The sequence below is a fragment of the Gasterosteus aculeatus genome, chromosome 10, assembly GCF_964276395.1.
Source record: "Gasterosteus aculeatus chromosome 10, fGasAcu3.hap1.1, whole genome shotgun sequence".
NCBI lineage: Eukaryota > Metazoa > Chordata > Actinopteri > Perciformes > Gasterosteidae > Gasterosteus > Gasterosteus aculeatus.
Window position 1 is genome coordinate 14,027,554 of NC_135697.1, and position 70,588 is coordinate 14,098,141.

The window sequence follows — 70,588 nt, forward strand, 5'->3', positions numbered from 1 at the left end:
TGTAAAGGTGAATTAACAGGTGGGTTTTGACTACTTTCATCCAGCAATCAGGACCCACATGGGGAGAAGTTCATCTTTACCTGTGGTGACTCTGACAGTATGTTAGCCATCAGCTAGCTGCGAGCTAGCAGGCAGCAGGTGTGTTTGACAGCCCAGCTTCTGACGGAACTGCTGGCACATTTAAGCTCTTTCTGTTATTTTTTCCTCCATTATCTCCCTTCTCCTCTCATATCTGTGTGTTCGTGATGCCGTTTCAGAAAGCTCCCTGATATGCGCAAATGTTTTTCGCATGTCATTGCACCATTTTTTATAAAGAAATAACTGAACGAGTAGTATTATTAGGCTGTAAGCCAATCACGGCTATAAACAGAATGTATAATATAATAATATGCCGTCATCATCCCTTTTCAAAAGTTTCAAAACATGTCAAATTTATAAAAACGTCATAAAGTTGTTGAATGTTGAATAAAGGTAGACAGCCATTAACCAGCTCTAGGGGGGATTTTTACATCACAAGATTACAATATTTGATGGCGTACCTGAGGAAACAACTGACGTTTAATGACCTCAAATTAACATTTTCTTTATTTTAATTTTAATTTTAATTAAAGAAGAAGTCCCAACAATATAGGACCTCTTTTCAAATGTGTTTCTTTTTGGACTGTACCCTTAACATTGCATCAATGGTGCATCTTACACATAAGTCCAGGTTTAAGTCCAGCTAGAGTGAGGTTCTTAACACTAAATACATTGACATGTGATTACAGTGTCAGTATCTAAGTTATAGAAGAAGTTTAGTATTTCCTCAAAGAAGAAAATAAATGTGAACACGAGTGGTTGGACCTCAAGTTGCCATCAGGTTAGTTCAAACTTGCATCGTGGTGTTGAATAAGTGTTGCTGAAACATGCAATTTCTAGCTGAAGAATGAGTGAGAGCAATTAATTATGAAAGTCAAAACATAAAATCACCATTCCACTACCGAATCTGTTTTTTTGCATTTTTATACAAAAGTCAGTGCATTGTTCATACAAATATAAATACTTCTCTGAATAAGTTAGAGAATAAATACATTCTATATACAATTCAGGTGTTATATCTTAGACATTAAAAACCTCCATCATATACAACGCTAATGGATATGTTTAGGTACAAAGAAGGTTTATATTTCCATGTGTCTGTGACGACAGTCATGGATTGGAGTAAATGGATTTTACGGCACAGAAAAAGTGCAGTCCACAGACAAAGTGCAAAGTCGAGAGTCATTGTTTCCCAGTGGCTAATTACAGAGGAATTAGGTGAATACTTGTCAGGGGAGAAAAACAACTGTTGCATTTTTTGGCAAGCTGCAAGCCATTGAAACTTTCTGGCTTATCTTAAATCAAAACATTAAACTGAAGCTATGCAATAAACACTGGGGCCAACACAATAGACCTAATGTTGTTGTTATGCTAGCAGAAAGTTTTGTGAATATGGATGCGTGTGGGAGCTGACAATAGACCTTGTACAAAGCTAATTGTTTGTGAGACAAATCCCAAAGAAATGACCTTCATTCCACTGAGGCCAGATGTGCAAAGAATGAACGAGCTGCCGTCTTCAAGTAGTGTCTGGTAATCACTTTGCTTATTGGCCCTAAGGACTGGCTAAGGTAGCAGATTCCAGCTCTGATGCAGAGGAATATGTAGTATACAGAGTAAACATTGACAAACAATTGAGAGCTGATATGACTCTGGAATATGTAATGGTCCTACAAAGCTGCCCAATCAGACGAGCCACCGGAGGGTTTATAAAAACAAAAAGAACTCGAGATCGGTGACTGATTCGTCACGGTAAACCCTCTTCATGTGGTTTCCCCAAAAGGTCAGACACCGACTTCCGTGTCCTCGGCTTCAATGAATCGTTTCTTGACCTCTGTTGATATGTTCAAAACTGTTCAAAGAGAGTTCGAGAAATAACCCTAGACGTCTCCACCCAGCATTGTTCTTGCTGCTGGGTTTCTGTCTCGCTGAGCTGCCAGTCCTTCGAGGCACTGTTTTGTTGATCAAATGCTCGATCCAATGCCGTTTTTTCCTTCCGTCCTTCCACCTTCACATCGCCCGAGACTCTCGCTGACTGTAGAATCCCCCGGTTGAAGGTAGCCGGAGAAGTCTCCGGCCCATGGAGGTCGAATCCATGGAGGTTGACGCCTCTGGTGTTCGCTCTGTTCTCTACCTCCTCGTTCTGCTGCTCACTCTGTTTGGTCCTCCCAGGTTCTTGTTTGATGACAGAAACTCTTTCGCGATCGCAATGTTGGATTTCACCACAGACCTGCGCAACAGAACGAGAAAAAACAAAACAGATAAGCTTCATGATGTCCAATGAATGACAATCAAACAACAGCACGATGGATCTAAAATGTATCCTTGAATCCTTCTTCACGTACCTGAAGGATTTCACCAGTTTGTTGCGGTTTGTGCTCCCAGACTCCACCGATCGGCGCGAGACGTTTGTCCTTGGATTCTTTGAGCTGTGGGGAGATACAACAACAGCATTAAAACAAGGACACGCAACCCTCCCAATGCTTTGGGTGATCCAACCTCGCCAAACTGAGGAATGTGTCTGGCATTATTAAGGTTGATTAAAGCAAAAGAAGTTCAAGGTCCAGTGAGTTAATTCCTAGGCATTCCAAACGTATATGTCTTAAGATGCTTTTTTGGGCAAGGAATGCAGGGCGCAGCGTCCAAGACAGCGGCCAGGATAACATCTAGAGACGGGGTGGTTTCACGAACGGCGATGACTCAAAAGCGAAAGAAAATACTTCCTTGAGCAGAAGCATATATCTAAACTTTCAATATATAGCAGCACCTCGAAATAAACCTTTGTGATTTCAATCACGGCCTCGGAGGAAATGCGGGGCATTCTTTGCACTATGACTACTACCCCTATGCCAGGCAACGTTATCTCAAACTGAATCGCTTTGTCTCCACTCTGACTCATTTTCGCCACCGACATACTTTGATACTATCGCGCATCCAAAGAAGCGCATACGGGATCGGACAGTCTTGCTTTGTTGCGGGTCTGGGTAGATTAGAGAAGGTAAGGAAGGGCGGTCACCTTTCGTGGCAGAAGCCGGAGCAGGTTGTATCGGTCGGCCTGAGGCATTCGCAACGCTCAGCTGAACGGCGGCGGCGACGAGACGGAGGGCTTCCGAGGCCATAAGGAAGGAGCTTACTGTAAAGAAGAAGGAAACATATTAGGACAGTGGTAGAGAAAGCATTTGGGGGTCTACAATTAGTTTCAAAATCGTTCCTGAGTGCTCTTGGGGTCAGATTTAGGGGGCAGCTCCTCGAGCGACAGTCGACAAGCGCTCCGATGTCTCACCTTGGCGTGTTGACCCAAATAATGTCCAGGTGGCAGAAGTAGATGCATTCTTTATCATCCCAGCTGCTACAAGAGCAGCGTTTGGTCCTGACTCTGTGTTGGTGGAGAGCCTGAGCTGGCAGCTCTGCCCCGTCTGATAAGGGGAGTCCACAACCTAGAAGAACACAAAAGGATCCCGAGATTAAAAAGCGCCAACTAATCCAGTTCAGTTTGACTGTGCAGTTTGTGACGATCAAATGTAGACACAAAGAAATCCACTCAGCGAGTTAACACCCACTAGTGAGGTTAAACAAATTAGATTGTGATTGATGGATTCATCGTATTTAATCTACCGAGGAACTTAATCCAAGTTAAATATCCCTGCATGTAAGCAATAAGGCTGCGATGTGATTACTATTCAATAAAAGGTGGGTTACTCATTTAAGATAAGTATACTCTCTGAAGGCTGAACACAGCCAAGGTTAGTGGTAAATAATCAAAGGCTGTTTGTTTCAGAACGGCATCTTCTTCTTTTGCTCAACAACTATGCAATGTTTTATACAATTTCCATAGAATTGCTTATTGCTAATCCTCAACCCCTCAAACATTTACCTGAACTGCGCAAGAAAGAAATGCAAATTCATTTCAAGGGGATTTATAATCAAAGAAAACATATACATTTAAGAGGAAAATATCTAACACATATACAATCCAGAATTCAAAGAAACCAAATACTAATAATAAGTTACTCACTCTCTTGCAGAGCCATGCCGAGGAAGAACAAAGTCAGCGTCTTGCAGGTGAAGGAAGCCATCGTCCTCTTCAGGTGTCGGATGTTCTGAAGTGTAACAGCAGCAGCAGCAGTCGGTTCAAACGGTCCAAGTGGTGCAGACGAGTCTTCGCAGTTGACTTGTGTCGAGGCTGAGGAGCTGCAACAGGTGCTTTGTGCTCACTTACTTGGCCAGGACATCTACTTATACACCCCCACCCCCCACACCCCCCCACCCTTCTGTGACATCACGTTGGCCCTCCCACCTCAGCGTACTCAGAGCGGATCGTTACACAACTCTCACCCACACACACACACACACACACACACACACACACTCCACCTGCCCTCCTCGCATTCCAGCAGTGACCTCAACAAACAGTCCCGCCAGCGCCCCCTAAAGGCCAAGAAGGGCAGTGAGGGCAGTGAGGACACGTCGGACGCATCTGATGTTGGTGATCAGGTATTTTGAAATGCATTGGAGAACTCAGTGTTTTGGATTTAGAGTTTAAATATCTGGGGTATAGTATTCCATCCCTGCCAATTTCAATAATGCAATAACGAGTAAGCCTCTTGTTGCATCTGATAGAGGTGGAACTCATTTCAAATAAGTATTGAGTGAAAATATACGATATTGGCTTTCAACGTGTAGGAATTACAAGTATAAAGTAGCATAAAAATGGAAGTATTCAAGAAAAAGTATTTCCTCTTTGGATGGAAATAAGTGAAAATGTACTTTGCATTCGACCACTGCTACATCAAGGATAAGATGAACAAAGCAAACTGAAACCCAATTGACAGCTGAATTAGATTGCAGTAACAACATCAATGTAAGTAGTATGATGTCAAAGCTGGATTTCGCGTCGGTGTGAGTTTCAAAATATAAAAGATAAAAGAAGAGACAAAACGTAACAAAAAAAAGGTTCTATGAAAAAAAGCAGCCAAAATTGAATAAGAATCTATCTGCTGCCGAGCTATGATGAGATGCTGATGTTTTGCTAATACAATGGCCGAGGTCTAATAATTAGTTTTAGAATATAAATATGATGATTTTTAAGCTCAGGCAACTTTTAAAGACTATTATATGTTACAATCACGGTGCGAACACGTCTCTAAATATAGTAAAAAAACACAAAACATTCTTAAAGCCTCCGCTTGCAAAAACACATAACAAAAGAAACAGTGAATAAAGAAATGCCTCTCTTGTTTAATAATATCATTTCTTGAAGGAGCCAGCTCGAGTCTGTCATGGGGAACAATGAGAATAATGCTATTAATTAAAAAGACAGGCAGCAGACGACTGAGCCAGGAGGTCACGTGAGGCCGTGACCTGCCTTGTGTTTTTTTTTCCTCTCTGCTTTTGTTTTTTCTTCTTTCCAGAAGCCTTTTTGGCATTAGATGAGGCCGGAGGCGGCCGAGGGAAGGGATGAGCAGCGGCAAGTCGAAAAACAGACGGCGGGCCGGCGTGCGCCCGCACGGGGGCCGATACGAGGATGATGAAGTCAAGGAGAGCTGTCGGCACCACCCCCCCCCCCTTCCTCCCCCCCCACCCCGCAGGAAATGAAGCTGAGGTCATGGTGCAATCGCCCCACTCGCCGCTGTGCTGTCACACCGACCACATCTGTGCGTGTAACATGCTTTGACCTTCGTAAAGAGATACTCGCCCGCCTGCCACATCAGCTTTCTGTGACCCACACAGACGCACAAACCACAGTGGGTATACTGCAAAACACACACACACACTGCCTGTCATTGTGACATTGTGAATACGAGCAAAGCCTGAGGATCCATGCAGTCCAAAGAGATACAGTATGTCAGGGATTCCTCACTCTGGGTGCAATTCAAATCCACGACCATGTACAGCCATGAGGAGCCGAGTCGTCTGATAACGGGATGCCAGACACTCTGTGCTGCATGTCCTATATTGTGTACCTCATCTTAAGGGGATTCATAATCTATTATTATTTGTTTTTAAAAGTAACTATTGCCAAATTTAAGTTGACATAGATTTTTCTTAAATATATTTGAATGAAATTGATCTTTGTTGTATAACGCAGCTTCCAATAAAGACTGTTTTCTGAACATCCTGAACAGAAAATGAAACATGTACAGTTAGGTAACAAATTCTTTGGATGCAGATCCTAATTGTATTTTTTGCAATGCCAGAACCTAAATCTTGTATTTGAACTTAAACCCTAAATGTTGTTTCCTGTACAAATATACTATATGCATACCTCTCTATTGTGCAGATATTAATATGTGTCAAACACTCTTTGCCGTACATGGCTTCAAGTCCAAAAGAATCCAGACCCCCCCAAAGCCAATGACAAACAGGACGTCATTCAGCTCAAAGATGGAACATCTTGCAAATGTGGAAATGTTTTACATCACGGCTTAAGCAGGAAAGCAGTCAATAAAAAGAGCCACCTTCAGAAACAGGAAAAAACACTTGTATATAACACAGACATTTGTGTGTAGTCATAGTTTTTAGGGGTCAAGTGCTGCAGGGAAACGGCGAAAGAGGATGTCACGACACACAAGGACTGGCATGGGCCCAACTATTTGTTACAGTGAAGAACAATATAGAGCAAATATTTGTCTGGCGGTGCAGACTGGAGCAATGAGCTCAATCTAAAGGAACCCCCCCCCTGTCCCCTTCCCCTGCTGCTCTCACCAGACAAGGCGGCAAAAGGAAAATATTGCCACTGTAGTTGCGGTGTAAAAAAAAAGTGCCCTTATCTATTTCCAACTTCCGGCCGCTGCTGAGGAATGTGAGGCGACCCGATGACAAACAAATAGCGGAACCGTGATTGCTGAATCCCTCGGAATTCCTCCAGCGTGAGGTTAAACGTATGGCCCGTGACACAATAACACGCACACTTAGAAGGTAATAAATGAATGTGTGATCTGAGGCCAGCGGGCAGGAAACGAGCATGGCATCCGCTCCACTATGGAGCTGTTTATGGGCTTGTTGGCCCCTTAGCTCGTCTAGCTAACCAGTCTCTTTCAAAGGCATCCACCGATATGTGCATCGCTATACAGATACAACTGATAATACTAATTTTCACACATCATGGGACAAACTCGGCAACGTTGCTAGGCAACGCAGAGGTTGTTGACGTCCACACACCTGCAGCTTCTTCTCCGCTGCAGCTGCTGATTGAATCCCTTTCTCTTTTGTTCCCTTTCCCACACAGTTCGTCGGGGCTTCATAACGGATGCTTCGGTTGAGACAAGAAGCACGATGTTTGTTTAGAAAATATAGTCCACTTTCATAAAAGTAGTTGTTAAGTGTCAACCTTAAGAAATGTGTAAAGGGAAGCAATGGGGCTACTGTTGATGGCATTTGAGGTAAAAGAAGAGCAGTGACTCACACACACACAGAGACGTAGCCCTGATATGACTCAGGTGAAGAATATGCACCCATATGAGTAGATGGAGGCTTGGATAGGAGCATCCCTTATGAAGACCAAACACCAACCCCCTCCCCAAGTCACATATGACCACCATGCGACCTAGAATGATGTCATCCTTTTACTGGCCCCCAGCAGTTTGAATACTTATACGTATTATTTTTACAAGAGGACATTATAAAACAAAATCCATCTAAATAAATTAATAATAAATATATGAGGTCCATAGTTTTGAAACGCTCAGCGTTTTATGAGTTCCCATTTACAGAAATAGTGAGACTTGCTAGTCTTTACAACTCAACGTTTTTTGTCAATGAAATAAAAAAGAAATAAAAAAGAACCTGCAGTGTAAAGTAAAAAAGCTGTGGGGGAATCAAACAAACCAACCAGCTGATGTCTAAAATCATTCCAATCCAAGGAGGAGAAAAACAAAGCAGTGGTCATAAAAACAAGGGAGGGCAAGTCCTCGATTCCATATCAGTGTGTCAAAGTTCAAAGAGATCCTGGTGTGGACATGGGCGGGCCCACGGGAGGGGAATGGGGTTAATGGCTGGTTCTGTAATGACACAAGTTAGTAAAAGGGCGAGTAAACATTGGGCCCAGAAGCATGAAAACAAGTCACCGTTAAGGTGAAAGCAGCAAAAAGGAGTAAACGTAGACACGTTCGGTTTTTTTCAATGTCAGAGGGGAAAATCCCTTTGTTGATTGTGTTTTTTGGATTTCCTCTTCCAGTGAACCTTATTGCAGCACTTCTTTGTGTTCTGTCAATAATTATCTGTAACGATATAAATCTAAGGGCCGTGTAGATAGTGGCCGTGGAGTCACAGCTGTTTGCAGAGCGCTGTAGAAGGAAGGAGTGAACAATCATGATCATAAAATGATCAATCGAACGATAAACAAGAAATAAAGAATCTCTAGGGACTTAAAGGCAACACACGGCGGGGTTAATGTTTGAACACAAAGGCCGCTTTTGTCACAAAAGTTTTCAAGTTACGCTTTCATATAGTAAGTAGGCACAAGGTTAATTTGTATGCATTTGTGCAAACAAACGAACATTGGACGAAGCCTGGTTCAAAGTTCTTGTTTAATTTCATCGACATAAAATATTCTGTTAAGAGAATGAATGATGTATGAAAACAACCCACAGGTAAAACCCTCTGAATGTACTGAAACCGGAAAGTTTGTGTTTATAAGTGCTACTGAGGTCTCAGAGCTCAACTAGGAGACGCTAATGGAGAGATAAAATTCCATACGTTTTGCATGACAGAAAAGGAAAACAATTAAGAGATGGACATCCCCACAAAACTTCCCCCCTTGATTACTTACAAGGAATTTTGTATAACAAGTTATTTGATTTTCATGTTCAAATATAAAACTTGTACATTATCTAACGGTGACCCTCTACTTGCTTATTCCTGCTGCACGTCCATCACCTCCCGGATGATCGGTTCCCCTTGACGTGTGACGTCATGCACGGAGTTTCAGCCGCTCTCTGCTGCCACCCGGTGGTCACACGTGACACCTTCAGGTCTGGGAAACAAAGACGAGCTGCCCTTCACAGCCGGATCAGCACGAGAGTGCAGAAAAAGGATGCAGATAATTTATTTAATCGAGGTTGGCTGTAAAGCAGATTTTAAGTTGAGGTGGAATTTCAACGTGCAATTGATTTCCATTCATTTCTTTATGTGAATTAGAAGTTGAAAGAGAGAGGGAAGCACTTTTTGAAGAAAAAAAAGAGGACGCGTGTAAAACAGTTTTAATATAAATCTGTAAAAATGAGAAGTTTAATGGCAAACATGAAAAGGACAGAGAGTGATTGTATCATTTATAAAAGCAACAACACAAAAATACATGTATCTGTTTTATGAAAAAAACCGTACCGTAGCTACCATATACGTGAAACAGGTTTCCTCTGGGTATCAAATTATTTGTCAGTGCACTCCGAATGTCTTCATCTGAAAACTCTTTTCCTGAAGACAATAGAAAAGGAGGTGATCATAACCCTGCTTCTTTGAACAAAAACAACAGACAACAACAACAAAACAAAAAAACCTGACAAATAATAATAATCACAGCCTTTAAGAATGACATTTCAAACCCACAATCTTGACATTAAATTGCACTTTAAAATACTGGTCGGGGTAAATAAATATTTGTGGTACCTTTCTATATCCATTTTTGTAATACAGTACATAAACACAGCAATATTATATTAGAGCTGTTGAATGGGTTAATAGGGAAACTGATTAAAACTTTATCTATTTTCATTCCAGCTGCTTTTGCATATAGTACAGAATTTGCATAATAGCACATAAATAAATTAACACCGATGACATCAAACAAGAGGGTAAAAAAAGATTTACAAAACATACTGCATATCTAACATAGTGCTTATATATTATTCATATAATTACATAACAGGATCATTCAGAAGCGGTGCCCTCGCCTTTCGTCCTCGGCCTCCAAACCAGTGCTGCGTTTTAAAAAAAACCAGGCTCTGGTCTTTGGGTCCGTCCCTTCGGACTCTCCCTCCTATCAGAGTTGTGTCTGGGAGGAAGGAGCCTTCTTTGGGCCTTGGGTGGACTCCTCGCGGTAAACGCGCACCTCTGCGATGACCTCCGGGATCCCCGTCTCCGTCCCGGGACTCGCCGGGCGCCGGGCCCCGAGGCGCCCCCGACGGTCGACTGTTTCCGACGGCTCGGGCCGTGGCGGCGGAGGGAGCCCCCCTTTCGGAGGGTCACTCAGCGTCCGGGATCGGCCGGCGAGGCAGGCCGCCGCGGGGCTGCTCACCAGGCTGTACAGAGGGAGGGTGGACCTGGGCTGAATCATGTGGATCCCACCGATGGGAATGAGGAGGCTCGGCGACCTGCTCGGCGGCTGGGAGTGCAGAGGCAGGTGACTCAGGAGGGTGTGGGCCCCCCGGGGCCGCGTGGGGGGCGGAGGGGCCGGGGTCTGACCCTCCTCGGGCGCAGACTACGGAGACAAAAAACGTGATGAAGTGAAGCTTTAAGGATCCCGGCCAGTTAATTGTTGTTGCCGACGACTGCTTGGTGAATACAACTTTAAAAAAAGAGATGTGGGGTTCACATCAAGTCGCATGTGAATCGCACATCATGTATGATGTAAGTATGTGCGGGACATTTTATAATTGGTATAAACTTGTCATCTAATAGTGTCACTGCGTCTAAATGACGCCAATCTAACTATTTGGTGTTTTTGTATTGTGATGCATTGCTACTAAGTGTGAGTATATATACTTTGATAAAGCTTTTTATTATTCTAATATAATCAAAATATTAAAACAAGTAAAATAAATGTGCAGTGAGACAACCTATATTAAAGAGATTATGAAGAAAGCAGTTTTTTTAGTTTTTAGTATATACAGTATATATGTACACATCAAATATTTAGATACTTAAAAATGTCTCCCTTTACAAAACACACCCAGTTTACAGGTGGATGTAAACAGATACGTCTCTGTGTGATTTAGTATCTACTCCCATGAGACCAATATTAGTAAAGAGGACGTGGTGAGGTCACACACCAAAACAGAACCACACGTTTGGAAAGGCTTTTATTTTTTGCTTTTATTTAATCTGGGTGAATTGATGATATTCATGTTCTGTCGTCGACATGCGGTTCCAATCTATGGTACTTACTCTGGTTTTATCGGCGGCCGCCAAGGGAAAACATGTCGCGTCTATTTGGGAGCTCACCCGCATTATTTTAAGGTTTGAGTGATACAAAACGGAGGGAGAGCTGCCTATTTTCTTCCCCTTTCCAATAGGTGTGCGACTTTAAAATAACCTCATATGTACCACCCTATCTATATTTGTTCTAGATGTTGACTTACTGGGATTTAACTGAGCCGCACAAGATTATCTTTGTGAGCAAAGAGCTGATGTATTTAAAACTGTCGGCTAAACGAACAGAGGAGGAAGTCACAGGTGAGTCCGGGCTGCGGTTTGACCAGCGTTAATTATACGCACTCCACAAAAAAAACAGAGCGCCACGTCGCATTCGAGACCTAAACAATGGTCCGGGTTGGAAGACATGTCGAAAGACGATGAAAATGCCGCACAGCATGTTATGTCTCACCGGTCTTGCGTTAGCCGATCGGCCTCCCGGGTGAAGACGAGCTTTAGACTGAGCGAAGAGGTCCGCGAAGGAGCCCGCAGGCCCACGGGACTCTGACCCGTGGGGCTGGACCGTTACAGGAGAAAGACCTCTCACCGGGACGACTGGTCTCAGAGTGGAGCTGGAGACATGGCAACTGGGCGAGGACGGGGAGGAGAGGGGAGCGGGGGACCGGCGCGCTCCGGGTGACGGGCTCCGGGGTGGAGACGGGTCCCCGCGTGGCATCAGGGGTCGAGGGCGCGGAGAGCGGGAGCCCTCGGAGGACGCCGACGTGGACGCGTCCAGGCGCCTGCGCGCGAACAAGGCCCTCCTGCCGCTGGCCGAGCTCTTGGGGGAAAGCGTGACGGACCGGCCGGGTTCGGGCTCCATCAACCGGCCTCCCGGGGGAGGTTCCCCGCTGTCAGGAGAGGCGGTGTGAGAGCTTTCAGCCACCTCGACCCTGTTGTCTTCATCAGGTCTGCCATCTTTTTCCCTTGCATGCTCATCCTCAGGACCTTTTTGTTCATCCGGGCGACGTTTTTCACAGACTCCTAGGACAGAAAAAAAAAGCATCTTTTTTAAAGTCACATTCTCACGCAAAGTATCAAGTGTAGGCGGCTGATATCGATCAGTCATCATTATTTTTCTTTCTAACCGCACGAATGTGTAAAGCCATCCAGGAAGTAAAATGGACCCGTCTAAGTGTGCTGTGGCAGGTTTGGCACCAGCGTAGCACATTTTGTCCCTGGGTGTAATGTTTTAACAGCCTCTCCCATGTTTCTTCACCCGCATATCTGACATCTTCGACGCCCAGGAGTTTGATATGCGGCTGACCAATGTTTACATTTCTCTTTCTTACGACGCTCAATCAAAAGGGACAAAGTCAACAGAATCACGGCGCTGTTATTCATCAATTCAGAGACACTGTGCATGTGGCTCAGGTTACAGCGGCGGATGTGCTTGTGGGTAGCTGCCAATAGAAGGAGTGCTTGAAGCGACATGAGGCGGCGGCGCCTACGGACAACAATAATGAAGTGAATTTCAATATTTACCACATCCTTGTTGCTAAAGCTGAAAAACGTTCCCCTTGTGTGTTTGGCTGCTTCCACAAGATACCGAAGTGTAACATGTGTTGGTCCATGCTAATGGATCCATGTCATACCTCCATCTGACCCATCTGGGTAACGACACACTTCTTCTCCGCGGGACTCGGATCGCGAGTGTTCAATGGGGCTTCCTGTGAAACAACAACAACAACAGACGGGCTGTGCTCACAACGGACGCACGTGAACCCCGGACGTCACCGGGAGCTTCCCTACCTTCGGCCTCGACAGAAAGGTAGCAGTGTTCGCAGTCACGCGGTGGGGATTCTGTGATGCGACGGGGGCACTTTTGCAGCACACTGGCGGTACTCTTAAGGTTGAATGGGCAGTCCACACACTGGCACCTCTCTCCGCCGCCGCCGCCGCAGTGCACGAGAGCACGCTTCTCATTTGATCTGTGGGGTGCGTCAAGAGAGCAGTGGGGTTTCAGTTTCGGGCCCCGGAGCTTTTCCCTGTTATTTGTTCATTAATTCGGCTCCTTTTCGGGATGCGGGTCGCAATCAATATGAGTGTAACTGGAGCTGACAGACTGTCTGCGGGTCCGTTAGCACCTGCTAACGGACCGCTTGGCACTTTCTACAGAGTGACCTCGCACTGTGGCAGCTGGGCCCGGGGCCCACCCCTCCATGTACACCGAGGGTCCCTCAGCGAGGCGCCCACTTCAGCTCGAACAGAGCAGCTTTCATAAGCCAAAACCAGACCGCCCAACCCCCCCCCCCCCCCCTCGCACGGCCGTACAACCCCATCACAGCTCACACCACCGCCATGTCCAAACAAGGTGGAGTCTACGATGTGGCCAAAGGTTCGGGGGTTTGCTTCGGGCCATGCCAATAAAAACAGGCCGGAGAGGGAGGGAAACCCAGGCCCAGACCAGCTGCTGCTGCAAATAAGCATGAAAAAACCCCCGAAAGTGAAAACACATCCCGACGAGCAACAATCGTTCTGATTATAATCAGCGTTTTTTTCTTCTATTTTCACTACCGGCTTCGCGGCTGGATGAACTCTGTAAGCGCTGGCTTTTAGGGTCTTGAAAGAATTTGTGAAAGAGAAGCACCTGCATTCATTCGGCTTTTCATGCAGCAGCCGTTCAGGCCCGAGATCTGAGCCTCGGTGCTTCTGCCTTCGCTTTTCCTAACCGCAGCAAAAACCCGTGTTTAACCAGCTCGCTGCCTCGGTTTGGCCTCTCTGACCCTCAGACAGGCTGAACAGACAGCGAAGGAGAAAGCGAGCAGGCGCGAGGATGACTCACGATGTGAGGAGAATTGTTCACACACACACACACACACACAATCCCAAAACCGAAAAGGGACACGCAGATGGCCCCTCACATCGCCTGCATCGCTGCAGCGTTTATCTCTGATGGGTATCAGAGGTACTGAGCGTGTCTGGCTTAACCTCGCAGCAAAGACTTTTGAGGGGGTGCATGCGACTTTAATTAAAACAAATAAATGTACACCTTAAACATTTGCTTTTAACTTTACTTAAGAATCAGTCATTGCTGCTTATGTTATCTTTTCTAACTGGAATTAAATGACTTTTTTGACCTGTGACTATCTATCATTTAATAACGTGAAAAATAGCCACATTGTGAACAGCGGTTAATTGGTCGGCCGTACGTTTGTTGGGGCGTTACAGCATATTTAAAAAGAAGAAATTCTACACAAACTGTATTAAATTGTACCAAAACATCTACACTTGGACAGCTGGAGCCTTTCTGTGATGTGGATGAATAACTACGGCCAAAGTGTTGATATTAATACGCGACTAGTGTTTGATAAACACCTGACAAGTTGTGAGCCTATCCTTCAGGAGCATGTGTAAGATATGAACAGAATTTAAGTTTAAAACATTTTTAAAAATGAACAATTGACCTCATATGAGAGAAGTCTTTGTATTGTGTTACAGAGATGTCTACTAACCAGCTAGCCCCCCTACATCCCCCCGTCCTCCCCTCGTACCTCGATGGACGACAGTGAGTCACTGAAGGTCAGTCTGACCTCGGGCCAACATGAGAGGCGAAGAAGAGGAAGTAGAGCTGGGGGGCTTTTTGAGGCACAGGGTCCGTGTGCATTATGATAGTCGGTTTATTGGATTAAATCCAAAGCAGCAGAAAGGAGAAAATGAGTAAGAGCGGAGTGGGCGACCGCTCGGGAAGTGCTCAGAGTTTTAGCAGTTTCATCACATTTTTCTGCCTATTCTTGCCCTGCTGTTTGTAGTTATCTTTTTGGTTGTTTTTTTTTATACAAGATGATGACATTGAAATTAGATTGTGTGGACCTGACCCAGTTCACAATAAAAGGACAGAAAAAAAACAACTAACAAATACGTGTCGAAATAGTCTTTTTGTTCTCTCATGTCTGAAGAATCCAGGGCTGTTCTTTTTGAACACTGACTTTCTGCCCAATCACATTCCGTATAACGACTGATGCCATGTATGGACATGTGCACTTTCTGCCCCTTCCATTGGTGTTAATGGACGAGGGTGAAACGTGCTGCTGCTGCATGTGAATGGTAAATTATTCTCTGCGGGCGCAAAGGAACGAGGTAGATCGCTGGCTTCGGCCCCTCAACAGACGGTTTACACAACATACCACAATATATGGCGCAAGCCGTAATAAAGGGGATTTGACGCTGTAAATACAGACGGTATGTCACGGGTAAACCATCAGCTCGTGTTCTTCAACTGTCGCGAGATGGTACTCACCCTCGCTCCGAGCTCCAAACTTCGGGAGCTGGTTTGTTTCTGGAGCCCGACTGTGCTTCCTCCTCCGCGTTCTTCCTCTCATCCTCCCTCTCTCCTTCTCTGTGGGAGCCGTTGCCGTCCGCTGACAGCTGTCCCTTCGTCGCTCCCTCGGGGTCCCTGCGGTACGGGTGGCTGTTGTAAACCTACACCCGAAAGAGACATGGGCAAATTCACCAACTCTGCTCCAGCATGCCCAGGGAGACAAAAATCGGGAAGTCTCATTTGAACGTTGGTTTTAAATGGCATTTGTTGAAGCACATGTAGTATTTTGTCCATTGCGATTCATCATTGTTAAGATTTCTATACACTCTTATACATGCACCCTTGTTATAATCCTGCAATGCAAACCCAAACTATGCTGCACCTTCTATACAGAAGAAAAGGTCAAGAGTCTGTTTACGCTGACCTAGCAATGATGTAAAAATGACCCTTGGGTCGGTGGCTTTGGTCCCCAACCATCTAAAAGAGGTATATCTCAGTATAAAATGTGTTCTTTTGCATGTTAACTAAAATCTCTCTCCTTTTTGGGGGGGGGATCAGACAAATAAACGTGACATATCCAGATGTTCTCTAGTGGTGGTTCTTTTTTTCTTTTTACACACAGTGCCATCGATACACAGATTCCTGTCAATATTTAATTAACTACCTCAGTGGAGCACGGCCTCTTGGTGTCCTCTTGCTCCATGGACTCAGACGTCCTGACTGACATGGGGGATACGGTGTAGATGGAGGGACTGAGCCTCTGCTTGCACTGCAGCAAGGAGAGAGCCGTCCGGCTTGAGAGGCCAGGCGGGTTGGGGTCATAGCCGCTGGTGGACCACGACGAGTACACTGAGGGCTTCTGTTCATCCAGAGTACAAGGGTTCGGTTTAATGTAGTTTAAATAGCACCAGCTATTACAGGTGCTGGACAGCAGACCGGGGTACGAGGGGCCAACATGTGCAATGGAAGAACAAACACTGGGTAGACGTGTCTGATTTTCCCTTTTGAGTACCTGATTGCGAGGGTCCACGGATGCCCCGTCGGCACGTCCCACCTCCCCCTCCTCCTCCTCCTCCTCCTTTACTCGTTTCTGCTGCTGCTGTGACTCGGGTGGGAGCTCCATACTGTTTGAAGGGGAGAGCATGCGCTTGTTGCCCCCTGAGCCTGATACCCTCAGGCCATCGTCCGACCACGTTTGAGGGTCTGTACTGGTGTTCCTGTGTTGTCTTTCAGCTGTTGGGTGGCCCGTGTTTTGTGAAACAGCATCGACCGCCTCCTGGGGCCTTGGGGAGGTGGACCGAGAAAACGAAGTGTAAATGGCACACGCCAGGTTGAGCGTGTCCGTCTGGAGACGCACCGCTACTGCTGGAGACGGGACGGGCCTCAGGAGCTCCAGGCTGGAAGTGATGTGAGGGGAGGCCGCGGGCTGGATGTGCGAGGGATTTAGCCGGACCTCTGAATAATCACCGCGCAGTAAGGGAATCTCGAGCTTCAGCCCTGTAGACATGGGGAGATAGTGAGCCCTGGCTGCCCCTGATGGTCCGTGTGGAGGATAGTGTCGCGGTGTCCGAAGAGGCGGCTGCTCTGCGTCGACGCGTGAGGCCTCATTTACGGGATCTATACACGCGATACGTTCCGCGCTGCCTGTCAACTGAACGTTTTGACCGAGCTTCCACTGAGAGAAGATGTCTTCGCCTTGCAATCTCCCCGGCTTACGCGTGACTGCGTCACCCGACAAAGGCGAGGCGGGGGACCTGCTGCACTGCACAGAAGCCGGGCCGACTTTAGAAGACGCGGTGGAGCTCACGCGTTCGGGACTTTGGCTCGGCGCGGTGCGCTGCTTCTCCTCTTCCGCCTCCTCATCTGGATCTCTAATGGCAGTGTGCCTTACAAGGAGACACTTTCTCCTCTCCCTCCAGCCGACTGCCGAGCGCTCGGGGGACAGACAGCTGTAGTCAAAGGACTTACTGCGGGCCTCGGCCATGAGGACACTCAGCTGCGGGTCGTGAGGCGCCTGCTCCGACGCGGAGCGCCTCATCTCTCGCTGCTGATGCGCCCCGGGCACCGTCAACATGTGAGGAGCCCTGGACCTCCTCAGCGGGGTCGGACCCGCCGTCTCCAGGTCGGGTCTGTTCGACTCTTCGAAGGATGTGGAACGGCTGGACGCATAAGACGCACTGCTGTCCTGACTAGGGCTGCGGGGCAGGGACACGGAGTCGAAACTGGATTCCCCGGAGGATTGGGCAGCCTCGGCTAGACGTAGGCGCTTCTTCTTCGGAGGGAGCTTTTCGATGGGGAGCTGGGACAGAGAGGTGCTTCTCTGCGGCCACTGAAATTCCTCCGCTTTCTCTGGAGGTTTCACTGAGGGTGTTGGCTCTATCGAGGTCGACGCGCTCACGTTGGGATCCTCTGTGACCAGTATTTCGGGGACCCGCACACCGTGTTGGGCGGCCAGCTGTCCAGTCGCTGGTTTTGTCGAATGTTGGGGTTGTCTCTGATAATCTTCGTGAAGTGGAGAGTTTTTTGGTGCCTCTAGTCCGTCGATGCAAAACGATTCCTGTTTCTCAAAGGAACGAGTGTGTTGGATTACAGAACAGGTTTGAAGAGCAGGTCTTCTGGGCCCCTCATAAGCCACATTGCTCTCGTCCCTACACTGTCCTGGCAACAGGGCAGTAGAAGGTAACGAAGGAGACGAGGGATCATCCAATTCTAAACTCTCTTCTTTCCTTCTCTTGCGCATTGCTGAAGCTCCCGCTCTGACCGCATGGTTTGTTGGCGGCGAGCCCCCCATTTGACTAACGACCACGTCGTTTTTGGGACGATGCGCTAAGCACAGGCTTTTCTTGTGTCTCTTATAACCTTCCCAATCATTGCATCCGGTGCCACAGGCCTCGCACTCATATGGCAGCGGTTGGCTTTGCCTGTGGTCAGGCACGGCGGTAACCCTGTCGGGGTGAAGTAAACCAGAACCCTCTCGTTCTTCTCTCGAAAGTTCCCCACCAAGCGGGATCTCAATAGCTGGCTGGCGCCTGAGCATCCGGTAGCGACGGGACGCCTGCGTTTCAGGCGGCTGGTGTTCGTCGAAGGACTGAGTTAAGCGGAACTTACCGAGGCCACCGCTGGAGGCGTCGAATGAACTGGCTGCGGCCGGCATGGAGTGACTTCTTACCAAAGGGGCGTTGGACGTTTGGCCAGCCGGCTGCTCCGCACTTGAGGACGTATGCTGAAATTTTTCACACGGAACTCCCATGGTGATGGAGCCACTGCTTTTATAACTCGGGTCTCCAGCTTTAGGGCTGTGGATTAATGCGTCTTTCACGGATGAACTCTTCTGGGACTCTGAACTATTCTTCCTGGAGAGGGAGAATCTCCTCGGCTTCACGCTGTCAATTTTACTGGTGTCAACCACCGCCTCGTTGATGGTGATGAGTTTGGTGATGTGATCAATGACCTGCTTCTTGGGGACCGTGAATGCCATGTTTTTGTCCTCCTGACCAGAGGGCTGCTGGTTATGTTGCCGGGACATCCGCTGCAGGTGGCCGAGACGCCCGTACTTGCCGAGGATGATTTCTGCATAGCTTTTGGCACTTGTGTTCGGCGGGCTGTCCTGTGACCGCTCGGTGCTCTCGGAGCGAGAGAAATAGCCTGATTCTGTGCTGCCTTTGCTCCCTAAAATGAGCGACGAGGTCTTCTCGTCAGAGCCGGGTTTCCCTCGACTCAGACGCAGGGCCAGTCTCTTTTTCACTGCCCGAGAGTCTTCGTTTCCCGTGGCGCCATCTTTGGCCCGGTCGGTCTCGCGGCTCTCGGTTGAGGCCGCGCCGCTTTGTCTTTCCGCGAGGGAAGAGGCCGACACCAGCTGTCTGCTTTCATCCTCCGACTCGGTGACTTGCTCTTCCAAAGTTCTCGGCTCCCCGGGCGCCAGACCCGCCTTCACCCTGTGCGTGTGCGACTTGCGGTGTTTGTACAGGTTACTTTTGGTCTTGAAAGAGAAGCCACACGGGGCGCAGGGATAAGGTCTTTCCCCCGTGTGTGAGCGGATGTGCTTCTGTAGGACACTCGGCTTGGCACACGCGCGGCCGCAGTACGTGCAGACGTATTTGCCGGGTCTCTGAGGCTTGCGCTCGCGTTTCGGTTTCGGGTCGCCGTCCTGGCTGTCCGGTTTGGACCGGGGGGGGCCTCCCGCCGAGCCCGGTGACGGACTGAAAACTGCGCTCGCTTTCGGCCCCTCATGACTGTGTTCCAGCGCTGCGTCCGACTCGGCGCTCTGCCGCTGGTGCCTGAGGCGCTTCCGTTCAGGATGCTGCCTCCGGGGCGGTTTGGGCTGCTGCGGCGTGCCACGGGGTTTCGGGGAGCCCGCCAGGTGTTGCCGCCGGGGCCGGGGGGGAGACTTCGGCCGCGGCCCTCGGTGAGGAGACTCTGGTTGACGACGCTCTTGACCTCCGGCCTCCTCCCCAGTCGTGAGGCGACTATGCGAGGCCTCCATAAAATGGGAGGACAGCCTCAGGCAGACACGTGGGATGCGTCCGCCCGCGTCCGGCTACAGAGCGCACGCCGAGTCATTAACTGGAGATGAACTGGAGTGAATTCTATGAAATGATGTCCACTTCAGAGTGCCTCATAACTTTCCGCTTGTTTTCGGTTCAACTTTACGGCTTGACGGCAGAATGATGCCGTCAAACGTTCAACGGCTGCATCAAAGAATGCAGCCGTGACACGTCCGGCGTGGTGGAGGACGTCCTCTGCCGGGCAAACTTGAAGCGTCCCATCGCGAAGCGCTGGGCCAGTCAGACGCTCGGTAAACTCAATTCAATTCATGAGTCTTCACTCTTCTCGGCGTGAAGATCTGTAAAGACAAACAAAATGTTATATAAAACAGCATACAGTCCAACTTCAACACACAAATAGCCCTCTACCCCCCCCCCCCCCCCAACCCTCTCTTTGCTAAATATAGATATTTACATTTTATATGTTGTATAATCACTCATGTCATAACATTCAGCTCTCACATTTGTTTCCCGCGGCGGCTGAATACAGTTAAATAAGGATGGTTTATGCAATATTTTTGTCTAAAAATATATCAGGATCCAGAAGATGAAAACGATGATTCTGCAAAGGCTTTATGTCCACTGGCTGCAACATTTCAATGCAGCGTAATCTCAATTTGTCGTAATCTTCTCCGATTTTTAAATCAACCATGCATTACTTATATTTGTAACCATGTACTGTAATATTTTTCTGCCGGATCCTGTCCAATCCTACAAAGACCCAAATCCGCAAGAAAAAAACAAAAACCAACAGACAATAGTATTATCATTTGGACTCTTTGTTCTCTGAATCTTTCAAAACAAATACATCGAATTGAAATACAAATCCTCCTGCTAGAAGGAGTTACTCATAAAATGTCATATAAGCACCTATTTTTGTCTTAATGGAATTATCCTGCAAGAAATTTCTTTGCATAATTAATCACACCGCGATGAACTAAGGGGCCGAGGCACAATGTCTCGGCACGCTCGAATGAATGCCGCGCGTTCGTCATCAAGCCACGCTTCATTCGAGATGATGCTCGTCAGACAGTGCTGCCGTACAGTACTGCCACATTGCAGGACATGGATCTCTGCTTCATCACCCAATCGAGTATGGATCATCATCTCTTGAAAAAGTCAAACGAGCCGAGCCAAAAGGAAGGCGGGAAGGTGGCTGGTAACTGTGAGCGCACACACACACACACACACATACACACACACACACATACACACAAGGTGGAGATACTGAAGAGAGCTCCCGATGTGATTTTGTGCCAGCATGCTGAAACAGTAAACAAGCCATCCCACGCGCTGACCAGCTGGTTTCTACGCCCACGTTTCTGCTAGAAGACGGCAAAGCTGCTGGATTATATCCAAATTACTGACAACATGTGAATGAGCGTCTTTCGGTTTAATTTGTAGGAAGAGTTTACATGCCAGGATTGGATGGATCTTAAACCAACATCCCTTTTATTCATCTTACTGTCTCCTGCAGTGATATTATGATACTAAATGAGTGTCGGTCAGGTGACAGAAATGGAGTTGGAATTAGAGAGGCTTTTTTTCTTTTCTAACTGTCCATGGTGAGTCTCACAATAATATACGTGTGAAGCTAAATGGGTGGAGCGCTGTTTTAATCATTGTATGTTTTTTCTCCGGAGACATTCTGACAAATCGCATTCGATCCATGTCTTTGTTCCTGTTATGTTGTTCCTACAAGCCATACGCGTGAGTCAGTGTGAACTATAGTGGATTCATGGCACCACCACCGCACCTTCATGTACTGCAGCCGTCATTAATATTACTAATCACACCTGAGCTTTTCCTGGCAGCGTCCTGCATGAACACTGGCCTATCACTGTGAAAAAGGTTGGTTGTTCTCATAAGGGGCGATATGAGCAGTGTGTGCAATATAAATATGTATTGCATTTAGTGCAAATAAGAAAAAACCTGTGGTCACTTTATATAATGACACTAAATGAAATGAAATACGCTATGTGATATATTTGTGATGTGGGCACGCAGTCACGCCGAGTAAGCTGCATCACCTCATGTGAACTAAAAAACTGACATGTTGCATCCGTTCACACACGACGCGAATAGAGAATATATATATAGAGAATATTGTGCAAATGGCTTTTTAAAAAAACTTGTCAATTTCCCTCTCTCGCACTAATGGGCACCCAGCGGTGGTTCCTATGGTAACGGCCCTAAACCATGTGGTAGCAGATGGAGGGAGAGCTGGAGGGCTAAATTTATCTTCCAGCATCCTCACCTCGACTACAGAGAGCGAGAGAGCAGGCGGAGGTGCCTCTCTCCTCGAAGCTACGGCTTTTCTGAGAGAGAAATCAATACTTTGGGAGTCTTAAATCCGTAGTACACCGATACTTCTCCGTTCTTTCCAGACGAGCCAGAGAGGAAATTGCATGCATGGGAATGACAAATAACACTGACATTAACCACATTATTCCAAACAATTCAACCAAATAAACTTCAAAAACTTATTTTTGTAAACTGTGAAACTCTGCAATATTTTAAAAGGGACATACTGATTTATGTGTAGGAAATATATCTAAATTGGATTGGCTATAGATATTTCTGAAATGACATAACAACTAATAACAATGAGATGTCTCAAACAATGGTATCTAAGGCAACTTCTCTGACAATTTTGTGGTGAAACACAATGAAAAAAGGCGTGCTAATTTTCAAACATCAGCCCATCTCGCGAAATCAGCTCACTTAAGCAACAAATTCCCTCATCTGCCGTTGTGTCTCCGCCACAATGTCAGCTGAGCGCAGGGCAACGCCGTCGAGTCAGCAAGCGCGACTTCATCAGCAGCCTGATGGCGGGGAGCCCACGGGGAGTCAGAGCGTGCACAACCATTCCTTCCTCTGTGTGTGTGTGTGTGTATTTACGTGAACGCACTCCGGGAGTGCTCCCCAGTCCATAGGAGGGGGGGGGGGGGGGGGGGGGGCGTGCCATGCGAGGGAGGTTGGATGCACAACACAGGGAGCTCATTCACTCCCAGTCTGAGCTGTGTGCTCGAGTACATACACAGTCCACAAACCACGCACTCCCCTTCATTCACACACAGACGCACACACACACACACACACACCAGCACGGCTGAAGCTACACTGTCTGCATCGGTTTCAAACACGGCAACAAAACGCTCCGAGTATGATTCCAGAAATGAGTCTTAGTTTTTGTTATGTTACCAAACGCCGGCTCATTGATGGAGGAGCCGTCAGCGGAACAACAAAGGCTTGAATGGAGAAAATCCCCCCCGACACTCACATCACGTCACTAACATCAAAATCACTGCAGATGACGGAGAGGAAATCAATGGCTTATTTTTTTCTTTCCTTTTTCTCTTTTTTTTTTTTTTTTTTTACCTGGTAGCAGGTGGTGTTGTCCTCCGGTTGTGTATGGCTGGAAACGGGGAGAGCCGGAGCCAGAGAGAGAGAGAGAGAGAGAGGGGGAGAAAAAGGATGAATGAGAGTGACGGAGTAGAGAGAGAGAGAGAGAGAGCGGTGATCGAGTCTCCGTCGTACGTGCACTGAGCTGACAAACAGGTAGCTGGGTATATCATGCGTATCAATGAGGAGGAGGGGACACTCTCTCCACATCTATCTCCACCTCCTTCACACCCCCCAACCCCCCCACCACCACACCCCAGTAGTGTCTCTCTCTCAGGTCAAAGTGAAGTAGCAGCTCCTTATTTGGAAGTTGACGTAAGCTTGTGTTCCTTTTGGCAGCCGTCGCTGCACAGCTGGCAAAGCGGTGAGAGGTGGAGGGGCCGGGTGAGTGGTTGGTGTTTTAATTTGATCACGGGAAGAGGGTGGAGGGAGTTACTTCATATTCTCAAAACACACTTTCTCCCATTCAGGGTCCCACTTTTTCCGGCATAGGTGGAGTGCTATTGCTGCTGCATTCTGAGAAGAAGAAGAAGAAAAAAACTGGAAAATTTGAAAACGTTTAAGGATAAATAAAAGAAGAAATTCAAAAATGGGCACAGGAATCTAGTTTTTAAGAGCAGCTCTGGAAAACGTCCACAACACGTCCAAGCATCTCTGACATCACTCTCCGTTCTTTAATGCCATGCGTCCTCCCTCCTCCACATTTTTATTCAGCAGTCTAAACGCTCCAAACACCAGGCCTCCAAATTCAAAACAAATGTCATGGGAAGATCCGTGCAAGGGACATTTCTGGATTAAGGCCGCCGATGGACTATTTTATTTTGATATTACAGACCATTACCTGACCCGAAAAGTCACCTCTAAAGCTTTGACTACTGCCGACATCAGATTGGATTTAAAATTTCACTCTACTGTAAAATGAGAAATGAGGACCAGAAGGAAAGTGCGTGTAGCACTGATGGTCAAGTGAAGGAACAGAACAGGTGGAGAAAACGGCCGGTTACTTCCACCAACCGTTTACGTCAATGGAACAACTCAGAAGATTTACATGTTTACGTGAATTTTCTTTTTGCACTTTTGTAGAATGTCATACATGTGGGTTTTTACTTAAAAAAGTCCTCCATTGTCAACCACAACTGCACGTGGTCACAATAGTTTTCCTGATATGGCAAAACAAAAAGTAACAAATAAATACAAACTCCAAAAAAAACTTTACTGAATACTGAAATTTTCAGTTAAATTTGAGACTAATTACAAGTTAGACTCTGCATCAAAGTTAATAAATATCCATCCACATGCATGCGCATTAACCTACGCATGCAAAGAAAGAGGATATTTCATCTAATCACATTTTTTTTGCTCTTTTTTTGTTCTCTTTTTGAGAAAGAACATCCTAAACAGCCATTTAAGATAATTTCCTGTTTAGTTTTTATTTCTTTCAATGCGTTTGGGTTTGTTTTTACATTACCAGAGCATGACATGGAGACCAACATTGGCTTGGTAAACCCGTCGCTCGACTCGTCGAGGTGACGGAGTCGCCAGTGTTGAGCCCTCTCACAGCAGAAGGCTCGCCCCTCTGCAGCTGGGTGTCCTTGTCACAGTGTGAACATCATGCTACCAAACACATTTCCTCCACAGGAATATTTCTCTTTGTTCGGAATGTGGTACGAGGAAGGGGAAGGAAACAAAAAGATAAGGTCACGCGGTGCCGTCCTCTTCTTGCAGAACAGAACGGGGTGAATTCGCTTTGTACCTCTAGCGATACAATACATTAACATTTAGCAGTGGCTGAATGGGAATGAGGCTATTTCTAAAAGATGCAGATGTAGAGGATGAACCTTCGCTAATTTTACTTGCACAATGCAGCGTTCAGCCCGCCCCCTGAAGCGGATACACGCCAGTGGCAGGCAAGCAAGTGTCTTTTAAAAGGGTAAAAGAGTAGACACGCTTTGCAGAACTTGAAAATGTTTTTCCCGGCTGTAAAATTGCAAAATGAATAAAAAAGTGTGTGTGCGTGTGCAAGAATTCCCATTTATGGATCCTAAAGCAGCTCAGGCACTTCATCCCCTCAACAGGAGGCTTTATAGTAAAGCCTTGTTTTTTAATTTTCATATCTTCCATCTCATCAAGTGCATCCTCTTTAACAGTGATGAGGCAGAACGCAGCGTTCAAGTCAAAGCCAAAGGGAGGGGGGGGGGGCTGATGTTTGTTGCCTCCGGCTGGATGAAGGGAAACTAAAAAAAATATATAGTCAAATGCGAATGCAAATACTTCACAGCTGCTCAGGGAATCCAGGCGGTCACGTGTTGGTTTGTGTGTCTGAGTAAATAACGGGAGACAAATATGTGAACTTTAATCAAGACCAATTTTTCCATTATGCAATAGCTCTGTGATGTTCGGGAGGTATAAAGAGCATCTTTTTTCCATTACTTATATTTGGATTTATGGACGTTTATTACACAATCGGATCATCATGTCTTCTGCATCTGTAAGTCACACTGAATCTTTATATATGCGTAACTCATATTTGACTGAGAGACACGAGGAGAAGTAGCCTGAGATCCTCCTTGAGCGGTTCATTACAACCACAACTGCTCCGGTTCAAATCACAGAGCGGAACTAGACAAACTCACTTTCTGTTGGAACTTAGAACATCTGAATGCTCCTCAGTCTCACTCCAACCAGACCGGCAGGCCATGAAACCAACACAATGAACCAGGATATACTTGCCTGATCATTCCTTCTTGTGACAATTCCACATTTCATCTATTGTTAAGAAAAAGCAACCTTTTTTCCTCCATATCCAAAATGTCATCGCCACGGATACGCCGGGAGGAGTTCATTGTTGAGTCCAAGTGGCCGTTCGTGCTAAATCTGCTGGTGAGATCGCACGTTCATGACAGCGTGACGCAGAAAGAGGTCACGGCCACTTGGACCTCCAACCACTTAAATTCTAATCAGCCCGGGTGGAGGCTTGTGCCCTCCATGCGTTCCCGAGGTATTTTAAGAGTGGACGGGACGGACGCGCGCCCCCTGAAAACGTAACGGCCTGCAGCCACAGCTGAAGCCTCTACGCGGAGCCATGAAAAAAAAACCTGATGAGAGTAGATTTAAAGTAGGTCAGCTGATTATTTTTAAAGAAGTATCACTGCGGATTTTAAAGATGGAGTAGAAGTAGAAGCTGACCGACGGCCGCACCACGGTGCAAATTGGAGGAGGCGCGCAGTGACTGGTCAATATTTGATTCATCTAATACACAGCGTACATATCGCCCCGACCCCGGTTGGTGTCACGATGGAGCGTCAGCGTCCGAGCCCGGGATCGTTTTGGCTGCGTCCCGCGGAGCGAGTTTTCTGGGCGCGGGACCATCTGTCAGAGGAGAGAAGACACAGGCGGTGTCCTCCTCTTCCTCCTCCTCCTCCTCCTTCTCAGCATCCTGGCTTTCCAGGGCTTCGTGCACGGCCATTAAGCCCCAGCGAGACGCGCGGTACCACGGTCACTCCTACAGCGCCGGGGCCGATCTTCACGGAGCAAAACGACCACGGAGATGCATCACTGAGAAGAAGTGGGACGGCGTGTCTGAGAATGTGCCTGTTGGGAGTTTATGATGGAGGTTCAGAGTATAGAAAGCAAGAAGAGTTTGTCTGGAACTGGAAGCACCTTTTGGAGTACGTGTGTCTGCGTGGGGGTTTGTGTGTAAACCCAGCCCACCCGACAAATACCCAGAACCACTGGTCCCCTTGCCTCCCTCCAGAGGCCCAGCAACAGATAGACAAGAGACCCCCCCCCCTACCAACATGCAACCACCCACCAACCAACCAACCTCAACCTCAACCGGCCTTGATCGCCACAATTTAAAGCTGGAGAGCCATCGGAGCTCTAAAAAGCATCTGTAGAAAATGAATAATGAGCAGGCTCCGCTCGCTGGACGACAAACCCTGCAAGCAAAATGTTCCAATAACACACCTAATCCATGTGTTTACAGATCAACCTTTGTCGACCTGCGCGTGCGCTCAAGGTCATTAATATATGGCTGATTTTTCACCATAGCGCGCCTGCCAGACGCGCTGCGTTTTCACGGCGATGCCGGTTCGACATATCTTCAAAATGCACTTGCAAGGCACCTTTTTCTTGCTCAGCATTGAGAAAACAACCCGAGGACGAGGATGCGGTCGAGTTCCAGTGAACGCGATAAGACACCTGTCCCTCCCCTCGTGTGATTCCCACGCGTGAGCACCAGCAGTGACGCCGGTGACTCTTGTACAGTTTGGTAAACAACGCCGCTGTTGTCACGGTGATTGCACAGACTTACGTCTGAATGCGTACGAGCTTTACTTAACTTTAGACGTTATTTTAAATAATAACGTGACCAGATTAAAACTATGCCAAGAAAATATTCAAAATGAAATCATGCAGATGTTTGTCTGTTTTCGGCATAGAACTATTTTTGGTGGTGGTAGAAGTGGAGCCTTTTAAATAACAAATTGTGCAGGAGGGTTGCAATCTGTGCATTATGCCAGTGAAACAATGATAAACTGTTCGGGTAAGGAACAAACATTAGTCCTTCACCTTGTGTTAGTAAAATCTTTTAGACAAACTATAATACTGATGCTCTAGTATCCATATTTAAATGCACAGGCAGCAACAAACCATGAAGGAATCCCACTTTCAGACTGATCTGCACCCACAAAGCTCTATTTTGAGCCAGAAAAACCTGCTGGCGCGCCGCTGGAAGCCGCTCCAGACACTTGTTGATGTTACCGCAGTTCCTCGGTTGACAAAAGTTTATCCTTCGTTTAAATGTGATGTGTGACTGACGTGTGACTGACAGTTTACAACAATCATAGTGATCATTCCAAAGCCGGAGCATCTCGATAATCCCTTTTCAGCTCTTTGAACTTCACTGAACCCAATGTGTACTCCAAAGGTAAACCAAGCGTGATTATTCTATAAATAACAAAAGAGCGTTCTATTGATAGACAGTTCCTTTACTGGAAGGTGTGGAAGGCGTGTATTTAGAGCTGCAGCCGACCCAATCGGGAACAAGGAGAGCGGCACAAGGAGCCATTGGAGCGGCAGACATTGTGCAAACGTGGAGAAAACGAGTCGAAAATATTTAGAGGAAATGCTAAATATAGGACGCGTGACCAGCCACGTGCTATATTTGTCCCCACATCTAAGTTTGGCTGCCCCCCCCCCCCGAGCCTTGGTGGTTTCAGGCAGTGGGCGTTGGTTTTCGGTTAGCTGACTGAAACCGTGACGCGATGACAAAACGCATTCTGCCAAAGGCTTCACCTGCAGGCCAATGAGCGGCCAGCGTCTCTGGAGCGCCCGCCCTCAAATCAAACGATCATTTATCAGCGAAACCGTGAAAGGCAAACAGTTTGCAAGTTAGTCCGCTTTAATATGACAGAGACAGTATTTATTTAATTGAATGTTGTTGTTTTTTGCAACAATTAGTGGATCAACCAGAGTCCGTTACAGGAAAAACATCATTGCTTTTGTCATTCCTCACAAGAAAATTTCCAAACATTTATTAGTTCCAGCTATTAAAAATGTGCCCATGCGCTGCTTTTCTTTGTCACATATCTCAGTTAAATGCTTCGGTTTTGGAGTGTTGATCAAATAAACAAGCGGTTTGATTACACCTCCGAGGCCTGTGGGACAACAACAGCTTTTCTTTTTGTAGCAGCGCCAAACTATGATATTGAAAATGTAACCTGAGGGACACTTGGATTGTTAAAGATGTGTAACCGATTAATCAGTTTAATAGATTTGCTTATAATATTTTCTCACTTTTTTGAAATAGAGCCGAGTTGTTTGGCCGTAGTAAGAAGAGAAGTTGAGCGGTCACAGAAGATATTCAAACCCAAATCGAGTCAGTGCATGAAAACCAGGGAGGAAAAGTGCGTTGGGCAGGACGCAGAGTGGAGAAGCATCGCGTCCCGACCAAAACAACTAAAACACAGCTCTGCAACAACCCCCCACCCCCCCCCCTCCCCTTGAGCTGTTAATGAGAACCGATCTGCTTGGATATCAAGGTGATGTAATGCAGGGAGAGAGCAGCCATATGGTCTTATTTCACCAACAGTGAATCAACAGACAGGCACGAGCCAAAGAGGCTCCGTGTCCAAGAAGCTCTATCCAACACACACAATCTCACACACACACACACAGAGAGAGAGAAGCGAGCGTAGATTGTGCGTTTCCTCCACACGTAGGTTACAAAGCGATGCCACACAGGTTCACCTGTAGCTGCATCGGTGGAGGATAACGGACGACGGGCCGTGGGACAAATCCAGAAACCACTGTTGCGTAACGAAAGGGCCGGCGGTGCAGCACCACATAGTTAGACCGTGATCAACAGTGACAATAAAGCACAACAACCACAACAACAACAACAACAGGGGTAAACAGAGGAAAGAGGAAATGAAAGTGCGGCGTGGAGGTCAGAGCGTGTGTGTGTCTGTGCGTCCACTAGGTGATTTGTGAATGAGAACTGCAGCTGACAGGCCTTCTGCCCGACAGGCTGCTCTGTGTGTGTGTGTGTGTGTGTGTGTGTGTGTGTGTGTGCGTTTGCAGAAGCCAGAGGCCTTTCCACCTCGCGGGGCCGGGCCCATACGCTCGCCTCCGGGGTCCCTGGCGGAACCCGACCCCTTCCAGCAGAGGGCCGCGGCTCGGGGCCAAGGGGCTGGACGACTCACAGCTGCGAGTGCAACACGCGCTCCGATTCCAACGCACCTACACACACACACACACACACACACACACACACACTGCAGGTAAACATGACACTGAACGCCCCTCGAGCGTACGGTGTCCACAAAGCACACGTGACCGATTTTCCGCCAACACGTTTCCCCCCGTGCGCGAGCACATGGGCGAGCGCACGCATAAGCAACATAACACACATAACCACACACGCGCGCCGCACACACACACACCCACGAGCGAGTGTATCCTTTCAATTTCCGCTCCCGTGGTCCTCGGGCCGGATCGCCGGCCGGGAGGAAATCTGTTCTGACGGTAAAGCTTGTGTCTCTGCCGCTGTGTGCGTGTGCGTGTGTGTGTGTTGGGGGGCGGTTCCTAATGATCGATGACCAGGGCCACCCTAGGGTCCCCTGCTGCATCACTACCTGGAAACGTTGTCACCCGTATCGAGGCGTGGAGGTGTGCGTGGGCGTGCCGGTTACGTGACACGTCTTAAATCACACACGCCGAGGATCTGCGCGACTACTCGGTGATTTATTGCTGTTGTAGCCGCTTACAGTTAAGGAAGAATGTGTTTTGCAGGTTTCGGGTTGGGTGGAGGGGGGGGTGGGGGGGGGGTTGTTGATGTATTGCCCCGAGAGAAGATTTGTTCCAATGAGAGTAGTGCAAGTTCAGCGTGTACAGTAACCACTGGAGGTTGTTTTCCTGCTTCCTGTTAGAAATGTAGCGGATGGTCAGAATAAATGTCTTTTTTAAAAAGCATTAAGCAATTTTCATTCAATTATTTTGGCCATTGATGAGAATAAGTATTAAAAACCCGACACAAGCCGGGGCCATCTAGTTACATGTGACGTTACTCCGTAAAATTGTCAAGATAGTAAACTGTGAACACGTCCCCAGCCGGATCCTTTTCTTTTAAACATATACAGTGATTCAATAGTTTGATGTACTTTGTTTGTAATAGTTTGTTATTTTAGTCTATTCAGGCAACACGTCTGTGAGTGTTTGACTTCACAAAAAAGGGAGAGGGGTCTTTTTTTTATGTAAAGTACAAAGGTTTTTTGGAGGCGTTCCCTCGATTTCCGCCGTCAGTCAGTGGAATGTGACATCACCCCTTGAGGCGTCTCAAAGAAGTATGATTTTCGGCATCACGCCGTTACACATCGGCCGGCGTGACACAAAGGACACCCAGCCAGAGCATCACCGGGATGAAGAGAAAAGTTAAACCACATTTCCTGTCATATAGGCGTTGACTTTGTCCTAAAATGGCCCAGACTGTCACGGCTATGAAGGACCACCTCAGCTGGGTAAATACCTCTTCCAACTCCCCCACCTAGAAGACTGCTGCCTCTGTGTTTCAATAAGGTACAGATTGTGCGTCTGCTCGCCGTGTTTCCGCCCCCCCCAACCGAGTGAAGAGGAGATTGACACGGACAGCGACCTCCACGGAGAAGCGCGCTCGCGTCTAAGCTGCCACCGGGGACGGTGGAGGACGACCGGCGCGAGTGTCCGCGTTGTCCTCTCGGGCTCCGACCTTTTGAAAAAAAAAATGAAAAAGTCGTGACGCATCACCTCGGGAGGCGCCCGGAGCCTCTGCACACCGCACGCGTGTTTACTGAGAACACAGGGGAAGACATTTGTGCCTATCAGAGCCACAAGAAGGTGGCAACTTGTTTAGGTTTGATAACCCGCAAGACACCCCCCACCCCCTGGATCCAAAGCCCCCCAAAAAAGCACAAGAAATAATATTCTAATATCTAATATTCTCGCTTTCGCAACTCAATGGCTTCCTTTGTCCCTCCCTCCTGAGTGACATCATCGCGGTTGTTTTGGCAGATTCAAAAAGCTCCTTCCAGAGTCATATGTTAGGCAACAGAGTTGAAAGGTCAAGTCTTCCCTCTGAGTGCAAGTAAACGGATCACCCGGTAAATAGACAACCTTTACGGCATAAATAACGCGGGGGTGTGTGTGTGTGTGTGTGTGTGGGGGGTGTCAATGTCATCGTGACCGACCAGTCTATACGGCAACGGATATCAGTCGCCGCCTCCTGTCCATCACCGGGTGATTGATGCACCCCCCCCCCCCCCACCCTGAGGTAAAAGACAACTCCGGGGGAAAGAAAAATGAAAATAAACAGGCAGAGCAACTGTTTTTTTTCCACAGGGGGAACTCAGGGGAGAGAAATTCCCAGTGGGGGGGGGGGGGGGTAAGTTTCGACTAAAGAATGTCAGAAATCTGACTCCTTAGATTGGAAGTGAGACGACATAACAGACTGAGAGGAAGCCTCAGGCGGGTTAAAGGATGAGCCTGCACAGACTACTTAACAGTGATATGTATTGAGATTATTACATTATTATAAGCATCCGTTTGTGTGACGTAAGGAGCTGCGTTACTGCCGCCGCAATTTAATTTAAATATTATAAATATATGTTTCTAAATATATGTATTTTTTACATTGAATAAAAAGTAATGATTAATAGTTTAATCAATGATGAACATAATCATCATATGCGAACCAATACCCCCCTCTAAACTGGAATAACACCAGTAGGCATCATCTTATCGCTCACATATCTCGGACAGATGAAGCTCTGCTTCTTCAGATATGCCAGGAGCCCATTTGCGTATTCTTGTGATGAAACCATCACATCCGCGTGGGGAAAATGAAAAACGCATCTATAGTAGCCAGCGTGTGCGCAGCGAGGCACCGCTCGCTGTCCTCGGATGGCCTCTCATCCAGCAGGCATCTCCTCCACGGCGAGTGTTTAAGGGCTGCGCAGTTGTTCCAGCACGCTGGTTCATTTTGTGTATCGATCTTTAAAGAGGCACATTGCTATTGCATGTTCCTTTCAACTGGTGCAGAAATAACCCTTGATTTTTTTTTTGTGCCGCCCTGGAGGTCAAAAGGGGTCACGTGGTGATCGCACTTGGTGAGGAGAATGTCGTTTTGACCGTTGTTTTTTTTCGGATGTTTAGACCGATAAACCGCCTAGTTGACCCTTTGAATTTAACACTTTAATGCGTTTAACCCTGCAGAAAATGAAGTGACCCCCAACAACCCTGGGCGCTTTGTGGTGGTGGTGGGGGGGGGGGATTTCTATGCACTGCTGGAGCACCTTGCAAGTTTTCACGCAGTGCATAACATGCAACTAGCGGAGTGGGCTCTGCAGGAACCACCTGAGCCCAGCAGCGACCTGTCTCCCCCAGAGGTGGTGGTGGTGGTCCGGGGGAGGGAGCGAGTCCAGCGCCCCCCCTCCACCCCCCCATCGACAGACTGCTGCCTGTTGGTCAGCAGTTCAATAAGAAGAGCCGACAATCCATATTAAAGCTTATCCGCTGACATCCGAATCAGCGAACCAGTTTAAGCCCTGTTCTGATTATGTAATATTATCGGCGGTTTGATGCTGCGGCCAAAAATATACATAAAAATATCCGCCCCGAACGGCAGTGACGTCATGCTGGATTCCTTGGAAGCAGGTTATGCAGAAATTTTCCGAGCAGCCGGAAGTAATTATGCAGTCATCGCGGGGTCCGATTGGTTTCGTTTTTTTTGTTACATGTCTGGAAACGCCGACGCCAGATTCCGTTGAATAAATCGCCAACTTCCGTTTTAAACGTGCGTATGAAAGATGATTGGTCGTATTAATAAACATATTATACCATTGCATACTTGCTCCGGTTCGGTTTGTTCCTTCGGCGTTCATAAATTCGGATAGTGCGATCCTTTGGCTCTCGCTGAAAATAAAGTCCTTATTATTGATGATGGAGTAAGTCAAATTTGTGAAAAATAAAATATAAAGAGTACTAGTTTGCTGAAACCGCCAATCGCGTATGATCGCCTGTAGTCCACGGACATGCGCACTTATAGACGAATTAATAAAATATATTCGTGCCAGATTTTTTGAATGGAGGTCGCTACAGAGTAATGAATCCCAGTTTAAAAGAACATTCTGTCCGATCAGAAAAAACAAAACCTTTACCCACATGTGATACACCATCGTTAAACGCGTGTGTCTCCCTTTGGAGATTAAAATGAATAATAAAATGCTGTAACGTTAAGTGGGTAACATTTGATCAATGAATTTATTGGAGACTCAAAATCCCTGCCCTCGTGTGTTCCAATGCAACAGCGGTGGCAGTAAAGGGCAATATTGATCACCGTTTGCTTTTTTACCTACGTAGTAGTCTGCCTCGGAGCGAACCATGCAGCTGTGCCACTACAACCAGCGTCAAGCTACCGAGAATCACAACGCCTCCAAATGAAGTGAAACCACATCGCAAACCAAAAACGAGCGATTCTACTCGAGCTTCATCGAGAAGGTCCACCGCACACTGTAACGCGACTATTTTAATATCACGTAATGCCCTTCTAAGCTACCAACAGCTTGCTGTACGTGTTCTACTAAGCGAGGCAAATTCAGGATGTTTTATTTTGAAAGTGAAATCCCTACACTTCCGGTCTTGTGTCCCATTCTGGCTGACTTGCTGCAGCTTTCCACCTCCTCCTCCCTCTCACAGACAATGAATGGAGCCAGTTTTGGGGAACGGGCAAGCCCAGGACCCGTTCAGGTGTCTCTACACCCCAACACGCTAAAATATATAGATATATATTGTTAAATATATATACGTATTCAAACTGGAAATCACTCGTTATTAGCTCTGGTTACGCTGTGCATCTTGACGTTAGCTACCTTTATCTCACCATTCCGGACATTTAGCGACAAGAAAACAAGCTGAATAATAACAGCCGTCCCGCTCAACCATAGAGACATCTTAGAATTAAACAAAGCGACAAAATATATTGTAATATTTACAACAACTCACTGACACCACGTACGAGCCTACGTTACCTGCAGGATGCTCAACTTCACTTCTCTGCGGTGCGACCACGGGGGCTCGCGAGCTGCGTCAAGTCAGCTGACGTTCGTGAGGTCGATACAGGAAAACTTTACACTCAAACTTCAAAGTAAAAGCGTGAAAAATACCGAGTAGTGGGGCGTCGACAAAACAAAAAGCGCAACGTAAATATTGAACCAGTGAACGCGTACGCATGTTTAAATCTCGTAATCTCGTAAAGCACATATAATCTTTGTCGGTCAGCTTCGTTGGGGGCGTCATGTTTGAGCTAAAAACCGGAAGTAGCAAACCAATATTCAATTTTAGCTAGTTTGATACTACATTCCTCCTGGCATTCTCAGCAACACCTCGCATAATACCACAAACAAAACAGTCACAAATGTACCATAACAGCTCTGTGTTCTTTGTTGTTACCTTTTGGGAGTCCTTCAGTCGGGATAATGGATTTAAATACTGTACAACATGGTCCAGATGTTGGTAGCGGGACGGAAAGTTTATGCTGTAAATATATAAAAGGCAGCGTTTATGGGCACAACTTCCTCCACCAAAGGGCAGAGAGCACGGCTACGTTGTAACCCAATGAATGCTAACCCAGTTCATGCAATGAACGCGCAGTGGGATATAAAATGACAAAATAAACATAAACGTCACGCTTTACGAATCGCCGATGAGTTCCATAACGTGAAGGATCACACGGAAATTACGAGGCACGTTAAGCGTTCCAAACTCGTTACCGTAATTATGCGCTATTATTTTGAAAAACAAACCCCGGTTTGTGTGCGTGTCGTATTCCGGTTAGCTTGACGCCGCCAACCTCCCGCCACAGCTGGAGCGAGAAACGGACACGCTGCTGCCCCACTGACCCCGCCCACTTACAACAACGTCGAACCTAAAAACGAAAGGAAAACGCTTCAAATACTCACTTGAATTCCAGTCTAGCAGGTATTAATTTAATTAATCTAGTAATTAATACATTTTACTACCATCAATAGGAATGCCTCTTATATACACCATTTGATATGGGGAAGTCCACCCAACACATTTTACCCCCACAGATCTGATTCTTCAATGTGTTCCATTGATTCAAATGACATATGTCCTCCTGTTATGTAATCACATTCCAGGAATGCGTGATGGCCGTGCTATTGTTGTCCTCGCGCCTTTTTAACCCGCGATAACAACTGTGAGGCGAACATCGCGCGTCTAATGAGGTCCATCGGGGCTCCAGATGTGTCACGGCTCCGTGTGGCTTGTGTTTTTCTAACCTGGTCGTCGTGCGCTTGGAACCCTCCAAGGAGGAGGCGCATTTGCTGTTGTTGATGATGATACAAAAGAAAAGGACCCCCCGGGGGGGGGGCGCGCAAGGCCCGGAATACCCCGAACACTGCAAGGCGGAGCAGCACGGGGCGCACGGGATCCTACCGCCGGCTTACGCAACCGATCCGCTGCCTCGGTCGGTATTACGTAACGGCTCCGGGTCAGCGCGCTGCTCAAAGCTGCACCGGGTCACAATTCTGCAGAACCGGATCGCAGCCTGAGGCGCGCGCGTACCGTGCACAGGGTTCGGTGCTGTCATTCTGCAAAGTGTTTGAGGATCACATGCTGGCTTTTTTTTGGGCCCTTTTCGTAAATTGGCATACAAGGCTGACTTTGCCCGAGGTAATTACCCACAAGTCATTGCAAAGGGATGTTTTAAACAGTTGAAGTATCAAGGGGTAAAAAAAGAAAAAGGTAAACAGAGGACGGCCGTCAGACTGTCATATATTGAAATGTATAGATTTAAAACATTTAAGATTAAAGATGGAAAATAAAATATTTATTGATTGATATTATTAATCAAATATTTATTTTATTTATTTTGACATCCAAGCTATTTTTTTTTTACAAAAAAGTTAAAACATACTTTTAAATAACCTCTTATCTTATGAGGAAAGAGCCTAGAAGACGTTCACATCAGAAAGCAAAAAGTATGAAATGGCAGATTTGATTTTTTCTTGACACAAATACATTAAAAGCTATAACCCGCTGAATGCAAACTGCACACCTAGAGCCAGAAAGACATTTGCATTTATAAAAAGCAAAATGTCTCGGCGCACACCAGGGAACCCTGCATCGAAGGAACACAATAAATCACATCACAAGGGAGAGGGGGTGGGCAGTGGAGCATTTGGAAATCCCTCCTGCAGACTTGATGACGTTGCCGTTTCTGAATAAAATCTGGCTCCACTCACAAGGCAGTGAAGACTAAGTCGAGATATCTTACAGCTCACGTGTCAAAACACATCGTACAGCATCAAATCCAGTTTACATCCTTTAAATGTCAAATTTGAGGGGCCACAGCGCTACCTAGAGGACAGCATATTTGTACACAATACATTAAACAGAAGGTCAACTTTATTGATTAAAATGAAAGGTAAACACACGTAGTACATTCAGGACGCATCGTTACACTTCAATTGTTTTCAAAATGCGCAATTCTGTGCAAAGAAAATAAGGCGTGGTTGTTATAGAATTTGGCAAAGCTGTATCATAAAAAAAAAGAATAGAAATCTGTACAACATCCTTCAGTAATATCAAACCGATGAAAGAAGCATAAACCGCTCAAAAAATGTAGTGTAGCAAAGCCAAAACATCAATTCCCCAAAGAGACCATTTAAGGTGCATTTTGTCTTGTCATACATAAATGGGAACGTTGCTCTAAAATGTTAATATTTGTAACAGTGAACGATATCAAATGACCTGAGGTTGGAAAACGGTTGATTGAAAATAAACTCACAAAAGCTGATGCTTGTTTCAACTCGAAGCCCCAGAAATCAACATTTAGGAAAAACGAAGCATCTCAAATTGTAAATGTGGAGTTAAAGGCACAAATACATTTTAAAGCATAAGCGGGTTTTCTTATAAAAACTAAAGGTGCTTTCAGCTGAAGTCTCTGCCGGAGCACACCAGCGGCGCCACCAGGGTCCAGAGGTAGATGCCCAAGGCGAACCAGCTGGACGCCATCTTCGTCCACACGGCCGGCATGGTGCTCTGCATGACCTGGTAGTCGGTGTCGGGACTGATGAACCAGAGAAACCAAAATCAGAGACGAGGTGTCTCGGTGGCAGGAGATTCAGCCCCCGGGGGGGGGAGGCTAAAAAAAACCTGATACTTACTGGTACCAGTTGGTGAGAGTCATCATGATGTAGAGGGAGGCCAGACACAGGCTGAAGTGGAAGAAGGAGTAGTTGTAGGTGACTCCCTCCTCTTCGTTGTCCACGGCCCGTCGGACCCCATCCTCCCCCCCCGCCGTCCCGTATTCGACGATGGGCTCCTGGCCCCCCTCGGTCTGCAGCAGCTTGTTCACCTGAGCGTTGTTGGAGGTGCGGATGCTGCGTCGGGGGAGGAGCACGAGATGTCACGTGGAAACGCATGGAAATGTAACCTTATTACTCTGCATCGTTCATTTTCTCAACTCAAATACCTGGCTAGAAGGGTACAGAACAGGAAAATGATCAATCCCACGATGCCCTGCGCGTCCCACCACTGCGTGGTGGTGGGGGCCTTGGTCGGAGCAGGTCCCGGTGCTGGTGTTGCATCAGCGGGCTGGACCAAACCCAGCAGGCTGGGGTTACACTGCCGGTCTGAGGCGGGAAACAAGGAGAGCGGTTATAGGGGCGGGATTTCTGTCCTCCTTCCTACAGCCCCAAAGGTCTGAATTAAAGAGCAGTGACTTACTGGGGTTGTTGCTCATGGCCGACCAGGTGATGTACATGGTGTAAAGGGAGATGAAGGAGGCCTGCAGGAGGCCTGAGTAGCGGTTAGCTTCCTGTGGCGACAGGGAATCAGAGCAGTTAGCAAACAAATCACTGTGCCGGTTGAACAAAACCTCCTTATGTCATATTAGCATATCACTTCTACTACCTGGACTTTGGGCAGAATGGCCACAATGGACACGATGACGCAGAATATGAAGTTGAGGCTGATGAAGACCTTGTGCTCGGTGCAGTCGTCGGGTTGTGTATAAAACACGTAGAAAAGCACAACACAGGTGAAAGCCAAGGCGTAGAAGATGAGGGTGATGGTCAGCAGGGCTGAAGAGCAAAACAGCAGTGAAGACCGCCATCATTCGACAAAGCAAGACCCCTCACTCACAACGCACTACGGACACTCGATGTAGTGACAGATGAATTTGAGGGATTCACCAATATGACTCAGGGTTGTATCAAAAACTTTGGAACTATCAGATAATGTTGACATTCAAATTGAGGACTCTCTTCGTTCTGTTGAAACCTTACCGCCCAACCAGAATTTGGAGTTTCCATTTTCGGCCTTGTCCACCCAGGACTGGTTCCAGGAATGGGCGAAGTCCACCAGCAGAATGAGCTGGATGGTGATGAAAAAGAAGGACCCCACCATGCCAAAGTAATACCACACTGAGGACATCAGAAAGAGAAGGTGATTAGTAGCTTGGTGTAGTATGTGCCATTAAAAAAAAAAAAAAAAAAAAAAAAAGAAGAGACATCACTAGAAAACAAACTGCAAGTACTAGCAAATTACTACCAAGACAACTGGTCTTTATACCTGTGTTAAAGATGCCATCTGGAATGAAGAAAGCTCCCACTGTTATGCCAATTAACAGCAGCAACTTGAAGAACCAGAAACTGAGGAGAAAAGAAGTCAAGTTATTCTAAATATGCACAGAACCCCCCGTGTTTACGCGCTCTGTTTAAATAACAATCTTAGAGGTGCAGCCCCCATGTTTGGCCAGCAGGGGGCATCATGCCTTCATCATACAGGACTCTGGTGCTGAGGCTGCAGGGGACACTACCCACCCGTTTTGGACGGCGGCTCGGGGGTCCTTGCTGCTGCGCACTAGGATCATGAGGAGGACGAACAGGAAGAAGAAGCAGGTCATGGCGAAGCAGATGCGGTACACCGACTTGTAGCCGACGATGATGTCACAGTTCACCGTGTTTTCTATGCCGGGTATGGATGTCCCGCCAAGACAGAAACCTGGAATCTGACGGTGTGAAGCACACAAAGGAAATAATGGGTGGGCAACGGGCGAGGATATAACGGAGTCATCAGAAATGTTTTTTTTTAAAATATTGAATGATGTTTGAATGATGAAACTACTAAAAGAAAAACAGCATAACAGAAGCCTCCTGGCCAGCTGCTCTACAGCGTCACTGTTGCCGGGTTACAGCCTTATGAAACAAATTCAAACCATTTTCCAGTCATTTTCCTTGAATAGGAAATGACAAGTGGGCTGAAAAAATACAAGGATGCATGCGAGGGCCTTATGAAACGACCAAAAAGGGGCCTCATGCAATAGCCCATTGTGGACCAGTAACCTCGATCCAGTCATATCTAATGTACCTTTTTTAGATGCTCCTCCATGCCGGGGAGAATCATTATGATGGACACCAGCGTCCCCAGCAGCAGCAGGAAGGAGAAGGCCAGCCGGCTCACCGTGGAGTTGGTGGTTGTCGGGCAGCATGACGACAGGATGCAGGAGGCCGAGCCACACAAACATGACGCCTGGAGAAGAGAGACAAGCCAGGGAATTAGCAGGGCGTTCATCTCTGGGGTCTGGGATAGTCTGGGTAAGGCACGCATGGCTCGTGAGTCGCGACAAAGGCGGTTGGGACAAAAAAAAAAACAACAACAGCCAAACAAATCCCACCGCGTCTGCGTTCAGTGCGCCCGTCCCTCGCCTCCGTCCGCACGATTCCACGCAAAAGACAAGGGAGGATTTTCAAGGAGGCGGTAATCAGGCCCGGCATCAGAGCTGCCATCATTCCAAACCCCGCCGTCTCTCGTCTGGCGCCGCGAACAGGAGCGCCGAGGTTGCAGAACGCTGAGAGGCGTGCAGAAGCACCGAGGCGGAGGTCGGCACGGAGATCAGCCATCCTTCACTAAGCACGAGGATGCATAAGAGTACGCCGTCACGTGTACACAGCCACGATGAGAAGAACGCCGTTGCAAATGGTTGTACTTTGTCCAAATCCCAATTGGTACAATACCTTTAGGCACGGCTGCGTGTGTCTAGACGACGCTAAACATGCGACGGGTTTAGCTTCTTTAACTTCGAACTAAAGTGCTCCACCCCGACGCATCATCCGGTCCCACTCAATGCGACGGGGATCAAAATGTCATAGTGAAAACACACCTTTAGAGATTCATCTAAATGGCGTGTGGCACATTTATAGCTGTGCCACACGCTCCAGCATCTGAGATCAGAGAACCAAATTGCATCCTTGCCCCATTGTGTGACTTGGTAATAAGCCTTATCTTCGCTATTGTGAGATGCATGTACTGGTAAAATATATTATAACATTGTTTTGTGCTAAGGCCGTGTCTCAAGTGTCCTGTATTTGACCCTGAAGTGCAAAATGTTGCTTTGCAGCTGCGCACTGAGAAGGGAGAGCAAGGGAGAGCAACAAAGGACTCCTGTTCATGGCCTTGGTTCATATCTTATTCGGAGCTTTCGTTCCGGATCCACGTTTTTACTTGATGTCAATTAATAATGATTTGCACCGGCCTCTGAGAATGATCTTGTGTGTGTGTGTGTGTGTGTGTGTGTGTGTGTGTGTGTGTGTGTGTGTGTGTGTGTGTGTGTGTGTGTGTGTGTGTGCTACCCTTCACATGTGTATAAAAACTCAGCGTTTTCACTGCTCGGGGACGTCATTACGCCGTGTTTGACCTCCTGCCTATAGGCAATAGTTAGAGCCAGATATCTGCGGAGAATTGCTCATGTAATCTTTTTCTCTTCTAAATAAATGTTAACTTTTGACTTTAATTGATGCTGCGATTCTTCTCATCAACCAACTCGGGGGGATTGGAGATCCTGACACTATGGAGCTTTTTACTGCAAGTTAACGTGAGCAAGTCACCTGATCGTCCAGATGTTGGCGTATTTGACCAAGAATCACAAAATGATCACACGAGCTAAATGAAATATTAACCGGAAGTGAATACTTGCTCACAACCTGTGGTTTGTTGCCACACTTCTTTTATAGTTATCGAGGTTTAAACGTAAATCAATGATTCCGGTCAGCACGCGCTGGTTGGCCCTCCCGGGAATCTGAGGAGAACCCGGAAATGGCGCATTTACACAAACCAGTTTAAACCTCGGACCGAGAGAGTTGTATTTCATTCCCATTAACACGTTACATGTTGACCGGATTAATTCTAAAAACATGAACACAAGTATGTCCTCGGAGGTGAACTGTACATAAAGTTAAAATGGCAAAAGGACGCAGCTGTACGATTCAAACCACCGACGCTTCCCATCGATTCTGATTAAAATAATTCAAATGAACTTGCCACAAGTTGATTTAAAAGTCATCCACAGTACGCCAATTAAAAATAACATCATATTATTGTTGACGTCTTACAACTAACGTTATTCACACGGACTATAATGTCGCACAAGTCGTGTGCCGATAGTGACGTAAATAACGTCGTGATAAATTAACAAATTAACAGATGTCGAGAAATAATGAGAGTTAAATCCATGTAGTAAAAACAACACAACCGGTAAATGTTTACTTACACAACTGGCAAGGGAACCCAGAGCTAAACAGGCCCCCATGTCGGTTTAGTTCAATTCACAAGTCGGACGAGATTAGTGGAATCTTGAAAACTTCAGGAAGAAACTCGGGACAAAATGGCGATGTCAAGTAATTTAAAACGACAAAAAAGAAATCCGTGTGTCCTCTTCAAAATAAAAGCTTGGTGTCACGTGTACACGTTCGTCATTTAAATCGTAGGCACCTGAGGGGCAGTGTTTTAATGTGTATGTCTATGGATTGTGACGGTGACAATTATCTTTTCATAGAACACAACAAATATGTGCAGTATTATCAAATGCGGTATTGCTGCCCTATAAACTGACTAAGAATACGTTCTCAGTTTTATTTTGGTGGCACAGTGCACTTGTTTTTCCGACATTGTTTGGGGCAAATAGGAAAAATGACATCGTTATACTTAAAGCGTTGGAACTTAAGAAAACACGTCGTATAGTCAAATAATGTATTAGCTCTATAACATACGATTCAAGATGTATTACATTTAATTCCAAAACACAATAATTCATAGCTAACTGGCCAATACATTTACTGTGGCTGTCACAAACACAAAGCAAAATAAATTATTTGTACTACCGGCATGTATCATTTTTTTAATCATAGTTGTGATACCTCTTCATGTTGTGTTTCAGAGTCTGAAAAATAAAAATGAAAGTTTGAAACGTTCAACTTGTCCTCTAAATGACAACATGATCCCTATAACGAATCACAGAACGTTGAAGGCACAGGACTCTACCGTGGAAGAAATGCACCTAAAAAAAATTAGTGTAAATGAACAATGATGCCCTAAAGAATTATGTGTGTATATGTATTACAACTCATTTAATTATGTCTATAAACCATCTAGGAAAAAGCATGAGACAAAAATGCAAAAAGAAAAACCATTTCAAAGTCACTGTAATTATTAGGCCATATAAGAGCAACTGAGAATGATGCTGATTAAAGTAGCAAACAGTTGGTAAACAATAATAGTGATAAGGAAAGTCAGAGCGAGTTCAAAACAACAGATACCAAACCTCCATCTGCTGGTGTCTGACCTTCAGAGATACAGTGAAGGTGTTCACCTGTGAATAATCACTGCAAAAATAAAGCTTCTCCTTGTCCCCCACCCTGAACAGTGGCAGCTAGTGATATAAAAATAACAGCTGAACCATGGTTCACATGAATGCACCTTGGTAATGAGCAGTCTGATGGATTTGATGTTAATCTGCTTCATTACAGCAACATCCTCAGGGGACTGATTTAAGTCACCTCTGCGTTATGGTTGATATTCTCGTGATAACCTCAGGACCTGATGGCTGTGAGGCGGAGCACTACAATATGCAATGTGCTCCCTTTTGTGTTCTGTAGGTGGCACAGGTGAATTAATGATATACATGTAAGGGTTCTACTATGAGCATCAAAATATTGAGTAATATAAAGAACCTGCTGACTGAAACCATTACAACCCTTTGTGAAAACACAGTTGACATTGCTTTAACTGGACCACTGCTTTGGGGTTTTTATCCAAGGTAGTAGTTATACTAAAGTGCTTGAGTTACATTATCCCTGTAATAAGAATGGGATGAGGAGACGTACAGTTTACTATCCATGGGCCTATAACCTAAGACCGAGGACACATTACTGAGTAATTGGATTCTAACAAAAGACAAAAGCCGATTCCATTTATAGATATATAAATATTTAGTCGTGGTGCACCCCTTACTATAAATACAATGGTACAAACCTTAGAGCAGTAGCGGCAGGATAAAACCTGAATAATACGGAGAGTCACACAGGAAACTGCACTACAATGACTTCAAAATAAAACAAACTATTTGAAGGCCTACCAGTCGATAGGCTATTCATTTCTTCTCCGTCTTTGAGTAGATTAACCAGTTAACCTAGAAAAGCAGGTAAACTGGTGTTCTTAAAGCATTTAACTATGTTAATAATTTGCCCCCCTGGAAAAGAAGACTTTCTGTCTGGTTTTGTATTTATTGTATTGTTATAAATACAGAGAGATTCAAGTGTCACCCACCGAAGAAATTGCCACAGATTTTAGGGCTATTCAGAACAACCTGTTACTGAGCACAACCAAACTAATTTAAATGAACACATACTAGTTATGCTCAGACTCCTGTTGTAATACATACATATTATTTCTGTGAAAACCCTGAAACCATTAGTTTTTTGTTCCCTGCCATGTTTGAGACACCTTTTACTCTGAAGGCCCAATCCTCCCCTTTCCCGCGCGCACTGCGTGTGCGCACCTTGACGCTCCTCCCTTGTTGCTGCGCGCACCGGGCGCGCCGTGCTCGGCTGTCTGTGTGCGCGTGCCAGCGCGGTGCAGTGCACGATGCCGCGGGTCCAGCGGGTTCAGCCGTAATGAAGCAGTGGGACGCGTCTCACCGGACGGACCCCGCGAACCCTTCTTCTTCCCTGCAGGAGACGTTGTCCGGCGGGTAGCCGCAAACTTCGGACTTCGGTGGGGGTTTTCTTCTTTTTTTTATTTTTGTTCGCTCTGCAAAAGGCGCACTGAAATCAGCTGGTGAGTGTCCGTCGCTGCGCACATACGCCACAGGCACCTGTCCTGCTCCACAGGTAGGTCATCGGAGAGGCTATCGGTGATCCCCCCCGAACGGACGGAGCGAATGCATGCAGCAGGTTACCGTAGCCGTGCAGGTGTGGGGGGATGTGGAGGGGTGGGGGTGTTATCAGTTGGGCTGGAGCCATCGTTTGCTCTGAAACTGACAAACAAACTAAACAACAGGAGCTGAAACAACACATCCTCGTGTGAGCTATTTATACCTGCAGTCCACTCCAGCAGCTCACCTGCCACCTCCACGTGGACTCACAGCATCATGTGGAACAGCTGGATTATCTGCTTAGGTGCTCAAACCGTGACCTTCAGGTCATCATACAGCCCCCCCTACCTTTTTCAAAAAGGTTGGGGACCACTGATTTAGACTACTCGAGTTCCATGTGCGTGAAGCCCTGTGAACGAGCCTCGGTTGTCTTGCTGTGGTGAAATGTGGAGCTGAAAATGTTTCCAAAAAAGGCCCTGAATTCAAACCGAGGGCTTTTGTGTAGCAATTATAATCCTGCCGTTCTCGAACGTTCTCTTGAGTTGATCATTACACAATGTCAAGTGAGGGACGTGAGGTCTGGCTCTGCAGGCGTACTCGCACATCCTCCCTGCTTTTAATAGTCACTAAATGCTCCACGGCACCTCCTTTTAATTTATAATTTCACCCGGTGTTAATTATCAGCATATGCATGAGGTAATTCGTATTTTACCCAGTCTGTTTCTCTGGTCTAGGTTCAGTGTCTGACTGAAATTCATTTTTTTCAGCCAGACTGCCAGACTGGTCACCTCCAAGTTTTTTTTCAAAAAACAAAACTGGGCTCATCCCTTCATATTTTTCAAAGAAAGTAGACATTTTGTAACCCTAACCACCCTGATCCATGTCCATGAAGGAGCGGCATTGTAGACATGAGGGAGTCAAACTTAAACTTCCCCATAGTTCCTAGTTCGTCGGGGGAAGTGAAGGCGCTTCGCTGGCATCCTGCTCTCTTCTGCTGAAGTGAATCATCCCACTTCCTCATCATCATCATCATCATCATCATCATCTGCTCCCCTTCCGCGTCTCGCTCTTTCTCGGAAAAGCCAAGGCGTCACTGCGCGTTAACCGGGCGAAGCGTCGGCTGGCGGATGATGACATCACAGCGGGCGCTCGCCGCCCACCCGTTGCTCCGACGGTGGAGTTCCAGAGGTGCCGGCCTTTATCGCTGAAACCTCACGTCACGTCAGCCTCATTTTTTTCTTTTACGAGGAACAAAGGCTGCCACTGCGATCGGCAAACAGGTAACTGCCCTTCCTATAAAACCTGCTAATGACGTCTGAGCAGCTTATCTTCACCGAATCACTTTCCGTCATCGAAGAGCAAAGACGGCGTCCTGCATTCCTCAATCAAACAGCTTTTGGACTTTTTCTTTTCGCTCGTCTTTTTTTTGGAGGTGCTTGATCAAACAAACAAATTACAGTCAATGGTCAAACAATAGACCTGCATACTGTACATGTATTTCATAGTAATTACAATTCTAGACGATAAACCCAAACAAGAGCTATGTGAGCACAATTAAAATGGTGACGTCATGCCAGAGCCAGAAGATGAGGCTGCTTTGCACTTTGTTTCTAAAACTCCAATTTCTGCCCCGATCAAACATTCCCGTATCTTCCCCGTAGTCAATTGATGCTTTTTAATTTGTTTTTTTTTTTATAGATCTTCTGTCTGCAATAAAACTAGTGTTGTTCAGCTCTGAAACTTGTGTCTTTGCATCGCGGCGAGATAAACAAGCCTCTCGCTTATAATTTCACCACCCGGCAAATTGAATTGCCATTGATTGTGGGCTTCGCCGCTCGGATGATGGGAACAACCAGCATATGCCGACGCCAAATTCCAGTCGTTCATTACTGCGATGTATTGACCGGTGACCTACAAGAGTTTAGTCCGAGCCGGTGCTTCCGTACCGCCCGTTGCCCTTTACCGTGACCACTGGCCGGCTGCCATCTTATCTTTCCGCCATTAAAACACGTCAGTCAACCCTCTCGGGCACCTGTCCGCAGGACGGATGCGATGTTTCGCAGAGACGTAGACGGGAAACCACGTTCCCCGCGAAGCTGTGTCAGAACGCTCTGACCTTCGGCCCCCGTTAGGCGTCCATTTTCCCAGCAGGCCCCAGCCTGGCGACAGGCAACGGGTTGGCGGTTTAACCCGACAGACTTTTTCCCCCCCGTCGATGTCGTCTCTCCTGCCGCCAGCCTCTCCATACTGATTAGGTGAGAAAGGGACGCTAGGTGAGACGGGAAAGGTTCCTCTGCGGAGACAAAGGGTTCATTGTAATTCCCGAGGCGTCCGTTCATTCCCCGGATCAGTGACCTTTTCAGCGTATCAGACCAGACAACAGAATCCGCTGCTCTGTTTCCCCTCCGGTGTAATTACCGCGTGGAATTCCGTCTGCCCCGGAAAGAGGCACGGCATCTCAAAAAACCCTTTTTGTTATTTCGCTTTTCGTCATCTGAAGAGCTCGTGCAGCCGATTGGCAGGTAGAGAAGCTGTGAGAGGGTTAGAGGTGCAATTGCCGTTTGTTCAATGAGTTTCAATGGGCGCCATCGAACGTGGTCCCCACTGAAGTTGCCTCTACACAGCTGCACCTGGAAGCTTTGCACATTTTGCATCTTCAAAAAGCAGCTTAAGGGGAAATTTAAACATTCCAATTCTCATCCGCCAGAAAGAAATAACGCAAGCCTGATCGCCTGCAGCTTTTGTCCGGAGTCCGGGAAGAGCATTCGAACCGCACATATTCTTCCCTTCCGAAGCAGTTTTGAGGGAATCGCTACGTTTCTTTCCTCCTATGTGATAGTAACGCAACATCTGAAGTCTTGAATTTTTGGGAGGGACACAAAAAGGATTTTCCACATGGACCTGTAGGACGTGTTTGGTAAATCAATGTTATGTATGTACCTGTGTAAATGTTGCCCCGATGGCAGTCAATGCAAAGAAGAGTGGAAATTCCAGGATTTCTACTGTTGGACGCTAAATCCTCCTTCAGTTGCAGCTTCAGTCACAAACACTAACGCAACACCCAAGAGCTCCACGCTTGCGCTGATGCAGGGTGGCATTGTTTTTGCGGCCTTTTTATAGCATCCTATTGTGTGTGTGTGTGTCTCTCAGCCGATGCCTCACTTGCCGGGGATGCTGTCAGAAGGTGCTGGAGGCCCGGCGTGCAGGAGCAGCCACGTGCAGCCGCGAACCACCCGGGCAGCGCGGCGCCATGGCGCTCTAGTTCGAACCTGTAGCGGACATGTGTAGACTTATTACCCCGGGCCCCAGCGAACGGACGCTGGTATTGGAAGAATTAGCTCATGCTGATTTACCTTGAGATGTGATGCCAAATATACAGTATATTTCCTCGTTTTTGGCGGCAACGAGCCGGTAACGGGCGCGTGGCACTTTTTAGTCTCTGCCGTTGTTTTTAAATTCATTCATCTTTGTGTTCTTGGAGACAAAGGTATTTACTTTGAAGATGAGCTCATGATGAGCAACTTTCAGCTCGAGAGACGTTCATCAAACCCAAATACGTTGGCGTTGGATTCATGGTCAGACTTTTTTCATTCTTTAATTGCATCCATCCTGATTTAAAAGAAGTCTTTCTTTGATACAATTCTTGTAAGCGAGCTTGTAACATTTCAGAACCATACAGGCGAGACGTGAAGTCGGAGGGCAGAATCTGTGTCGTTGACTCGCTCCTATTAGAGAGTTTCCAATGGAGCAAATTGGAGGGCCATTTCCCCTCCTACAGCAGCTGAATCACATTATTCGGGTTGACAGTTCTAGCTGTCCAGCCGGACAGTCTCTTCTTGCTGGACACGTTCTGTCCGTCTGATCGTCCCCGAGGACAGGGAGTCTCAACAGCTCTCAAGTCAAGTGGGTTAATTGCTGTGAGTAGCTGGCTGCTCTGTTGTCGTGATTGACCCTTGGGGAACCCGCTCAATCTGTCTCACGTTTGGCAACGTGGAGGGCACATTGTCCTCCTCCCTGTTTGGACCCGCGCGCCCGCAAACAATGAATGATACAGAATGGTATCAGCGGCCGCTTTTAACCTCGTGTCAGGAGTGTTAGGAGAGTCACTTGCGTAACTGTTTAAAACTTTGTGTCTCATACCGCAATAACGTTGGTAAGACTATTGATCGGAAAATAGTCATTCATTGGATTCTTGGGGAAATGGTTCATCTTGTCCTGGAAGAAAAAGACATTTTTTTTTTTTACAATAACTGCACAGACCTGTAGCACAAGACCGTGGAGAATTTCTCATTCAAAATGAGAACGACCCCCTCTGCCCCCCCCCCCTACACAGACACACAAGCAATTTATCTACAAAGTAAAAGCCTGCGCTGATGCATTTTTCTCTGTGATTCCTGTCTTCTGAAGCATGAGAGCAGACAGCCAGAGAGAAAAAGGGCTGCGCCGATCAGAGAGAAGACGGAAGGATCTGCCCAGGATGTTTGAGCCATCGTAAAGAGAGGCTGTGATTACGCTGTCTCATTAGATCAGTCTCTCTCTCGCTCTCTCTCTCTCTCTCTATTTCTTTTCCCTCAGCTGCTATCACTGTAAATTAAAGGCAGCCTTTTTTGAAAATCAACCCCTGATATCAGAGCTGCACTTCACCTTCCTCCGGTTTTACATATGCATGACTTTCTGTGAACCTGTGAGTGTGATGAGCACAGCCTGCAGCTCTCACATATTTCCTCAGTCGCCGTATTTTGCATATAACTTGATCGTTTTGCCCTGAATAGATCTCTGCTTTTGCAACATAAATGTTGCATCTCTTCCTCAATTTAGTCTACATATGTTTCATCAACAGTCATCCTGTAGTCTTCCCACATTCAGGTATTGTTGTGCTGCTGGATTATTTTCATTGCTTATACCTTTCCCGAACTTTGTTCCCATTAAGTCTCACTTTGCTGTAACAACAGTTTTGTATAGATATTCTACCTCTTCCTTGGCGCCCCTCCTCCACTTTATAGCTAGCTATATAATATTGCCGTTTCCATGGCAGCTAGAGCATGTTGCGCTTTAGGATAACAGTGAAAAAAGTGGGGAAAGGACATGGAATAATCACAGGGTAAGAGGGACTAAAAATAGCGAGGGACTTAATCCCAGGCATTATTTATTCATCTAAAGCGTCTCGCGTCTGCGCCGGCTGTGTAAACATCGTTTCTTCTGCAGTGCCACATCGCTCGGGCACGCCGCTTTCTGACCTGAACGTCCAAAGCCATGATAACCAAGTGATGTCATGACCGCGCTCTGAATGTGGCGAAGGTTGTCTGGAGCTATTCTATTACTACTCCCACTCCCTGGTTATCAGGTAAAGCATTGGAACAGGACGGCATAATAAAGAGGGTAAATCAGCCCCAGCGCTCTGTCGCTGGAAAACCTCAACCGCGACAGTTTGTAATTTAACAGGAAAATCCAACGGTGTTTAATGTAACGTAATAGCCTGCTCAGTCGTTCTATTGGGTGATTTGTGAGGTAAGAGACTACGGTGGAGCTGCAGCGTGTGCAGAGACTGTCACACGCTGAGTGTTGGACTGATGAGAAGCAGAATAGAGGTCAGCCTCGGGCTGCAGGCTGCTTTGCTGCAAGAAAATATATATATATATATATATATATATATCATTGTCTCTTGTTTACGAGAGAGGAAAGATTTGATTGATACCGCTGACATTTTTGTACTGAATATGTTAGGACGCCTCCTCCTGGGTGACAACATGGTTGTTTTGGTCGATAAAATAAGATTACGTTTTTTCACATTGAATAACTTTTCCCCCAAAACTGACAACGCCTGTGGTAACCATATGAATTAAAGGTTGCATATTCTTTGAATTTTGATTAAGAAGCCTCTAACTATTCACACTAATTGGTTTTAGATGATTTCCAAACGCTTATGTTTTGTGTCCATATTTCTTTTGATGTTTTTATGTAACAGTTTTTAATAAATGCACCACTACATAGATCGTCCCACTCATCTCGTCTTTTACTACTATTTCATGGACTGTTTTCACGTTGCTTCAGTCGGAGATGTTCATGATAAAAATATGTTTTGCCACAATCTAATCTAATGCATTTTCAACCGAGCAAAAACAAAGAAATGAGATTATGCTTTAAAGTTTCATTTAAAATGTAATGATTGAGAATCAGACGATGGAGTTTTCCTGACCCGTTTAGAGTGGTTTTCTCAGTACTGAGTCCTGGTTTATTGCTAAACAACCCTGTTCCAAGTGTCTGCAATCACTCAAGTCACATTTATTCTGACATAAGCCACTGACTCTAATGGACATGACATTTTCAAAACAACTTAGTTCATGCAATTGCAGTATGTGGCTCCTTAAAAGCTTCTTTTAGGCATCCGAATCATCCATTTGTTAAAGATGACCTATTAACGGAATAATCATTTTAATATTGTATCTAATAGTTTCTGATAAATTCTTTTAAGCCTATAACCAAAAAGCTGACCAGTACTTTGGACCCTGACTGTTTCAAGACACGGCATCAACTTTTGTCTCTAATAGGTTCTTTAACAGAGCTTGTTTTTGACATTTTCTGCACGTAACAGAAGAGGCTCGTTATCGAGCTCCCGTTTGGTTTCCAGCGCTGTCCGTGGTGCAGGAAGCTTCCTCCCTTCATGTGAGAAGGCAATTGGCAGCATTTCTGGAAGTTCTTATTTAAAAGAGCTGTCAGATATTTGCAGTGTCAAAGAAGAGATTTCGTCCTCTTGTTCTACTTGACATGCTTGAACCCGCCCTGTAAACAACCCTCGACCCCTGGCGGTTCTTTCTAATGAAAAGCCGGTTCTTAACGTACCTGCGGCTCGTTCCCGCGTCGGGCCGACGCGGCCCGGACATCTTGGTATCTAGGTCAATGTTCTTGACAAGCTAATCCTGTCTAAACTGCGGTAGGATTACCAGCTAAAATAAACCTGTTCAGAAGACCGGTCTCCGCCTGGTCAACACTTAATCCGGAGGACTTCTAAAAGTTACCAAACAGATGTTCTAATTAGGACAGATGGAGGTTATTAATGACACTAGTAGTTCTGCTACTAACAGGCGATGCTTTTTGGAATGTGTTTGTTTGTTCGTATTCACCCATAAAAATACGGTTGTGCAGACTGAACTACATCAGCTGTCGGCTGTGGGTGATGGTGGACAGTATCGAGTAGGATCAATAGCAACGCGACACCGTAGCAAGTTACCTTCAGCCAGAGCCTGGTTTTAATTAACAGATAAATCGGTCGTTCATCTCGCATGGACAGAAGCAACATCAGAGACGAGCGGTGCGAAGCGCCCCCCCCCGCCCCCTGCTGCTTGGCCATTATTAGACTCCTATTGTCGGGCTTTGAGTTTAAGCGCTCCAGGACAGAGCAGCTTTGACACGTGGGGCCGGAGAAGGGAAACTGGAACATTGTCCTGGCATCTCCGGACGCCTGCAATAAGATCCAACTACTGAAAGGCCGCCACATGGCGCTTCACTGTAAACAGTGATCTAACATCAGAGGCACAACGGCGATCATTGAGGACACTGAGGCCATGTCCTTGGTATTTCATTCAATAAAAGGTGCTGAATGGACTCTGAATGGAGTTTTTACCAAAATTACAAAACAGTCATTCGAAAGTGGAAACTATGCATTTAATCCTTATCAATGCAAATCAAAGCAATGCTTTCAAATCCATTCAAATAATTTGCTTTTGTTTCCAACAAAAAAATGTTTAGTTTTCATATGTAACTTTCCAATTATAGATATTACATAAAATACATCCAAATAATGATATATACACAATAAAATAAATGTAAAAAAGAGACCAAATCAAAAGATTCTAAACGAATGCTTTAAAAAGATTCATGACCGTAGTATTTAAATCGTGGCCCTAATTTGACCATTGTGAGAATGTTCCACGGGGCACAACAGTAAATAGCACATAATAATTAATAGTCATTAATACTGTAGAAAAAAATGAACAAAACACAAAAATGCAGTGTGGGAAGGTGGACAAACAGATTCCTAACCATAAACGTTATATCTGCTATTATCAATCATGTAATGCAATAGCAGGAACCACAATTCATTTGTTGCCTTTTAATCAAGGAAAGCCACGCGGAGGCTACAAAATAATTGTGTTGACATTGCCCTCCCCATTCTTCACCCTCTGCAGGGTCTCATGGAATTTTGTGTGAACGTTTTAGAGGAAATATCTTCTAATACTCAGTTATTTTACAATATAGGTCACATTTCACTATTTTGGCTTCGATGAGCTCCATGGCTGTGTCACAACCGTGCTTAAGGCTAACAGATGGACAACCTGTGGCCCTCGTTGGGGAGATCTAAATCGCGCATGTTTGTGAGTTCATCGCTGCCTTGTGGGAAGCGCGGGATGGGATACGGCATTCTGCTCCACGGAACGGTTCGGTTATTTAAAGCCAGGCAACACAACAAAAAGGGGGGAGACTGGGAATAGAAAGTGAGATAGCGAGAGAATGGGATTCAGTCGTGTGTTTACCTGCCAGTGGTGCTTTTTCTCTACTGTTGCCATAGCAACAGTAGCTGGCTGTGTGTGTGTGTGTGTGTGTGTGTGTGTGTGTGTGTGGAGTTGTGGGAAACAAGGGATGTAATTCTGCCTGTCACCAGCGTAGCCCGGAGCGGACTCCCCAGCTGCTGGTTGCCATGAGACCAGAAAGACACATCCTCTGCTTCAGTGATAAATCCTCTCACCCGACGCTCACATCACTAAACAGAGAAGGTTTGTCTTCAGATAAATGGCCTCTGTCGTGCTCTGTGCAACTTAAAATGTGGGATACTCAGTTATGCAGTAAAAAGTATCAGGGCAAAGACACGTGTTTGGAGGTAAATTATAGGTTATTTACATCATTGGAAGCAAGTCATCCAGTGATATTTCATTAGCTAACACCAAGTCAACATGATGTTTCCAGCGCATATAGATATAGTGATGGCGCCCTCCGTGGCAGACGTGTTTGCTTGCTCCGCTCTAGAATGCCGGCTTTTTAAAAATGTTTTTGTGTATTTTTGACTTTCACTTGTACTGTGCTGTTAATTTATATTGCACACATTTAATTTAATTTCATTTATTTTTACAACCTGCTCAGTTTTGCACATTTCCCCATTCCTCATTCCTGCCTTTTTTTATTTCATGTACATTTATGTAAATATTGTATTTTTATTTTAATTTTAAAATTGGTCGGCTTTCCAGAAAAGGCAAGCATAAGAATTTCAATACACAGGGGTGTGTATATGACAATAAAATCTTTGAATTTCATTGAATTGAATTGCATGTTAACCACCAAGGCTACATGGGTTTCCCCTTGCAGAGCAGCAGCCAGAAAGCCCAAATAACCGCGTCGAGGGGCGACGAGTCAAAGACCTCATATAGAAAGTCCCCGTGTTTACATCCCGGATAAGATTTACGAGCTCTTATCTAGTTTGAAGAAAGGAAATGTAGCCTCTTTGTCCTCTTTTTCCCCACCTCTGTAAACAGACCGTGACCTCTGACAGTTTGGTAATCAGAAGGCTTTCATAACTCTTTGTTACGCAACAGAGAGAACAAGCGTTTAGCTGTTTATGACTGAGCCAAAGGTGCCTCCTCCTTCGACACCACCTCAGTGATGTTTAGTGATAAGTCAGGTTCAGCATGGCATGTCTTATTTCTGCCTGGGATGGAACATACACAAGCCGCCCTCCTCTGCCTCTGATTGGCTGTCCCTGATATGTTCACCCCTTACCAACCTCCCTTCTCATGCCTCAACCCCACCAAAGAAGGCAATAAGTAGTAGCCAATCAGACGCGGAGTTGGGCCAACGTACAGACGAACGACGGTTTACGTTGAAATGCAGTCAATGTTGTTTCCAGTGTTGCGAACACGGAAAGGTGTTCTGAATGACATCGAGCCACGACCGAGCACTTTTCTGTCCCTCTTCTCATCGCAGAGGGTTCCTGAGATGACGGAAGTGGAGCCGGTGTTGGACTTTGCCTCCTCGGGGCGCTCGGGGAGGAGAAATGCCCTACCTGACATCCTGGGCTCACCGGCAGGCGTAAACCCCGCCGACCTCCCTCTCAAGCTGGCTGAAATGTCCCTCACAGGTAAAGTACAGCCTTTTTTTCTTTTTCATTATCATAAATGTAGCTGACATTCAGTTGAGTTGGTAGTTTGCGTCCTGACGTCGTAATCTTGCTAAATTTACCAGATTTAGTCCGGGAAAAGGTCGACCGTGTCTGATGTTTGAGGTGTATAATTATTTAATACTGCCTCTCCGTCTATCTTCATGATCTCTGTGTACTCCTAAAACGTTTCAACTTTTTGTTTGTTTGTACGTAGCTAACAATCCCCGTGATCAGTTTAGTTACGGATGTGTAAGGAAAATATATTTTAAAGTATCAAGCCAAAGAACTACGGCCCTCTTTGTTTTCATCTGTTCTGTAGAAACATGGCAGCTTATTGTAAGAATAGTGTTTTCTATTGTATAGAAAACACTATTCTTAGTTTAAATTATTTCATTAAAAAGAATTGTGAAGTGTCTGTGTCCATCAACAACAGCAGACCGTTTTTTAACATGTCTTTTTTTGGGGGGTTTGTGCGCAGATGGTCCGGGAGGGGCCCAGTCCCCGACGGCGGAGGGGCCTCCGGCGCCGCCGGAGAGCTCGGAGGACAAGGAGGGATCGTAGGGACTTTTTTTTTTTTTTTTTTTTACTTACCTCCCCGGAGACATGCAAAGATGACCCGAGAGACGGGACGAGTTAGAGGGCGACCCGCGGGAGAGGGAGAGAAAGAAAGAGAGAGAGAGAGAGAGAGAGAGAGAGAGGGAGAGAGAGAGAGAGAGAGAGAGAGAGAGAGAGAGATAGATTATCTGCGGGGAGTCGGCCTGCGTGCGAAGCCGCCGCCCCACGGAGGGAGAGTGACGAAATCCACTCCTCCCCACAGGACTGCAGCCGGGCGCTCAGCAGCACTATCTGAGAAGAGTCAGACGTGTGCGTGCGTGTGCGTGCGTGTCTGGGTGAGTGATCCACTCGCCGCATTCACCACGCTGAGAATCAAACGGGACTCCGACAGATTGTACACAATTTTTGTATGATTTATTTGGAACTGACGAAAAACAGGAACCTAATAGAAAAAAAAACTGTGTTCCATTTCCTGTGGAGTTTTTGTTCTGTATTCATGTGTGTTTTTAAACATTGAGTACAGTAGGAGGACATTTGATAGCAGCCCGTAGCGGCTCCAAGCTTTTTAATTCAGCTCGATGCAAAAACATGTCACATAAGTGAACAGTAGATTTAAGAAAATTGAAGACTATCTGTGTCGTCTCCTGTTATTACACTAACTGTGTTTAGTCTAATGTGCGTTTTCAAACCGGAGGCTGTTGTGCAGTGTGTCTACATTGCAAATGTAGAGTTTTTACCCCCCATTGCAAACTGTTTGAATCCTGGTAACAGCAAACGGGGGATTTCATCCATTTTTTTAAGGCGTCTAAATGGCGAGAAGTGATAAGGTGGATGAACCGTCCACATCTTGAGACATTCCTTCAGAGAAAAGTGTCCCACTGCCAGCAATGAACACGCTGCTTCATTATAACACAGAGAAAAGATTTCCTTTTTTTTTTTTTTTTTTCGTTTTGCTCAAGGCTGCTTCTACTGTGCCTAGTGGCAACTCACAGCCCCAAACGTGTGTTGTGTTCTTTTCTCTGTGACGTACTGTTATCCACTGTTTCGGGCTACGGATATTTCCTGGGTTTCAATAGGAGGTATCGCGACCAGTCTCCACTGCTTGCACTGTAAATGAAAGAGAAAACACTTTTGTAGAACTTTGCATCCGCGGATCTGACGCGTCGTCGTCGTCGCGTGAACCTCTGCGGGGGCCTCTCGGCCTCCTCGCACGCGCTTCTCATTGCATATGCCCGCTCACTGGCCCCCGGGGGGCCCGAGCGATTTTTTCTCGGCCACCGATAAAAAAAAAAAAGGCCAGCGCGCTCGCCTTCTGCCTCTCTCTGCAAGGAGAAAAGCCTGTTCACACACTCATCGACACATAAACAGGGCCGTGAATGGGGCGCGACAAGCGGCTCTCCTCCACTCACTGCTACTGTAAATATACCGTATTGTAGGATAACCCGCGTGCGCGCCATACATGCTGCTCGTGTGATTATCGGACTGTACTCATAATGAACCCGTAGAGGAAACGCTGTTCTGTAACCGTCTTATCGGTGGCCGTGTCTTTATGTGGATGTGTATCACAAATGCAACAAGGAAGGCCTGGTGTGACGCTGCCCAGCCTCGGTTTTTGATGCTGTACTTCGTGTTCACTGTCTACACAATACTAGGATCAACACTTTTGGGGGGGGGGGGTTGGTGGATGACTCAGATGTGTATTTTGTAGTGTCCTGATCTCTAAGTGGTGCATATATTTTACTTAGCTGGATTGAATCCCCTGTGTTGATTCTATCTGGGAGTGGAAATTGCTATATTAAAACCACAAGCTTTACATAAACATCTGTGTGTTGGATAATTTCATTTTTTTTGCACTTCTTTTTTCAGGGCTGCGTGTGGAGGTCAGCGGGTCACTTTGGTCCAGACCGAATAAGCTCAACAATCCTTTGGTTCACTAAATACCTGCTCAACCCATGTCATTGCCCCTCACCTAATATCATGTTAAAATCAGAGATGACCGTGTTAAACATTAGCTGTATTTCAACGGTCATAGTATTCAAGTCAACATTCTAATATGAACATTTTGCTCAAAATATAAAAGCACTAGCACACACGTTGTATGCTTGGACCAAGAGTTTGGGAATTATAAAATGAGTTATTCTTCCAAAGCACACACCAGGGTCTGTTTTCAGATAAAACTTTTTTATTTATGCAATAAATATATTTATTAAAAAATTGTATAAAGTTTCTGGTGTCTCCAGAGGCAGCTGTTTAAAGTCTGATGAATTCCTTTGTGTGACAAGAGTCAACATCAGTTGGGCATGAAGAGTGAAAGTTTGACAAAGAAAATAATCCATAAGAGTTGGAGAAGCAGATTAATTCGCACCTTAATTCTGATTGAGGATACCGGCTCAACGCTACAATAGCCGCTAATAGCATAATAACATAATGAAATGAAAGTGGGATGAGTGGTATAAGATAGAAGATATCTCTATTCAATTTCCAATAAAACAAGGAAAATGGTCCATTATGAGTCCAATAATTAGTATAATACATACTGTATATTAATAGTTACAGAAGTGTAATGCAAAATTCATTATTTTTGTTCACTTTTTGTAATAGTTGTAAGAATGATGGCTGAATGTCCAATGATGATGGTGGTTGTAATTAGTTTTCTTATTATTTAGTTTATGCACTACCTCCAACTAATTATAACATCTGGAGATAGTGTATTATGCTCTTGTCAAAGTGAATAACAAAAGTTCTACACTCTTCTACCTGCATATCTCTATCCATGTGATAGAGTCTCCCTCTCTCTGATCATTTTGCACTTGGTAAGATTTTTTGGGTGCATATGTTACATTTTTGGGTGTGAAATAAGGATGCACTCTTTCGATTCCTTTTCAACGTCATAGCAATCCTTTTACGTAATGCAGCAGTTCTCCTAGGTGTGCAGCAGATGGAGACATTCACTAAATTATCATTCACCTCACATCATGCTTCCACACCGACGGGGGAATTTCTTTGTTATGTCTGGTGCAAAGAAAATGGCTTCAATCGGGGGGGTTTTCATGACAACATTTCTCTTCCTTTAAATGTACATTCATAAGGTGAGTAAAATCATCATGATTCGGAAGTTCTGGTTCCACATTCATGGCCATTTTTGCATAAACCCAATGAGAACTTGGACTCCACGATAACACACACACGACACACCCGGCATTGTCTCGCTGCTCGTGCAGCAGTAAATAATGGTTTGAGAAAAATTGATACAATTTGAACTCATTTTGCTTCAACTCGCTGAAATGTTGCTCCCAACCTGTGCAGGTGGATGATAGAGTGTTGTGTTTACAAAGCCTTGAGCGAGCCTCTGTGACCATGCAGACCGGTTGCCTGGAAGCCTCCCAGCAGCCCCGCTGACAGGACACGAGACCAAGAGCTCTTTGTCTCTCTGCAGACGCAGCCAAAGTACAGCGCTATGGCATCAGAGGCATTTTGTTAGCTGAAGATCATGGTCTTTTACATTATGTGACAGAAACATCACTGATGAAATAAAACACGGCAGTCGCTCTGCTTCATGTGGTACATGCATGTATTAATATTTACCATTTATTCCGGCAAAACAGAATGTGTAATCCGTTAGAGGAATGGTGTTTTTGCTAAAATATCCCCGTTATTCCTCACTTCCATTCTCCTCCGAGGCGGCTCTTTTGCCCAGACAGCCTCTACGTAACTTGTTGCTAGGGAAACGCAGAGACGATCAGGCCCTGTTACACTGTCTGCAACATGCTTTGATATTGCACAAGGAAAGGTGAAGAATTGATTTGATGGCCTTGGCTGCAATGACATAAATAAGGGGCCGTGTGCTTAATGGGTATGTCAGGGTGTGGCACCATCTCAGCATCAACGGTTCTTAAGTATCATAGTAAAATGTAGAAGCCAAAATGAACTAAAAGTCATTGTGGAAGCATTATCTAAAAATACATTTGGTTGAAAAGCAAATTGCAAACCCTAAACTCTTTTAAGTACCTTTAAAACAACAATACTTCAGAGCAGAAAAGCAGCAGAGAGGAACGCTCTCTGTCTTCTTACATAAATGAATAGCGTGGTGTTTAAGCGGTTTCCTCAAGGAAATTGTTCAAGTAGTTGCCTCACAGAAATGCACCGTGGATCCTCAGAAAGGCGAAAGGCTCCGTTATCAGTCGATGCAAATAGAATGAATCGCGGCAGCCATTAGGTGCAGTACCACTCTCTCTTTCTCAATCCTCATACCCCTCATGCCCGGGCCAGAGAGTGTGATCTTAGCGGTTGTGAAGGAGACAATGAGTGTTACAGTGGCCTAAAGAGGGAAACGGAGGGAGGGAGGGAGGGAGGAGGGACGCTACGGAGACCACGCAGACGTGGGTCGCAGAGAGGATGCCAGGCGGGCAGGCAGCCCGGCAAATAGAACAGCCTTCACGTGGAAGTCAACGTGCCTTGATTCGGCTCACATCAGCCTCGGGAGAGGGGGGGTGGGGGGGGGCGGAGATGGAGTGAAGAGGAAAATATAATACAGAAGAAGGAGAAAGAAAGAAACACAAGGTGCAATTGCAGCCTGACCTGAGGAAATGTTGCTCCTGGTATTATCAATCACCACCAGAACATCCACGCCTGCTTTGACTGCTCACATCAAGCAATGCATTTCCTAATAGAATTGTTAAAAGCTACAGTGCTCATCTGTTTTAGGAAATCTGCATTTTAAATGAAAGCATTTGGAAATGTGAGTTGTGTCTTCAGCCTCAACTTCAGAACGTCTTGGCCCATTGTTGATTTGGTTCCTTTCATTGGATGTCATAAGACCAATATCCAATAATGGCTGAGTTATTCTCTGTAGAACAGGATTTGTAGTGTAGGAAGCAATAAACCCAAAGACCTTTCTTGTTGCCTGTGTGATCGATGAAAAGGCTTCTGTAACACAAATTATTCTCATCCTCACTCCTCGTGTATGGGAGATACCAAAACAAGTCAGAGGTGGGGGGGTAAACAAAGAAAAAAGATAGGTGTGTTTGTTTTTTTACCCCATCAGATTGCAGTTGTTGTTTTTTTATTCCCCCTCTTCCTCTCACCCTGGCGGTGGCTTCATTCTTCATCCGGCGATGGATCACGAGGCTGCCAACACACACAGACACACACAGACACACAGAATGACATCACCCGGCCAGTGACGGGGCGGAGACTGGCAGCGTGGGTCTGGCTTCACACACACACACACACACACACATGGTTGGATAGCACAACTCCTCTCCCTGCATAAGCTCTCTGTCAGAGCAGCCGGGCATCACTCGCTCCCAATAAGATGCAACAGGAATTAGCCTGACCCCGTTCTAACAGAAATCACTTTGCACAAATATGATATGGCGCTATCTCTGGCTCTGCTAATACCCCCTGTTCCTCCTCTTCTCCACCATGTTATTGTTGGAATGCATTAACGATGCATTCCAAGTATTGTTCTTCGAATCTTTATTTCCGACTTATTATTGTTGGAATGCATTAACGATGCATTCCAAGTATTGTTCTTCGAATCTTTATTTCCGACTTATTGTTGGAATGCATTAACGATGCATTCCAAGTATTGTTCTTCGAATCTTTATTTCCGACTTATTGTTGGAATGCATTAGATGCATTCCAAGTATTGTTCTTCGAATCTTTATTTCCGACTTATTCTTCTATTTCTTCCGTGGCACCTTTCAACTCCTTCACACTTTCAGCTATTAAAATCCTTCAAATATTAAAATGTTCAGCTTCTTTCCGGCTTCCGGGCTATGACTTTTCAGCTTTCTACCTCTTAAGCTTGAATTTATATAAATCAATAATCATTAATATTTTAACATGGTTTTCAAATAGAGATTGTTTTCAAATCCTCCTTAAACTTCTTCAACTTCTTCAACTTTCAAATATTTCAGCTCCGCCAATCTTTCAGCTACAGACACCATTTCAACTTTCAAATGTTGACACAGGTCTCAACTATTTTATGAAAAAAACTGCTTCTTGATATCTATTGTACTTTTTTCATAATCACTGATTATGTTTCACTAGTTCTTCGCTCCGTTTCTGACTTTTACATGAGTGTGTATTGCGTCTGCTAGAGGGGGACCTCGCAGGCTAGAGTGTGGGGCATCGCAGGAATCTGGTTAAAAAAATATGGAACTTCTGTCCTTGCAGCCAAAGTATACACTCTAGAGGCTTCATTTCTTCAGATTAATGAGGGTATGGTTGTGCTGATTGGATTAATGTGTTCATGGAATCCCAGAGTTTTTTAGTTTTGGCGCAAGGAGTGTTTGAGTGACACAACCTCTGCCAAAAGCCCCATAGGCTCCAATACAAATCTGCCGACATATTTCTCACAAAAATCCACAAGGTACACGTTCTGTCAACGGCCATAGGAGCCGTATTTATTACCGGACAGACATAAAAACACATCCACGCGTTCGGTAGAGTCTTGGGTCTCATACAAACGCCGTATTTTTTAGATAGCTGTTATAGTTTTGCGCTGGTTCTCATTTGTTTGAGGTGTGGATTCTGTGTAACTCGCTGTCCTGTGTCTGCACTTTTGCAGCCGCACAGGTGCGTCGTTGTCGTGGTTACGAGCACTCACACGCTGCAGGATCTGTCTGTGGCTCACAGCTGCTCCTTGTGACCTGATTAGTGGAGTCACATGACGCAGCTATGCTTTCTGTCAACAGACCAATATGATAAAGACACTAGCCCCCCCTCCCCCCTCCACCCTGACCTCTACTTACTGTTAATCACTCTCAGTCAGTCAGTCAGTCTAATTCTCCTCCCCTCTCCCTCTCTTCCTCACCACCATTCCCTTCCTCACCCTCTCACCCTCCCTCCCTCTATCTACACCCCCCCACCCCACCCAATGCAATAGGTGCGCCGTTGCCGTGGTTACTCGTAAACACGCTGCAGTATCTCTGTGTGTGACTCACAGCTGCTTCTATGACCTGATTAGTGGAGTCACATGACGCAGCTATGCTTTCTGTCAACAGACCAATATGATAAAGACACTAGCCCCCCCTCCCCCCTCCACCCTGACCTCTACTTACTGTTAATCACTCTCAGTCAGTCAGTCAGTCTAATTCTCCTCCCCTCTCCCTCTCTTCCTCACCACCATTCCCTTCCTCACCCTCTCACCCTCCCTCCCTCTATCTACACCCCCCCAACCCACCCAATCCAATAATTTCAAAATAAAAGCCACATGGAGGGAATTTTTACTGTAATGTTTGTGATGAGGCCTATTAATTAAAAACTTCTTAGTTTGAATAACAAACATTCTGTCTCCCACTACGAATATTACTCGTACTTCTAGTACTACAACTGATACTTCTACTACCATACTACTAGTATTTCTACTGCTATTAATACTACAACTACTACTAATGTTATTACAAATACGACTATGGCTAATAGTATTACAGCTGTTTCTACTGCTATTGATACTAAACCTACTATTACTGCTAGTACTACTAATACCACAATTATAACTAATACTACTACTAATATTACTACAAACAATTTTAAACAAATTTAAGCTCCTGCAACTTCTGTTTTTAGAAAATCTATTGAAATTCAGCTTCCCCACTTCCTGTATTTTCAGCAGTTCTTTAAAATAATTTCAGCTATTCTTATGCCTCTATCAACAGCAATTTTTCACTATTCATTTCTGTATTTTTTTGCAATATTTCAAATTTATTTCAGCTGTTTTCATTTCTGCTTTTTCAGCAAATCTATTGAAATTCCTTTCAGCTTCTCCCATTTCTGTATTTTCAGCAATTTCAAATTCATTTCAGCTTTTCTAATATCTATAATTTCAGCAAATGTATTCAAATTCCCTTCAACTTTCTGTATTTTCAGCTATTTTAAAAAGTTCATTTCAGCTTTCAGCTTTTTGCATTCCAACGCATTTTCAGCAGGAAATGCATTTTCTAGTTATTATTCTATTTCTTCCGCGCGACCTTTCAACTCCTTCACATTTTCAGCTATTTAAACCGTTCAAATATTAAAATGTTCAGCTCCTTTCTGGCTTTAAGGCTATGACTTTTCAGCTTTCTACCACTTATGCTTGAATTTATATAAATCAATAATCATAAATATTTTAACATGGTTTTCCAATGGAAATTGTTTTCAAATCCTCCTTAAACTTCTTCAACTTTCAGACTTTTCAGCTTCCCCAATCTTTCAGCTACAGACACCATTTGAACTTTCAAATGTTGACACAAGTCTCAACTATTTTATGAAAAAAACTGCTTCTTGATATCTATTGTACTTTTTTCATAATCACTGATTATGTTTCACTAGTTCTTCGCTCCGTTTCTGACTTTTACATGAGTGTGTATTGCGTCTGCTAGAGTGGAGAGCTCGACGGCTAGAGTGTGGGGCATCGCAGGAATCTGGTTAAAAAAATATGGAACTTTTGTCCTTGCAGCCAAAGTATATACTCTAGAGGCTTCATTTCTTCAGATTAATGAGGGTATGGTTGTGCTGATTGGATTAATGTGTTCATGGAATCCCAGAGTTCTTTAGTTTTGGCGCAAGGTGTGTTTGAGTGACACAACCTCTGCCAAAAGCCCCATAGGCTCCAATACAAATCTGCCGACATATTTCTCACAAAAATCCACAAGGTACACGTTTTGTAAACGGCCATAGGAGCCGTATTTATTACCGGACAGACATAAAAACACATCCACGCGTTCGGTAGAGTCTTGGGTCTCATACAAACGCCGTATTTTTTAGATAGCTGTTATAGTTTTGCGCTGGTTCCCATTTGTTTGAGGTGTGGATTCTGTGTAACTTGCTGCCATGTCTCTGTCTTTTGCAGCCGCTCGTTAATGATCACAGGTGCAGCGTTGTCGTGGTTACGAGCACTCACACGCTGCAGGATCTGTCTGTGACTCACAGCTGCTCCTATGACCTGATTAGTGGAGTCACATGACGCAGCTATGCTTTCTGTCAACAGACCAATATAATAAAGACACTAGCCCCCCCTCCCCCCTCCACCCTGACCTCTTCTCACTGTTAATCACTCAGTCAGTCAGTATGTCTGTCTATTTCTCCTCTCTCTCTCTCCCTCTATCTCTTCCTCACCACCCCTCCCTTCCTCACCCTCTCACCCTCCCTCCCTCTATCTACTCCCCCCCACCCCACCCAATCCAATAATTTCAAAATAAAAGCCCCATGGAGGGAATTTTTACTGTAATGTCTGTGATGAGGCCTATTAATTAAAAACTTTTAAGTGTGAATAACAAACATTCTGTCTCCCACTACGAATATTACTCGTACTTCTAGTACTACAACTGATACTTCTACTACCATACTACTAGTATTTCTACTGCTATTAATACTACAACTACTACTAATGTTATTACAAATACTACTATGGCTAATAGTATTCCAGCTGTTTCTACTGCTATTGATACTAAACCTACTATTACTGCTTATACTGCTAGTACTACTAATACCACGATTATAACTAATACTACTACTAATATTACTACAAACAATTTTAAACAAATTTAAGCTCCTGCAACTTCTGTTTTTAGAAAATCTATTGAAATTCAGCTTCCCCACTTCCTGTATTTTCAGCAGTTCTTTAAAATAATTTCAGCTATTCTTATGCCTCTATCAACAGCAATTTTTTAATATTCATTTCTGTATTTTTTTGCAATATTTCAAATTTATTTCAGCTGTTTTCATTTCTGCTTTTTCAGCAAATCTATTGATTCCTTTCAGCTTCTCCCATTTCTGTATTTTCAGCAATTTCAAATTCATTTCAGCTTTTCAGCAAATGTATTCAAATTCCCTTCAACTTTCTGTATTTTCAGCTATTTTCAAATATTCAGTGCAGCTTTCAGCTTTTTGCATTCCAACGCATTTTCAGCAGGAAATGCCTTTTCTAGTTATTATTCTATTTCTTCCGCGCGACCTTTCAACTCCTTCACATTTTCAGCTATTTAAACCGTTCAAATATTAAAATGTTCAGCTCCTTTCTGGCTTTAAGGCTATGACTTTTCAGCTTTCTACCACTTATGCTTGAATTTATATAAATCAATAATCATAAATATTTTAACATGGTTTTCCAATGGAAATTGTTTTCAAATCCTCCTTAAACTTCTTCAACTTTCAGACTTTTCAGCTTCCCCAATCTTTCAGCTACAGACACCATTTAAACTTTCAAATGTTGACACAAGTCTCAACTATTTTATGAAAAAAACTGCTTCTTGATATCTATTGTACTTTTTTCATAATCACTGATTATGTTTCACTAGTTCTTCGCTCCGTTTCTGACTTTTACATGAGTGTGTATTGCGTCTGCTAGAGTGGAGAGCTCGAGGCTAGAGTGTGGGGCATCGCAGGAATCTGGTTAAAAAAATATGGAACTTTTGTCCTTGCAGCCAAAGTATACACTCTAGAGGCTCCATTTCTTCAGATTAATGAGGGTATGGTTGTGCTGATTGGATTAATGTGTTCATGGAATCCCAGAGTTCTTTAGTTTTGGCGCAAGGAGTGTTTGAGTGACACAACCTCTGCCAAAAGCCCCATAGGCTCCAATACAAATCTGCCGACATATTTCTCACAAAAATCCACAAGGTACACGTTTTGTAAACGGCCATAGGAGCCGTATTTATTACCGGACAGACATAAAAAGCACATCCACGCGTTCGGTAGAGTCTTGGGTCTCATACAAACGCCGTATTTTTTTAGATAGCTGTTATAGTTTTGCGCTGGTTCTCATTTGTTTGAGGTGTGGATTCTGTGTAACTCGCTGTCCTGTGTCTGCACTTTTGCAGCCGCACAGGTGCGTCGTTGTCGTGGTTACGAGCACTCACATGCTGCAGGATCTGTCTGTGGCTCACAGCTGCTCGCTCCTATGACCTGATTAGTGGAGTCACGTGACGCAGCTATGCTTTCTGTCAACAGACCAATATGATAAAGACACTAGCCCCCCTCCCCCCTCCACCCTGACCTCTACTTACTGTTAATCACTCTCAGTCAGTCAGTCAGTCTAATTCTCCTCCCCTCTCCCTCTCTTCCTCACCACCATTCCCTTCCTCACCCTCTCACCCTCCCTCCCTCTATCTACACCCCCCCACCCCACCCAATCCAATAGGTGCGCCGTTGCCGTGGTTACTCGTAAACACGCTGCAGTATCTCTGTGTGTGACTCACAGCTGCTCCAATGACGTGATTAGTGGAGTCACATGACGCAGCTATGCTTTCTGTCAACAGACCAATATGATAAAGACACTAGCCCCCCCTCCCCCCTCCCCCCTGACCTCTACTTACTGTTAATCACTCTCAGTCAGTCTAATTCTCCTCCCCTCTCCCTCTCTTCCTCACCACCATTCCCTTCCTCACCCTCTCACCCTCCCTCCCTCTATCTACACCCCCCCACCCCACCCAATGCAATAGGTGCGCCGTTGCCGTGGTTACTCGTAAACACGCTGCAGTATCTCTGTGTGTGACTCACAGCTGCTCCAATGACCTGATTAGTGGAGTCACATGACGCAGCTATGCTTTCTGTCAACAGACCAATATGATAAAGACACTCGCCCCCCCTCCCCCCTCCACCCTGACCTCTTCTTACTGTTAATCACTCAGTCAGTCAGTATGTCTGTCTATTTCTCCTCCTCTCTCTCTCCCTCTATCTCTTCCTCACCACCCCTCCCTTCCTCACCCTCTCACCCTCCCTCACTCTATCTACACCCCCCCAACCCACCCAATCCAATAATTTCAAAATAAAAGCCACATGGAGGGAATTTTTACTGTAATGTTTGTGATGAGGCCTATTAATTAAAAACTTCTTAGTTTGAATAACAAACATTCTGTCTCCCACTACGAATATTACTCGTACTTCTAGTACTACAACTGATACTTCTACTACCATACTACTAGTATTTCTACTGCTATTAATACTACAACTACTACTAATGTTATTACAAATACGACTATGGCTAATAGTATTACAGCTGTTTCTACTGCTATTGATACTAAACCTACTATTACTGCTAGTACTACTAATACCACAATTATAACTAATACTACTACTAATATTACTACAAACAATTTTAAACAAATTTAAGCTCCTGCAACTTCTGTTTTTAGAAAATCTATTGAAATTCAGCTTCCCCACTTCCTGTATTTTCAGCAGTTCTTTAAAATAATTTCAGCTATTCTTATGCCTCTATCAACAGCAATTTTTCACTATTCATTTCTGTATTTTTTTGCAATATTTCAAATTTATTTCAGCTGTTTTCATTTCTGCTTTTTCAGCAAATCTATTGAAATTCCTTTCAGCTTCTCCCATTTCTGTATTTTCAGCAATTTCAAATTCATTTCAGCTTTTCTAATATCTATAATTTCAGCAAATGTATTCAAATTCCCTTCAACTTTCTGTATTTTCAGCTATTTTAAAAAGTTCATTTCAGCTTTCAGCTTTTTGCATTCCAACGCATTTTCAGCAGGAAATGCATTTTCTAGTTATTCTATTTCTTCCGCGCGACCTTTCAACTCCTTCACATTTTCAGCTATTTAAACCGTTCAAATATTAAAATGTTCAGCTCCTTTCTGGCTTTAAGGCTATGACTTTTCAGCTTTCTACCACTTATGCTTGAATTTATATAAATCAATAATCATAAATATTTTAACATGGTTTTCCAATGGAAATTGTTTTCAAATCCTCCTTAAACTTCTTCAACTTTCAGACTTTTCAGCTTCCCCAATCTTTCAGCTACAGACACCATTTAAACTTTCAAATGTTGACACAAGTCTCAACTATTTTATGAAAAAAACTGCTTCTTGATATCTATTGTACTTTTTTCATAATCACTGATTATGTTTCACTAGTTCTTCGCTCCGTTTCTGACTTTTACATGAGTGTGTATTGCGTCTGCTAGAGTGGAGAGCTCGAGGCTAGAGTGTGGGGCATCGCAGGAATCTGGTTAAAAAAATATGGAACTTTTGTCCTTGCAGCCAAAGTATACACTCTAGAGGCTCCATTTCTTCAGATTAATGAGGGTATGGTTGTGCTGATTGGATTAATGTGTTCATGGAATCCCAGAGTTCTTTAGTTTTGGCGCAAGGAGTGTTTGAGTGACACAACCTCTGCCAAAAGCCCCATAGGCTCCAATACAAATCTGCCGACATATTTCTCACAAAAATCCACAAGGTACACGTTTTGTAAACGGCCATAGGAGCCGTATTTATTACCGGACAGACATAAAAAGCACATCCACGCGTTCGGTAGAGTCTTGGGTCTCATACAAACGCCGTATTTTTTTAGATAGCTGTTATAGTTTTGCGCTGGTTCTCATTTGTTTGAGGTGTGGATTCTGTGTAACTCGCTGTCCTGTGTCTGCACTTTTGCAGCCGCACAGGTGCGTCGTTGTCGTGGTTACGAGCACTCACATGCTGCAGGATCTGTCTGTGGCTCACAGCTGCTCGCTCCTATGACCTGATTAGTGGAGTCACGTGACGCAGCTATGCTTTCTGTCAACAGACCAATATGATAAAGACACTAGCCCCCCTCCCCCCTCCACCCTGACCTCTACTTACTGTTAATCACTCTCAGTCAGTCAGTCAGTCTAATTCTCCTCCCCTCTCCCTCTCTTCCTCACCACCATTCCCTTCCTCACCCTCTCACCCTCCCTCCCTCTATCTACACCCCCCCACCCCACCCAATCCAATAGGTGCGCCGTTGCCGTGGTTACTCGTAAACACGCTGCAGTATCTCTGTGTGTGACTCACAGCTGCTCCAATGACGTGATTAGTGGAGTCACATGACGCAGCTATGCTTTCTGTCAACAGACCAATATGATAAAGACACTAGCCCCCCCTCCCCCCTCCCCCCTGACCTCTACTTACTGTTAATCACTCTCAGTCAGTCTAATTCTCCTCCCCTCTCCCTCTCTTCCTCACCACCATTCCCTTCCTCACCCTCTCACCCTCCCTCCCTCTATCTACACCCCCCCACCCCACCCAATGCAATAGGTGCGCCGTTGCCGTGGTTACTCGTAAACACGCTGCAGTATCTCTGTGTGTGACTCACAGCTGCTCCAATGACCTGATTAGTGGAGTCACATGACGCAGCTATGCTTTCTGTCAACAGACCAATATGATAAAGACACTCGCCCCCCCTCCCCCCTCCACCCTGACCTCTTCTTACTGTTAATCACTCAGTCAGTCAGTATGTCTGTCTATTTCTCCTCCTCTCTCTCTCCCTCTATCTCTTCCTCACCACCCCTCCCTTCCTCACCCTCTCACCCTCCCTCACTCTATCTACACCCCCCCAACCCACCCAATCCAATAATTTCAAAATAAAAGCCACATGGAGGGAATTTTTACTGTAATGTTTGTGATGAGGCCTATTAATTAAAAACTTCTTAGTTTGAATAACAAACATTCTGTCTCCCACTACGAATATTACTCGTACTTCTAGTACTACAACTGATACTTCTACTACCATACTACTAGTATTTCTACTGCTATTAATACTACAACTACTACTAATGTTATTACAAATACGACTATGGCTAATAGTATTACAGCTGTTTCTACTGCTATTGATACTAAACCTACTATTACTGCTAGTACTACTAATACCACAATTATAACTAATACTACTACTAATATTACTACAAACAATTTTAAACAAATTTAAGCTCCTGCAACTTCTGTTTTTAGAAAATCTATTGAAATTCAGCTTCCCCACTTCCTGTATTTTCAGCAGTTCTTTAAAATAATTTCAGC

The 70,588-nt window shown here is 45.4% G+C and overlaps 4 protein-coding genes across 12 annotated transcripts; 1 reads left to right on the forward strand and 3 right to left on the reverse strand.

Annotated features, from left to right (window-relative positions):
* Positions 1-984: 984 nt before the first annotated feature.
* edn2 (endothelin 2) lies at positions 985-4,282 on the reverse strand. The gene is made up of 5 exons (XM_040189548.2): positions 4,091-4,282; positions 3,359-3,512; positions 3,092-3,208; positions 2,421-2,504; positions 985-2,305 (listed from the first exon to the last, which is right to left on the reverse strand). The coding sequence occupies exons 1-5, from the start codon at positions 4,149-4,151 to the stop codon at positions 2,206-2,208; spliced, it is 516 nt and encodes a 171-aa protein (XP_040045482.2). The 5' UTR covers positions 4,152-4,282; the 3' UTR covers positions 985-2,205.
* A 4,991-nt stretch (positions 4,283-9,273) lies between these two features.
* hivep3a (HIVEP zinc finger 3a) lies at positions 9,274-35,564 on the reverse strand. 6 transcript variants are annotated; one of them, XM_040188708.2, is made up of 8 exons: positions 35,395-35,564; positions 23,389-23,425; positions 16,128-20,306; positions 15,443-15,624; positions 12,955-13,133; positions 12,798-12,872; positions 11,618-12,186; positions 9,274-10,492 (listed from the first exon to the last, which is right to left on the reverse strand). In XM_040188708.2, the coding sequence occupies exons 3-8, from the start codon at positions 19,944-19,946 to the stop codon at positions 10,055-10,057; spliced, it is 5,262 nt and encodes a 1,753-aa protein (XP_040044642.2). In that variant the 5' UTR covers positions 19,947-20,306; positions 23,389-23,425; positions 35,395-35,564; the 3' UTR covers positions 9,274-10,054. The 6 variants fall into 6 exon arrangements, with proteins under 6 accessions (XP_040044642.2, XP_040044641.2, XP_077937007.1 ...); XM_040188707.2 differs by lacking the exon at positions 35,395-35,564 and adding an exon at positions 34,974-35,329; XM_078080881.1 differs by lacking the exon at positions 35,395-35,564 and having other exon boundaries at positions 16,128-16,322; positions 16,476-20,306; positions 23,389-32,142.
* Positions 35,565-37,356: 1,792 nt separating this feature from the next.
* Positions 37,357-42,701, reverse strand: LOC120826613 (serine incorporator 2). Its single transcript, XM_040189056.2, has 10 exons — positions 42,521-42,701; positions 40,342-40,503; positions 39,795-39,982; positions 39,544-39,623; positions 39,258-39,395; positions 38,884-39,053; positions 38,698-38,788; positions 38,444-38,603; positions 38,136-38,351; positions 37,357-38,038 (listed from the first exon to the last, which is right to left on the reverse strand). The coding sequence occupies exons 1-10, from the start codon at positions 42,557-42,559 to the stop codon at positions 37,900-37,902; spliced, it is 1,383 nt and encodes a 460-aa protein (XP_040044990.1). The 5' UTR covers positions 42,560-42,701; the 3' UTR covers positions 37,357-37,899.
* Positions 42,702-44,809: 2,108 nt separating this feature from the next.
* pkib (protein kinase (cAMP-dependent, catalytic) inhibitor beta) lies at positions 44,810-57,642 on the forward strand. 4 transcript variants are annotated; one of them, XM_078080882.1, is made up of 4 exons: positions 44,855-45,084; positions 53,786-53,892; positions 55,094-55,247; positions 55,747-57,642. In XM_078080882.1, the coding sequence occupies exons 3-4, from the start codon at positions 55,106-55,108 to the stop codon at positions 55,827-55,829; spliced, it is 225 nt and encodes a 74-aa protein (XP_077937008.1). In that variant the 5' UTR covers positions 44,855-45,084; positions 53,786-53,892; positions 55,094-55,105; the 3' UTR covers positions 55,830-57,642. The 4 variants fall into 4 exon arrangements, with proteins under 4 accessions (XP_040044973.1, XP_077937008.1, XP_077937009.1 ...); XM_040189039.2 differs by lacking the exon at positions 53,786-53,892 and having other exon boundaries at positions 44,810-45,084; XM_078080883.1 differs by lacking the exon at positions 53,786-53,892 and having other exon boundaries at positions 44,878-45,021.
* The last annotated feature ends 12,946 nt before the right edge of the window (positions 57,643-70,588 follow it).

Excerpts from the sequence above, each read along its gene's own strand:
- hivep3a (XM_040188711.2), bottom strand. The coding sequence starts at position 19,946 with ATGGAGGCCTCGCATAGTCGCCTCACGACTGGGGAGGAGGCCGGAGGT. Across the intron at positions 12,187-12,797 it reads CCCAGATGGGTCAGATGGAG|GAGTCTGTGAAAAACGTCGC; the intron begins GTATGACATGGA and ends TTTCTGTCCTAG. Across the intron at positions 10,493-11,617 it reads GATCGGCTAACGCAAGACCG|TCTGCGCCCGAGGAGGGTCA; the intron begins GTGAGACATAAC and ends TTGTCTCCGTAG.
- edn2 (XM_040189548.2), bottom strand. The coding sequence starts at position 4,151 with ATGGCTTCCTTCACCTGCAAGACGCTGACTTTGTTCTTCCTCGGCATG. Across the intron at positions 3,209-3,358 it reads ATTTGGGTCAACACGCCAAG|TAAGCTCCTTCCTTATGGCC; the intron begins GTGAGACATCGG and ends TCTTCTTTACAG. Across the intron at positions 2,505-3,091 it reads TCCGGCTTCTGCCACGAAAG|CTCAAAGAATCCAAGGACAA; the intron begins GTGACCGCCCTT and ends ATCTCCCCACAG.
- pkib (XM_040189039.2), top strand. The coding sequence starts at position 55,106 with ATGACGGAAGTGGAGCCGGTGTTGGACTTTGCCTCCTCGGGGCGCTCG. Across the intron at positions 55,248-55,746 it reads GGCTGAAATGTCCCTCACAG|ATGGTCCGGGAGGGGCCCAG; the intron begins GTAAAGTACAGC and ends GTTTGTGCGCAG.
- LOC120826613 (XM_040189056.2), bottom strand. The coding sequence starts at position 42,559 with ATGGGGGCCTGTTTAGCTCTGGGTTCCCTTGCCAGTTGT. Across the intron at positions 40,504-42,520 it reads TGGGTTCCCTTGCCAGTTGT|GCGTCATGTTTGTGTGGCTC; the intron begins GTAAGTAAACAT and ends TCTCTTCTCCAG. Across the intron at positions 39,054-39,257 it reads CTCCAAATTCTGGTTGGGCG|CCCTGCTGACCATCACCCTC; the intron begins GTAAGGTTTCAA and ends TTTGCTCTTCAG.